General features: G+C 50.4%; 2 protein-coding genes and 1 long non-coding RNA gene across 4 annotated transcripts; 2 read left to right on the forward strand and 1 right to left on the reverse strand.

Moving 5' to 3' along the window:
• Positions 1-983: 983 nt before the first annotated feature.
• On the forward strand, positions 984-3,930 carry LOC142929244 (uncharacterized). Its single transcript, XM_076070162.1, has 2 exons — positions 984-2,321; positions 2,724-3,930. The coding sequence occupies exons 1-2, from the start codon at positions 1,991-1,993 to the stop codon at positions 2,999-3,001; spliced, it is 609 nt and encodes a 202-aa protein (XP_075926277.1). The 5' UTR covers positions 984-1,990; the 3' UTR covers positions 3,002-3,930.
• Positions 3,931-19,590: 15,660 nt separating this feature from the next.
• Positions 19,591-48,694, reverse strand: LOC142929247 (uncharacterized). Of its 2 annotated transcripts, XR_012945470.1 has the most exons (4): positions 48,303-48,694; positions 34,403-34,506; positions 32,963-33,357; positions 19,591-22,416 (listed from the first exon to the last, which is right to left on the reverse strand). It is a non-coding gene; the product is annotated as an uncharacterized LOC142929247 (long non-coding RNA). The 2 variants fall into 2 exon arrangements; XR_012945471.1 differs by lacking the exon at positions 34,403-34,506 and having other exon boundaries at positions 48,303-48,691.
• Positions 48,695-52,057: 3,363 nt separating this feature from the next.
• Positions 52,058-55,038, forward strand: LOC142929245 (uncharacterized). Its single transcript, XM_076070163.1, has 2 exons — positions 52,058-53,428; positions 53,832-55,038. Exons 1-2 carry the CDS (start codon positions 53,098-53,100, stop codon positions 54,107-54,109), a joined length of 609 nt encoding a protein of 202 aa, XP_075926278.1. The 5' UTR covers positions 52,058-53,097; the 3' UTR covers positions 54,110-55,038.
• The last annotated feature ends 17,051 nt before the right edge of the window (positions 55,039-72,089 follow it).

The following is a 72,089-nucleotide window of genomic DNA, read 5'->3' on the forward strand; positions in this document are numbered from 1 at the left end:
ACTCAAGAAAAACCATGCTGAGGAGGTACTGTGGCCACCACCAACCCCCCTGTCCCCTTGTTACACGGAGCAGGGCTAAAATGAAACTTCGTTTGTCAAGATTTCGTCGATCTTACATTTACATGCAAATTTCATCAAGCCCTGCCCACTGACCCTTGAGCTACACCCATCTCAAACCTTTTTAACTCCCTGCCTTAGCAGCGCTCCCGCCATATATTTTTTCCTGCCTCGGCAGCTCTCCTGCCATATCCTTCACTTGATGACGATTGCTTGTGTTGCGATCGAAATGTCGTGATATTGTTATTATTTTTTTTATTATTTTTGTATCTACATGGCCTTACCGAAAGACCCAAATAACGTGTTCACGTTGTGAAGCTGCGTGGCACACAAGCAGAGATAACAAAACCTCAACATATTCGTCAATAACGCTGCAATGGATACTGCTTTGACTTCTCTGATGCGATGAAGGCCATTGCCTGAAACATCACCTTTTAGAAGCTCTGCCCTATTAAGTGCATCATTATTGATTCATGCGTTGAGTTTTTATTCAGAGTTACGTTGTGAACGTCAAGGAAATGGCACATTAAATGAGTGCATCCTGGGAGGTAGCTAGGTGCCCCAGGGGTCAGACATGCTGTGCCAGCATGGCTGAGATGCCAGGATTGAATGTGGATTACAGCCGCCCAACCACAGTGATTAAACCGGATTCTCAAGCATAATGGTCTCAGTCTAGTTGCAAATGAGTGCACAAAAAAACCCATCGAATTATATTTTGGTTCCGTAATAAATTTTGCTAAATTCACTGTAGCGAGTGGTCCATGGTTTTATTCCCAATAATGTTGAAAATGAAAAGATAAAAGCAGATCAAACTAAATTTTTGTATCATAGCATCTCCCCACATAATGTGCATGTATTATGTTTTATTGATTAATACATCTGTACGGTGCTGACCAGCATGGGGAAGTATAGTCAAACACATTCCCATGACCGACATGGTGTGAGGAGGCGTTGTGAGTTATTTGTTTTGAATATTGACTCAATTTGAAGATGAACATTTGGGTGCAACGAGTTTCTTCATTATCTTATGATGAAGAACGTTGCCATGTTGTATGCACGCTTACCAATCGTTGATTGATGTATACAATGTATCATGGTTCTATTTTTTGACTTTCTATTATCATTCTAAATATTTTAAACGTGATTGTGGTATGTTCAATAAGACCACAGGTGTTTACCTTGCATATTTTTGAAGTTCTTGATTTGTTTACAATAGAATCTCAATTTCTTATTTTCATCTTGAAAAGCATCCACTGCACGTGTGCGTCCGTCTGCATGCGAGGCGCCTGTATGTGCGTCTCTGTACTCAATGCCCGTGTCTCCGCATTCTTATCTTGTCTCCCTCTGCATGTTCTGCCTTTGGCTATGTACATCTCTCTCCACATGCACTGTCTTTCCATAATGTGTCCAAATTTGTATGACTTGCTTGTGTCTTTGTGTGTATGTCTCTGCATCTGTAATTTATTTTCTTGTGCCTCCTGCCCATGTCTATAGTCTCTTATCTCTCTGTACAACTACATGCTCCGTGTGTCTGTATGTCTGTACCTGTCCTCATCTGCACGCTGCATGTGTCTGTGATGAAGGGATGCCCACCTATGCATGCACGTGCCTGTGACACTGTGCCCTTCTGCCCGTGAGCAGCTAATGGCACACTCGCAGGCCATCAACAGCCTGCAGGTGGAGTTGGAAGCAGTGCGGTGGGGCGAGCGCGAGGAGCAGCTGAGGCGTGAGCACGATGCGACTCTGCATCTGGCATACATAGAGCTGGCCGAATATCGTGCATCACATATGCACGACGATTCAGAGTACGACGCTCACGTTGTGCACATCACGATCCTCCAGAAGGTGAGGCCTCCACTCTCGCAACAGCCACCCCCCTTCTTGCAACAGCAATGTGTCCTGCCCAAGCCCACTTATTTTCTCAATATTTTGGATGAATGCTAAACAATTTATTAATATATTCAAATTACATGTTGTAATTACGTGTAATTTAGATGCTGCCCGTCTCCGCCCGCAGGCGCTGAAGGAGCGTGACGAGCTGCTGCGGCGCTCAGAAGCAGACCTGGTGGCGGCGCGGGAAGAGGCGCGAGAGCGCGGGACTGAAACCGAGCGGCTGGGCACCGAGGCCGCGGAGCTGAGAGCGAACATGCGCGACCTCTTTACCAACCAAGAGGTGCAGCAGACTGAGGTGGACAACCTGCGGCATGAAGTACTGGAGCTGCAGCAACGACTGCAGGAGGCTAACGCTTGCTGCGAGGAGACCGGTGGGTAGGGGCCTGTGCTCCAAAATTTTTCTGAATCCCGGACCCATTGAACACTAATTTTTGTCGAGCACTGTGCACCAATAACTTCTTTTTACGAGTTAAAACGAGTAATTCCTCGTTTTTACTTCATTTCCCACGTGGACCACTTCCGCTGTCTAACATAGGACTGCACTGGGTTTACTAACTGCTCTCTCACTAGGCCCTTCCTGTGCATATATTATTATTCTGGACCCTGTGTTTGCATGCAAGCTGGTGAATAGGTCTGAGGGACCTCAGACCTATTCTGTCTGCTACTACTCCCGCTGCTGGTACTCTTCCTCCTGAGCTGCTGCTCCTTCTCTGTCTGCTGCCACTGGTGGCTGTACTGTCTTCATCGCCATGGTTTTGTGTCCCTTCCGACAGGCAATTCTCTGGAGCAACAGACGGACTTTCTCAAGGCCGAGCTGGGAGTCTCCAGGGCAGAGGAGGCCGCGAGGGCACAGGAGGTGGTGCAGCTGCAGCACACACTTCAGCACACGGATGCTGAGATGGAGTGCATGCACGGCCAGATCGCCGGGCTGCAGCACCAGGTAACCAGAGCCTTATGCGGCAGCCCCCCCACCTCCATGTGTGTGCATGAGGCCTGTCCTCATCGCCTGAGCAGTGCACCATCGCATGTTCGAGAATGTTTTTTTAGGTAAAGTCACGTAGAAATAAGAAATAATAAAATTAATAATAAAAACCAAAGAATAATTCCTGCAGTCACGAAAGCTCCAAATTCAAGTTTCATGTTAGAGAATGGTTTGCAGAAGCATAAATCACATAACTACTTCTGAGAAATATTTAAGTGCCCTCTGGTACCCACCCAATAGGAGGAAATACTTTGATATCTGCCCTGCTATGGAGAGTAATGAGTAATGTTCATCACAAAACAGTCGGATCTTTGGTTTTCAGAGCTGGAACTTCGCTCGATGTAGTGTAAAGCCGACATTGTTTTCATGGGCTTTTCTGTGAAGTCATTGATGATCAGGCTGAGATCATTAACTCACTGCACATGTGAACCTGGCTTAATCACAGGTGGCTGAAACCTGAAGTGGTTATATAAGTAATATGGATGCAGCCAGGAAGGCAGACAGCCAGAATGTTTTTTTCGAATGTAGTATGATAATGCATTTCTATATGGCAAAATGTATAATTGTGACCACAGGATCGGTCCTCCCCTCATGGCTCTTAATTTTGTCTGCAGATATGTGAATGTTGGATGAGGTAATTACACTAGACAAGGCAATTCCTGACTAGGCCTTTAACTAATTCACTACCTCTCATAATTTGTCATGATTCAGAGTTGCGAATGTATTTTCTCACATTTTCATACTTTCAGTTAGAATAAATACAATTTAATTATAAAGTCAGCTGCAGTTTACAGGACTTTTTCTAAAATGTGATTGGCTTGCATTTGTTAGAGAAACAATATAGGCTTGCAGACACACAGCTATATGCACACCACAGAGTTTAAATGACTTAAGTGGTAATTATTTATCTGTTTGCAAGCCGGGCTTAATTACAGCTGGGTCTTTTCCAACCCAGAAAAGATTTCCACATTCTGCACACCATATTCAGTATACTTCCCCAGACATGAATCCAGCATTGTGGAACGTGTGCGTGCCTGTAGCTGAAGGAGTCGGAGGGGCACGTCCAGGCACTTGGGATGGAGAAGGCGCAGCAGCAGGACGCGCATCGGAAAGAGGCCTGCGAGCTGGCGACAGGGCTGGAGGAGGTCCGGCTCACCCTCACCGATGCTTTTAAGCAGTTCGAGCGCAACTCCAAGAAGGTATCGGCTCGCAAGGGCACGCGTGGTGAAGCCGCGATTGGCACTGAAGAGGGGCGCCACGGTGGCGAGATGTTAACTACCTCGCCTGTATGCAGGAGGTTGTGGGTTTGATCCCAACCCCGACACCTGTATATTTGGAGTTTGCATGTTCTCCCTGTGGTCACGTGGATTTTTTCCGGGTCCTCCGGTTCTTCCTCCACATTTAGAAACGTGCGTTTAGATTCTATAGCTGCAATACATTTCCACATGATAAGCCACTTCGTTGAACTTTCATTTGTGGGCAGGTCGCTTCTGAAAAAGAGCGATATAGTTCAGTAGGCCTTAGCTGGTAAAATAAAGATAATTAAAGTTTGAGTTTTAAGACATTTGTGGCAGCGTTCACAAGAGGAGGAGACCCTTGTGCGGCGAAATATTTATGATGATATACAACGTATTAATTTACTGTGATGAGCCTTCTGCACTCTGAACCAAGCTGTCCGAGTTTGATTACCAACCATGGCTAGCATTGGTGGCCAGTGAAATCTGACCCAGTCTTGGGTGTACCACTTCGTGCTGACCAGTGTGATGAAGTATGATCAATTAATTCCCATGACCGGTATGGCTCAGGGAAACTTTCATCCAGCAGTATCACAAAAACACATTCAGCGGTGGACGGATCATGGCTGTTCATGATGATGATGGTGATGATTACGATGGTAAAACGAACGTTGCCTGTATTAAGGCTCAGGAGGACGAGGACACAATCACTCGGCTGAGGGAGGAGCTCAAGGCGAGCAAGGAGGAGCTCGCAGCGAGTGAGGCGGAGCGCGCCAGTGCCCAGCCGGAGCTCTCCACCCCCCAACAGGGACTGTCGGCGCTGCAGGATCAGCTGACCACGTCCCAAGCTGAGAATGAGGACACTCTGCGTCAGGTAATGCTCCCAGCCTCGTTCCCACGGCCGCTGAGAACCCAGGCTCTCCTGGCCCCGGAACGGCCCAGGTCTGACCGTGACACAGCACTTGAGTCGTCAGGCTGTGTAGGGTCTGACCATCTGCTCCCCTCTGCTACGTGCATGTCCATGCCCTCCCTGTCCTGGTTTGGGAAGCGATTTTAATCTGACCTTTTAATGCAGATTTTGGGTTACTTAATCCATATATGTGGGCTTTTATAGGTGTAATCATGGGTTGTGTGCATGATGGTCTGACAAGATTGGGTGCATCCTGGGTGATTTGGTCAAACATGGTGTATGGACATCTGTGAAAAATATTTTCACAGCTCATCAGACTCCTCCAATATGAATAAAGATTCTGGTTCTAAATGTGTCTGTTGTTGCATCTGTATGTTCTACAATAACCGCACACAGTCGTTAAAATGCTTTTCTCTGTCCCTCTGCCTGTGGCCCAAGCAGCTGTTCGAAAGGAGCCAGGAGCTGGGATTCCTGCATGCGGGGATTCTTTGGTATCAGCGTATGCTGGCCGAGCTGCACACAGAGCTGGAGCAGTACCGCGAAAACGCACAGATCGGACGCTCACAGCTGCAGCATTTGGACATGCTGCGCCAGCAGAGCGAGGCGGAGGTGAGTACACTGCATTCGCACGTCGCAGACAAAGACTCCCCGTATAGCCTTAATAGACTGTTGGGGAAAGTACTGTTAGTGAGCAGCACCTATGAAGGCCGGCATGGCACACAAGGGGGTGATTGGCCAGCACCATGCCTCGCTGCCTTTGTCTCTCCAGTGGTGGTGTTTACACATCGCACCAGGTACTCATTTGAGGCTGGGTCGATCTAGGGGACGCCCAGGACCGGTTCACATAATCGTCACTGGTGTTGGCCATGAACGGGAATCGAACTCGGGTCGCCGCTTTCGAAGGCTAATCGCTGCACTACCGCTCCCCACACATTCACTTTCATACACATAGACACGTGCGCGTGCATACACACACACTTATAGGCAAACACTTGCTCCAAGCGCCATCCTGAATTATTACATGTCGCGGAGGATTGCTCCACTGAACAAAATAGTGACGCGGTTCAATTTTCAAATGCGAGTTCGCGTTTAAAGTCAATGTTATAAAATATATATTTGATGGAAGCAGGTTCGTAAGTGCAGGTGTTTGTAAGTTGAGGACTGCCTATATACACACTTATTTTTCACACAGATGTGTATATGCGCACTGGGTTACTGAGCATCCTCTGTTTAGGGACTGTACCACATTACAATCCACCATCCCACCTCTAGTAAAAGTACCTACTACTACTAGAACATCTGCTCCCCTCTGCTACGTGCATCTCCATCCCCTCCCTATTTTTGGTTGGGAGGCAATTATAATCGGACATTTTAAAGTAGCTTTTGGGTTAATTAATCCATATATCTGGGCTTTTATAGGTGTTATCTTGGGTTGTATGGATGGTGGTCACCCATCCAAGTACCATAAAAGTTCAACCCTGCTTTTCTTCCAAGATCTTATAATATTGGGTGCATTCCGGGTCATTTGGTCATAGGTGGTGTGGTGTATGGACATCTGTGAAAAAGAGTTTCATAGCTTATCAGATTCCTTCATTTAAAATAAAGATACTGGTTCTGTATGTGTTTGTTGGATTTGTATGTTCTTTAACAACTGCACGCAGTCGTTAAAATGCTTAGCCATGTCCTTCTGCTGCCGTTTGTCCGTGGCCCATGCAGCTCATCGAAAAGAATGAGCACCTGGGATCCCTGCAGGCGGGGATTTTGGGTTACCAGCGTGTGGTGGCAGAGCTGCACGCTGAGCTGGCGCCATGCCAAGAAAACCTGCGGAGCATTCACTTTCAGCTCCAGGATCTGCAAGTGCTGCACCAGCAGAGTGAGGCGAAGGTGAGCAAGTGCTGTTAGCGAGCACCTATGAAGTCCGGCATGGCACAAACGCAGATATATACAGTAATACCATTATTTACGCCGTCCCGTTGTACGTACTTTCACTATTAACGTACTCAAGTCATTGATAGCCAATCGCATGTTATGTACTGTGGTACCTTGCCATAGCGTACTTGAGATTTACGAACTTTACTATAAAGACCCAAATAGTTTACGCTGGATGGCGACAGTAAGGCACCAGATGACGCCCAAGCGTTTGCATCTCTGACTACAGTAGTCACTTTCATGTGTACATGTGTAGTGACTAACTCAGAGACAGTAAGACTTTTAGGCGCTTCTTTTATTTAACGAGCACCATTGGGATAATACAGACACCCTACGTGGGTACACACTATTATCGTTGCTTGCCTATACAAAACACTAACCATCTAACACTGACAGCACTGAACGGAGACAGCGAACACCTATCTAGCAGCGTAATATCGAGTGAAGACGGCAGCGACGATGGCGACAAGACGACAGCGATGAGATGACAACGACGATGACGAGATGGTGACGACGACTATCTTAAATATACGAACAGCACGACGAGGATCCCACTTCCAGCAACAGCCACAAGGTCCCTCACAGGGGCCCTTCTTATACTCTCAGCGTGGCCTCGCTCCGCCACGGCCACGCCCCCTCTCTGGAACCTACTAGCGGGTTCCCGATGGCCCCCCCTCTGTGACCTTTCCCCTAGATGTCCCCCTCTCGTGTCTATCGTGGCCTGCTGACGTGGGTACTACCATACACCGCAGTTACCCTTTTTTACCAGCAGCCAGCGCTATGCCACTACACATACTCTATCAATATTTTTTCCCCACATACCGGATTTATGGTGAATATTTTTCAAGTGTAAACTAATTTTACATGATAAACAACTAATAATACACGTAGTATAATAGACAAATATATCAATATGGCAGTCCTCGACTTACGAACGCATTTAGTTCCTGAGGCCCATTCATAAGTCGGAACGGTTCGTAAGTCGGAATACAATAATGTGCGATATTTAAATTCCCATATTGTCAGTGTTATAAAATGTGTTAAGGTTCAACAAAAGAGTTAAACTCGTAAATAAGAAATCATGTACATTTGCATTAACACTAAAATATAGTGTATCGTAAGTAATACATAAAATGTAGTAAAAATAATTTTTTTTCACTCACCGCTTTTAAATCACAAGCGTGCTCACCGCTACACTTCCGATCCGCACAAAGATCCACCGTGTAGCTGTAATAGGCTGTTGGGGCACGTGCTGTTAGCGATAGCCTATGAAAGCCAGCACGGCATGCGAGGGGTTGTGTGCCAGCACCACACCCAGCTGCATTTGTGTCCCGAGTGGTGATGTTTATAAAGCGCGCTAGGTGCTCATTTGAGGCCGAGTTGACCTACGGGAGGCCCAGGAATGGTTCAGATAATCGTCACTGGTGTTGGCCGTGAGTTGGAATTGAACTTGGGTCGGTGGGTTTGTAGCGTAGCGCGTGAACTGCAACACTACCGCTCCCCACACAATCACTTTCACATATACGCACATGTGCGCGTGCACGAGGCTGACTCATGACATCTTGTGGAGGATCGCAGCACTGAACAAAATAGTTCTGTGGTTCAGTTTGGAAGTGCAAGTTCGCGTTTTAAAGTCAATGGTATCCAAAAATTAATACATTTCATAGAAACAGATTTGGAACTCGGGTATCCGTAAGTCGGGTCTCCGTAAGTATGGTGTTCCTAAGTCGAGGACTGTATGTATACACTTATTTTTCACACTGATGGTTGTACAGAATGGATGCGCACTAGGTTACTGAGCATTCTCTGTTTAAGGACTGTACCACGTTACGATCCACCATCCCACCTCTAGTAGAAGTACCTACGACTACTAGACCATCTGCTCCCCTCTGCTACATGCATCTCCATCCCCTCCCTCTTTTTGGTTGGGAAGTGATCTTAATCTATTATTTTAATCCAGATTTGGAGTTAATTAATTCCTAAAAAATGTTTAACATAAAACTTTCGTGACTGCAGGAATTCATATTCTTGATTCTTTCGGTAAAATCACGTACTTTTTTTTAATAATATAAAAAACCCACGACGTTTCGATTGCAACACAAGCGGTCTTCATCATGCTTTTATAGGTGTTATCTTGGTTTGTATTGATGGTGGTTGCCCATCCAAGCATTTGAAGTTCAACCATGCTTTTCTTCCAAGATCTGAGATGATTGGATGCATTTCGGTTTATTTGGTCAAAGGTGGTCTATGGACATCTGTGTAAAAGAGCTTCGTAGGTCATTACATTACTCAATTATAAATAAAGATCCTGGTTGTGTGTGTTATTATACCTGTATGTTCTGCAATAACCTCACGCAGTCGTTAAAATGCTTTCCTGTGTCCCTCTGCCGCCATTTGCCCGTGGCCCACGCAGCTCATTGACAGGAATTGGAAACTGGAATCTCTGCAGGCAGAGATTCAGTGGTATCAACGTGTAGTGGCGGAGCTGCACGCTGAGCTGGCGCCCTACCGCGACAACGAGCAGAGTGCACACTCGGAGCAGCAGCATCTGCAGAGCGAGGTGGATGTGAGTGCACAGCACTCGCGCATCGCAAACACACACACACGTATATAATTTGCGTTTAACGTAAATAATAGATTCATGCACACACGATTCAGTGTATTATGATAATGATGAGCTGGTCTAACCATCACGTTAAGCCGTCATGGTCCCCGTTTACAAATACAGACAATTTCATTATTGCTGGACACAGTGATAACGATGAGAATGATTTAGCACCTTTCTGTACACCGGGGCATCTCAGAGCGCTTTACATCACATCTCATCTCAACACGTGTGAAAGGGCACCCCCAATGACAGATGTCCTGTGGGCACAAGGTGACTCAGCACCTGGTGTGCAATTGGCATTTGTCTGCCAGTAGGGGGTGCTGATTGTTGTGTGTAATCCCAGTTGAGCTGGTAGAAGTACTGAGTTGTGTGTAGTGTCTAATGGGTCAGTATGTCCACAGCTTGTCACGGTTGAGGAGGAAGAGGACATCTCTGGCTGCTCACTGGAGCCCGGCATTCAAGAAGCCTCCCAAGACCTGCCCCCCCAGGCCTCGAACACCCTCTGAGCATCTCACAGCCCCCCACACTTCCAGCACCACCCACCCCCACCAGCACCTCCCCTTCCTTACAAGGCGTCGCGTTTTAATAATAAATATTTGTATCTAATACTATCGCCTCGTCTCAATTCTTTTGAGTGTTTGGGACACGCGAGTGGCTCACATTTATAATGCTAAGGGCTGTCTACATCCACAGTGTGGCTGTTGCGGAGCTTCTAGAAACCAAATGTGAGGCAGAGTTCTGTGTCCCTTGGGTAATGCCAGCCCTCCAAGGGGTTTGCACTGAGTTTGAGTTGGGGGCGACAAGCACAAGATTGTGGAGGTGGTGATGGTGGTGGAAATTTAGGAGGATGGCAAGGAGGAGATGCCCATCAATAAACTAGTTGGCCACGGTGAAGCCAGCAACCATAGTCGTTCCTACGTCCCCTGATGTGAGCGGCAGTGCTGGAGGGCAGTTCCACAGTCTCAGACGGACGTGGAAACTCATTACCATAATCGCACAGTTATCTTACCTTGGGCAAAGTATTTCAACCAAGAGATTCAGATAGAAATCATCTGTGTGAATAATGTAATTTCTAAAGCAATAATTACCTTCTATATTATATCCCATATAAATATATAAAATTAAGATGATGCTGAAATTGTGATGTTTGCCTAATATGTGAAACTGCCCTACATGTAGTGCCAAACACTGACGCTCTGAAAAATATTTCTGCAGCAAATCTGTAGCCCTATCCCTAACTCCAAGCCTGAATAGACTATGGAATATATGAAAACTCAATGTCCAATTCACAAATTCGGAGGCATCATCACAGCGATGCACCAACTCTACTTCTTACACAATGATCTGGCTCAACCACCTCAATCCAATATAGTTGTTGCTCTACATAAACGTCGACCATACGAAGAACATGACTCCAACCCCTGTTCGTCCCCTTGTGCTAATTCATTGCTCAAGACAATGCGTTTCCATGTAGTTCTCCCCTCTTCGGGTTTTGAGAGATCCTTCTTCCCATGATGTGTCCCCAGGTTGTGTACGTCACAGATGGCAACTCTTATCCTCGTACATGGACGGTCACGTTGCGTCCCTTGTCTCCTCCCATCACCCATCACATGCCATCCCTCCCCCCCCACCCCAATGTAATCACTCAAAACCAACTGTGATTGACTGCAGCAGTGTTTTTAACAGACACCAGTCGTGTTACGGCTATTGGTGTTGTTATCGTTTATTGTAATAAACGCATTGCCTCCAGGAGAAGTCTCGCTCTACGTTCATACCCACAACACAGGCGCAAAATACATTACAGAAGTTATGTTAAGCAGCAGCAAAGTTTGAGTGATAGCTCATCTGACACTGACTCCTCTCACAACGACCAACTTTCCGAATACTCATTCAGTAATAAGACTCTTAAATTGACGGAGAAAGCTCTCGTCAGAATCCCCTATTTTGATCCACACAATAGGAACAGAAACATACACTCATATCACAACAGTCGAAGTGGAGGCAATGATCAGAGGTCTGAGGAAGTTGGACGAGAAAACAAGTGCTGAAAAGAAGGTTATATGAATATTCTATACCATGGGTAAAGTCGCTACCATACAAGGTTAGGAATTATTTCAAACAACTCAGCCTAACAGTGATTACGAAGTTTGGAGAATATTCAACACTGAGGGGTTTAATGCTGCCAAATTTATGTCCCAGTGCGTAAACGAGGAGTGTATTACGCAGGTGATGTTGATCAATACCACGAAGGTGACAAAATGTTCAAGATTGTTTTTTTTAATCCTTGAGTTCAGAGATTACAGAAATTGTGGGAATGGTTTTGGACCCAGAGACGGCCTCCTTACACCACATACAGAATAGGGTTCACACGGCATGGCTATATATATAATTCGGACAAAACACAGGGAGAGAGATAATGCACCCCGCCATCTAGAGGGAAGTAAAAATCACGTGAGCAGCTACAGCACCTCACATCAAGCCCCACAATACAGAGAGGAGCAAGCACCCACGAACTACCAACATAATTACACGCAGAGATGGCAAGGTAGCAATCCAGCGAGAGAGGGGCACACCAATCCGAGGCAACCACAGCACACAAAGACAGGTAATTATTGGAATCTCAAGGTGTGGAAGCCAAGAGCGGAATCATACCAGCACCCCATGCCACGACAAACTCAAGGTTAAACACAATCTGCCCATTCCCCCTTCGATACCCCCACCCGGCTATACCAGGAGGGAGTAGAGAAACAGGAAAGGAAACAAAAATGGACTCAACTCAGATACAAAATGTGGCACAAACACGTGGTGAATCACCCACATTAATTGAGAATGAGCTGCCAGTGAGAGCACTGCCCACTGAATTACTGAAAAATAAAAGTTTTTCATCCAAAGGCCGATGCCTGCATTCCTCAGGGCGTGTCCCTGTAGCACGTTCCTCTGCCCCATCCATCGTACAATCATGCAAATCCGCGAGACAATGGGCGACTTTTCCAATTACCTGGCGATTAGGTTTTACTCCCCATCCCTGCGGTTTATCATCTCCTGTCGGATGTAGATCGGAGTGCTGAAATGGGGGAAGATTCACAATGGATCGGGAATTATGTTGAAACCCAGCACACCCAAAAGCACAAAAGGGGGGAGGACCCAACGGGGCACGGAATCGAATCGACTCATCGAGTTAAATGTACGGATCAATGAGTGGTGGCCCACTTTACTCCAGTGACCTGGGTGCTGCTACGGGGTCCACTTTCTGCCCCGCCTCCTTTCCCCCCCCCCTCTCTCCCCCCTACTGTCGATTCCTATATAACCTCGTGCCACGGCAGATCTCTCGCCTACTTCAGCAGTTTTTTCTTGCTGTGGTTGTCCCACCTGATGGGAGGGACTTGATCACATCAGCCGCGTCACAGGAAGTAAGATGTGGGGATGGCTGTCATTTTTAAAGGGGTCTGAGTAATTGACCATACACAAGGAATCGGTTATAATCGACTTGGTAATCGAATCGTTCCAGCTTTAGTATTCGCGCATATAATACACTAGCTATTCTAGATTTAAAGCTTTCGTGACTGCTAGGATCCATACTCTTTGGTTCTATTGGGTAAAGTCACGTAGGTGAAAATAAAATAACAAAAAATCACGACGTTTCGGCCACAACACAAGCGGCCTTCATCAGGTGAAGGGACGCTACTGTCTGGAGGACAGCGCTGGAGTGGAAGAAGCCACGCTTAGATCACGACCTTTAAGCTGTGTGAGAAGAAAAACACCAAGCGCCTTGACAATGGAATTAGCATATAATTTAGCATTGAAATGGCTAATGGAAATAGCTAAGTTAAAGTATACACATCCGCAGAGGTACCCCTTGACAAAGGAATTAGCATAGAAGTTAGCATTGAAATATCTGAGTGATTAGCTTGTAACTGGTCACAGAAATATCTATGTTAAAGTGGCGTACAATTCTCGAACTCACCCACTCAACTACTAAAGCCACCCACCAACCCACTCATAAACCCGCTCACCCTGGGGTGAAGCGGGCGAGGCGTGAGGATGACGAGGCGCGGGGTGGACGAGGTGAGGTGAGGGGTGAGGAAGACGAGCTGAGGGGTGAGGAGAACGAGGGGTGAGGAGGACAATGGGTGAGGAGGACAATGGGTGAGGAGGACGAGGGGTGAGGAGGGTGAGGTCAGGGGTGAGTAGGACGAGTCGAGTGGTGAGGAGGACAAGATGAGGGGTAAGAAGAACGAGGTGTGGGGTGAGGAGGACGAGGCAAATGGTGAGGACAGCGAGGGGAGGGGAGGACGCGCTAAAGGTGAGGAGGACGAGGGAGAGGTGAGAGGTGAGGAGGACGAGGTGAGCGGTGAGGACGACGACGGGTGAGGAGGACGAGCTGAGGTGAGAGGGGAGGACGAGTCTAGGGGTGAGGAGGATGAGGTAAAAGGTGAGGCAGACGAGGGGTGAGGAGGACGAGGGGTGAGGAGAACGAGGGGTGAGGAGGACGAGGGGTGAGGAGGACGAGGGGTGAGGAGGACGAGGCGAGGGGTGAGGAGAGCGAGGGATGAGGAGGTGAGGAGCAAGGTGCGGTGGACGAGCGAGGGGTGAGGACGGGGGGTGAGAAGAAAAACGAGGTGAGGACGAGGGTTGAGGAGAGCGAGGGGTGAAGAGAGCGAGGGGTGAGGAGAGCGAGGGGTGAGGAGGACGAGAGGTAAGGAGGTGAGGGGTGCGAAGGACGAGTCGAGTGGTGAGGAGGACAAGATGAGGGGTAAGAAGAACGAGGTGTGGGGTGAGGAGGACGAGGCAAATGGTGAGAACAGCAAGGGGAGGGGAGGACGAGGAGTGAGGACGAGCTAAGGGTGAGGAGGACGAGGCGAGGGAGAGGTGAGGGGTGAGGAGGACGACGGGTGAGGAGGACGAGCTGAGGTGAGAGGACGAGTCGAGGGGTGAGGAGGACGAGGTAAAAGGTGAGGCGGACGAGGGGTGAGGAGAGCGATGGGTGAGGAAGATGAGGCGAGGGGTGAGGGGTGAGGAGGACGAGGGGTGAGGAGAATGAGGTGAGGGGTGAGGAAGACGAGCTGAGGGGTGAGGAGGACGAGGGGTGAGGAGGACGAGCTGAGGGGTAAAGCGGATGAGGTGAGGGGTGAGGAAGACGAGGTGATGGGTGAGGATGATGTGAGGGGTGTGGACGAGGTGAAAGGTCAAGCGGACGACCTGAGGGGTGAGGACGAGGTGAGGAAGACGAGCTGAGGGGTGAGGAGGACGAGGTGAGGAGGACGAGGGGTGAAGAGGACGAGCTGAGGAGGACGAGGTGAGGGGTGAGGAGGACGAGGTGAGGGTGAGAACAGCAAGGGGAGGGGAGGACGAGGAGTGAGGACGAGCTAAGGGTGAGGAGGACGAGGCGAGGGAGAGGTGAGGGGTGAGGAGGACGACGGGTGAGGAGGACGAGCTGAGGTGAGAGGACGAGTCGAGGGGTGAGGAGGACGAGGTAAAAGGTGAGGCGGACGAGGGGTGAGGAGAGCGATGGGTGAGGAAGATGAGGCGAGGGGTGAGGGGTGAGGAGGACGAGGGGTGAGGAGAATGAGGTGAGGGGTGAGGAAGACGAGCTGAGGGGTGAGGAGGACGAGGGGTGAGGAGGACGAGCTGAGGGGTAAAGCGGATGAGGTGAGGGGTGAGGAAGACGAGGTGATGGGTGAGGATGATGTGAGGGGTGTGGACGAGGTGAAAGGTCAAGCGGACGACCTGAGGGGTGAGGACGAGGTGAGGAAGACGAGCTGAGGGGTGAGGAGGACGAGGTGAGGAGGACGAGGGGTGAAGAGGACGAGCTGAGGAGGACGAGGTGAGGGGTGAGGAGGACGAGGTGAGGGTGAGGAGGATGAGCTGAGGGGTAAAGATGACGAGGCAAGGGGTGAGGAGGACGAGGCGAGGACGAGGTGAGGGGTGAGGAGGACGAAGTGAGGGGTGAGTACGAGGCGAGGGGTGAGGAGAACGAGGGGTGAGGAGGACGAGGCGAGGGGTGAGGTGAAGAGGACGAGCTGAGGAGGACGAGGTGAGGGGTGAGGAGGACGAGGTGAGGGGTGAGGAGGACGAAGTGAGGGGTGAGGAGAACGAGGGGTGAGGAGAACGAGGGGTGAGGAGGACGAGGCGAGCGGTGAGGAGGAGGCGAGGGGTGAGAACGAGGGTTGAGGAGGACGAGGCGATGGGTGAGGAGGACGAGGTGATGGGTGAGGACGAGGTGAGGAGAGCGAGGGGTTAGAGAAGGACGAGGTGAGGGTGAGGAGGATGAGCTAAGGGGTAAAGATGACGAGGCAAGGGGTGAGGACGAGCCGAGGACGAGGTGAGGGGTGAGGACGAAGTGAGGGCGAGGTGAGGGGTGAGGAATACGAGCTGAGGGATGAGAAGAACGAGGTGAGGGGCGAGGAGGACGAGGTGAGGGGTGAGAACGAGGGGTGAAGGAGAACGGGGTGAGGAGGACGAGGCGAGATGCGAGGACGGGGTGAGGACGAGGTGAAGGGTGAGGTGGAGGTGATGTTTGATTCGTGACAAAACATGTAATAAAGTTATTAATAACAATCTGAATTATAGTCAATTATTCACGTCTACTACATAGAGTGCAGGTAGCCGTGTGAGGATGAGGTGAGAACGAGGTGAGGGGTAACGACGAGGTGAATAGAACGAGAGGCGAGGGGAGAGAACGAGGTGAGGGTTGAGGACGACGGGTGAGGTGGACGAGGTGAGGGGTGAGGATGAGTCGAGGGGTGAGGAGGACGAGGTAAAACGTGAGGCAGACGAGGGGTGAGGAGGACGATGGGTGAGAAAGATGAGGCGAGGGGTGAGGAGGACGAGGGGTGAGGAGGACGAGGGGTGAGGAGGATGAGGGGTGAGAAGGACGAGTCGAGGGGTGAGGAGGACGAGGTGAGCGGTGAGGACGACGACGGGTGAGGAGGACGAGCTGAGGTGAGAGGACGAGTCGAGGGGTGAGGAGGACGAGGTAAAAGGTGAGGCAGACGAGGGGTGAGGAGGACGATGGGTGAGAAAGATGAGGCGAGGGGTGAGGAGGACGAGGGGTGAGGAGGATGAGGGGTGAGAAGGACGAGTTGAGGGGTGAGGAGGATGAGGTGAGGGGTGAGGAAGACGAGCTGAGGGGTGAGGAGTACGCGGGGTGAGGAGGACGAGCTGAGGGGTAAAGCGGATGAGGTGAGGGGTGAGGAAGACGAGGTGATGGGTGAGGATGAGGTGAGGGGTGTGGACGAGGTGAAAGGTCAAGCGGACGACGTGAGGGGTGAGGACGAGGTGAGGAAGACGAGCTGAGGGGTGAGGAGGACGAGGTGAGGAGGACGAGGGGTGAAGAGGACGAGCTGAGGAGGACGAGGTGAGGGGTGAGGAGGACGAGGTGAGGGTGAGGAGGATGAGCTGAGGGGTAAAGATGACGAGGCAAGGGGTGAGGAGGACGAGGCGAGGACGAGGTGAGGGGTGAGGAGGACGAAGTGAGGGTGAGGAGGATGAGCTGAGGGGTAAAGATGACGAGGGAAGGGGTGAGGAGGACGAGGCGAGGACGAGGCGAGGGGTGAGGAGAACGAGGGGTGAGGAGGACGAGGCGAGGGGTGAGAACGAGGGTTGAGGAGGACGAGGCGATGGGTGAGGAGGACGAGGTGATGGGTGAGGACGAGGTGAGGAGAGCGAGGGGTTAGAGAAGGACGAGGTGAGGGTGAGGAGGATGAGCTGAGGGGTAAAGATGACGAGGCAAGGGGTGAGGACGAGGCGAGGACGAGGTGAGGGGTGAGGAGGACAAAGTGAGGGCGAGGTGAGGGGTGAGGAATACGAGCTGAGGGATGAGAAGGACGAGGTGAGGGGTGAGGAGGACGAGGGGTGAGGAGGACGAGGCGAGGGGTGAGGAGGAGGCGAGGGGTGAGAACGAGGGTTGAGGAGGACGAGGCAATGGGTGAGGAGGACGAGGTGATGGGTGAGGAGGACGAGGTGATGGGTGAGGACGAGGTGAGGAAAGCGAGGGGTTAGAGAAGGACGAGGTGAGGGTGAGGAGGATGAGCTAAGGGGTAAAGATGACGAGGCAAGGGGTAAAGATGACGAGGCGAGGACGAGGTGAGGGGTGAGGAGGACGAAGTGAGGGCGAGGTGAGGGGTGAGGAATACGAGCTGAGGGATGAGAAGGACGAGGTGAGGGGTGAGGAGGACGAGGCGACCCGAGCTCGATTCCCGCTTACAGCCACCATCACCACTGCGTCCTGGATCTCGAGAGGTCGGTTCAGCCTTAAATTAGTATCTGGTACGATGTGTACACATCGCAACTCGGGAGAAAAAGGCAGCTGAGGGTGGTCCCGGCCACCCACACAGAACATGTGTGAAACCCAGAGATTATGCGTGAAACACGTGCAGATCATTAGAAAAACAGGCAAATATCTTGTGTGATATCAAATATGGATCATGCGTAAAACACATACCGATCATACGCAAAAAACACACTCAGGAAAACACACTCATATGCTGCTGTAGGATACGTTGGTTCAGCAGATGTACAGGGTGATGGATTACAATGTTAAGTTTTTTTTTTTTAAATGGCGATGAAGAATATTGTCCATTCATTTGCAGTCCAGCCGTACACTCATTCATTCACGTGCTATCTTTTCGTCTATGCATCGGTCAATCCGCAAGTCAATTATGCAAGAGGACTCAGTCCCCCCCTGCCCCGCCCCCCTCTGCAAGTAGTAGCAGCTCCCTGCACCACCCAGCTAACCCCACACTGCATGCCGCGTTCTGCGCGATGCCTCAAGTTCAAGGTCGTGTGGGTAACACATTACCGTGGTGATTATTTGAACAAAATAGTGACGCGGTTCAATTTTCAAGTGCGACTTCGCGTTTAAAGTCAATGTTATAAAATATATATTTGATGGAAGCAGGTTCGTAAGTGCAGGTGTTTGTAAGTTGAGGACTGCCTATATATACACTTATTTTTCACACAGATGTGTATATGCGCACTGGGTTACTGAGCATCCTCTGTTTAGGGACTGTACCACATTACAATCCACCATCCCACCTCTAGTAAAAGTACCTACTACTACTAGAACATCTGCTCCCCTCTGCTACGTGCATCTCCATCCCCTCCCTATTTTTGGTTGGGAAGCAATTATAATCGAACATTTTAAAGTAGCTTTTGGGTTAATTAATCCATATATCTGGGCTTTTATAGGTGTTATCTTGGGTTGTATGGATGGTGGTCACCCATCCAAGTACCATCAAAGTTCAACCCTGCTTTTCTTCCAAGATCTTATAATATTGGGTGCATTCCGGGTCATTTGGTCATAGGTGGTGTGGTGTATGGACATCTGTGAAAAAGAGTTTCATAGCTTATCAGATTCCTTCATTTAAAATAAAGATACTGGTTCTGTATGTGTTTGTTGGATTTGTATGTTCTTTAACAACTGCACGCAGTCGTTAAAATGCTTAGCCATGTCCTTCTGCTGCCGTTTGTCCGTGGCCCATGCAGCTCATCGAAAAGAATGAGCACCTGGGATCCCTGCAGGTGGGGATTTTGGGTTACCAGCGTGTGGTGGCAGAGCTGCACGCTGAGCTGGCGCCATGCCAAGAAAACCTGCAGAGCATTCACTCTCAGCTCCAGGATCTGCAAGTGCTGCACCAGCAGAGTGAGGCGAAGGTGAGCAAGTGCTGTTAGCGAGCACCTATGAAGTCCGGCATGGCACAAACGCACATATATACAGCAATACCATTATTTACGCCCTCCCGTTGTACGTACTTTCACTATTAACGTACTCAAGTCATTGATAGCCAATCGCATGTTATGTACTGTGGTACCTTGCCATGGCGTACTTGAGATTTACGAACTTTACTATAAAGACCCAAATAGTTTACGCTGGATGGCGACAGTAAGGCACCAGATGACGCCCAAGCGTTTGCATCTCTGACTACAGTAGTCACTTTCATGTGTACATGTGTAGTGACTAACTCAGAGACAGTAAGACTTTTAGGCGCTTCTTTTATTTAACGAGCACCATTGGGATAATACAGACACCCTACGTGGGTACACACTATTACCGTTGCTTGCCTATACAAAACACTAACCATCTAACACTGACAGCACTGAACGGAGACGGCGAACACCTATCTAGCAGCGTAATATCGAGTGAAGACGGCAGCGACGATGGCGACGAGACGACAGCGACGAGACGACAACGACGATGACGAGATGGTGACGACGACTATCTTATATATACGAACAGCACGACGAGGATCCCACTTCCAGCAACAGCCACAAGGTCCCTCACAGGGGCCCTTCTTATACTCTCAGCGTAGCCTCGCTCCGCCACGGCCACGCCCCTTCTCTGGAACCTACTAGCGGGTTCCCGATGGCCCCCCCTCTGTGACCTTTCCCCTAGATGTCCCCCTCTCGTGTCTATCGTGGCCTGCTGACGTGGGTACTACCATACACCGCAGTTACCCTTTTTTACCAGCAGCCAGCGCTATGCCACTACACATACTCTATCAATATTTTTTCCCCACATACCGGATTTATGGTGAATATTTTTCAAGTGTAAACTAATTTTACATGATAAACAACTAATAATACACACAGTATAATAGACAAATATATCAATAATATGGCAGTCCTCGACTTACGAACGCATTTAGTTCCTGAGGCCCATTCATAAGTCGGAACGGTTCGTAATTCGGAATACAATATTGTGCGATATTTAAATTCCCATATTGTCAGTGTTATCAAATGTGTTAAGGTTCAACAAAAGAGTCAAGCATTGTTAAACTCGTAAATAAGAAATCATGTACATTTGCATTAACACTAAAATTATAGTGTATCGTAAGTAATACATAAAATGTAGTAAAAATATTTTTTTCATTTTCACTCACCGCTTTCAAATCACAAGCGTGCTCACCGCTACACTTGTAGCTTAATAGGCTGTTGGGGCACGTGCTGTTAGCGATAGCCTATGAAAGCCAGCACGGCATGCGAGGGGTTGTGTGCCAGCACCACACCCAGCTGCATTTGTGTCCCGAGTGGTGATGTTTATACAGCGCGCTAGGTGCTCATTTGAGGCCGAGTTGACCTACGGGAGGCCCAGGAATGGTTCAGATAATCGTCACTGGTGTTGGCCGTGACTTGGAATTGAACTTGGGTCGGTGGGTTTGTAGCGCAGCGCGTGAACTGCAACACTACCGCTCCCCACACAATCACTTTCACATATACGCACATGTGCGCGTGCACGAGGCTGACTCATGACATCTCGTGGAGGATCGCAGCACTGAACAAAATAGTTCTGTGGTTCAGTTTGGAAGTGCAAGTTCGCGTTTTAAAGTCAATGGTAACCAAAAATTAATACAGTTCATAGAAACAGATTCGGAAGTCGGGTATCCGTAAGTCGGGTCTCCGTAAGTATGGTGTTCCTAAGTCGAGGACTGTATGTATACACTTATTTTTCACACTGAAGGTTGTACAGAATGGATGCGCACTAGGTTACTGAGCATTCTCTGTTTAAGGACTGTACCACGTTACGATCCACCATCCCACCTCTAGTAGAAGTACCTACGACTTCTAGACCATCTGCTCCCCTCTGCTACATGCATCTCCATCCCCTCCCTCTTTTTGGTTGGGAAGCGATCTTAATCTATTATTTTAATCCAGATTTTGGGTTAATTAATTCCTAAAAAATGTTTAACATAAAACTTTCGTGACTGCAGGAATTCATATTCTTGATTCTTTCGGTAAAGTCACGTACTTTTTTTAATAATATAAAAAAAACCCACGACGTTTCGATTGCAACACAAGCGGTCTTCATCATGCTTTTATAGGTGTTATCTTGGTTTGTATTGATGGTGGTTGCCCATCCAAGCACTTGAGGTTCAACCATGCTTTTCTTCCAAGATCTGAGATGATTGGATGCATTTCGGTTTATTTGGTCAAAGGTGGTGTATGGACATCTGTGTAAAAGAGCTTCGTAGCTCATTACATTACTCAATTATAAATGAAGATCCTGGTTGTGTGTGTCATTATACCTGTATGTTCTGCAATAACCTCACGCAGTCGTTAAAATGCTTTCCTGTGTCCCTCTGCCGCCATTTGCCCGTGGCCCACGCAGTTCATTGACAGGAATTGGCAACTGGAATCTCTGCAGGCAGAGATTCAGTGGTATCAACGTGTAGTGGCAGAGCTGCACGCTGAGCTGGCGCCCTACCGCGATAACGAGCAGAGTGAACACTCGGAGCAGCAGCGTCTGCAGAGCGAGGTGGAGGTGAGTGCACAGCACTCGCGCATCGCACACACACACACGTATATAATTTGCGTTTAACGTAAATAATAGATTCATGCACACACGATTCAGTGTATTATGATAATGATGAGCTGGTCTAACCATCACGTTAAGCCGTCATGGTCCCCGTTTACAAATACAGATTATCTATCTATAGACAATTTCATTATTGCTGGACACAGTGATAACGATGAGAATGATTTAGCACCTTTCTGTACACCGGGGCATCTCAGAGCGCTTTACATCACATCTCATCTCAACACGTGTGAAAGGGCACCCCCAAAGACAGATGTCCCTGTGGGCACAAGGTGACTCAGCACCTGGTGTGCAATTGGCATTTGTCTGCCAAGTACTGAGTTGTGTGTAGTGTCTAATGGGTCAGTATGTCCACAGCTTGTCACGGTTGAGGAGGAAGAGTAGCCTCATGCAGAAGCTGCACGTGGCACGGCAGGCATGAAGGAAGCTGTGGAACAACTCGAGGAGCTGCTTGGCCTCGTCTGGCAACCCTGGTCAGCTGGTTCAGAACTGGAGGAGGAGAAGCAGCTGTTGTGAATCCCTGCAACAGCCGTCCCTGTGAGCTGCCCCTCACTACAGAGAGCTCCATGGAGAGCATGGCGATGATCACACCCACTCACCCACCCACCCAATCACCCACCGACCCACTCACCCTGTAACTCACTTACTCACCCTCATAACTTACCCAATCATTTACCCAGTCATCCACCCATCCACTCAATCACCCACTCACTCATCCACCCATCCACTCACTAACTCACTCACCAACCCACTCATCCACCAACCCCACACCCACTCACCCACTTATTAACACAGGCATTCATTCACTAACTCAACCACTAACTCACCCACCCACCAACTCACCCACAAACTCACTAACCAACCCAACCACCCACTCATTCACTTAACAAACCACCTACTCACTCAAGAACCAACCCACTCACCACCCACTCACCTACTACCAACGCAACCTCTCACTCACTCACCCACCCATTCACTCACTGACGTATCCACTCAATAACTAACTCATCCCAACCACTCCTTCACGCACCCACCAACCGATTAACCACCCACTCACTCACCCACTCACCCTCTCACTTGCCAACACACTCACCCAATCAATCACCCACCCATCCACTCACTCACTAACCTACCCACGCACCGTTTCACCCACTCACTCACCCATCAACTCACTCAACAACCCATCCACTCACTCAAAAACCCACCCATGAACTCAACCATCCACCGAGCCACCAGCACAGACTCACCCAGTCACCGACTCCATCACCCACAGACTAACAGACAAATTAACTCAAACACCCACTAACTCACCCACTGAATCACCAATCCACTCAACCACTCACTCAATCTCTAACCCATCCACTCACTCGTGCACTCACCCACCCACTCACCAATCCACTCACTAACTCACCCACTCACTCATTCATTCACCCCACTCAATCAACAACCCATCCACTCTGTCTCACTATTGCATCTTCACTATCGCATCCACTAAGTCGCCTGTCACTAACGAACCCACGCACGTAGTCACCCAGTGAACAACCCACCCACTCACCCATTACCCAGGCTACCACTCCACTACTCCCCCACCCACCTAGTCACTCCTGACCCACCCACAAACCCACTCACCTACCCCCCAACCCACTCACCTACCCGCCAACCCACTCACCTACCCGCCAACCCGCTCACCTACCCCCCAACCCACTCACCTACCCCCCAACCCACTCCCTGCCAACCCACTAACCCACCCGCCAACCCCCTCACCCACCCGCCAACCCACTCCCCTTCCCGCCAACCCACTAACCCATCCACAAACCCACTCACACACCCACCAACCAATTCACCCACCCAATAACCCACCCAACTACTCACTCACATACCCACCCACTCATTCAGCCACACTCACGCATAAACTCACCGACTCAACCTCCCACACTCACCCACCCATCCATTCTGCCAGTGGGGGGGGAGGGGGGGGGGTGTGATGGCACGTGGCCCCCCCAATGATCCGACCAAAATCCCTAATTTCGATCGGATCATTGGGGTTTATTAGTAATAAATCGGCATTTTGCGACCCCTACTGCCACTGTGTAGCATATTATTACGTGCCAGGAACTCTATGAGATGATAGGATAATAGTCTGAGTCCATAATTGGCAATAAGTAACGGCAAAGCAGTTATAAGTGACTCACAGAATTGTGCGAAGTTGCGCATAGTACACAACTTCCCTCAAGGCATTCACCTTTAGTGAGCGCGATGCCGATCACACAACACGTTCGAATCCGACCCTCGATCGATGGCTGCGCCATCGCTGGACACGCGTCGAATAAAAAGCAAGGGACAAGTTCTTACTTACTAACAACTCCTATGATTTTTCATTGCTGGAGGGGTTTCCCCCCTACCTGAAAATCCTGGCTCTGCCATTGCACCCGCCCAATCACAAACCCATCCTGTCATCCAACCACACCCACAAATCACTCACTCATTCACTCACCCCTCCGCTCACCCACTCAATCTCTAACCCACCCACTAGCTTACCCACTTACTCAATCTCTAACCTGCCCGCCCACCCACAAACTCACCCATCCTGACGCACTCATCAAGCAACCCACTCAATCTTGTACCCACGAGCTCACTCACCCACCCACCCACTCACCCACCCACACACTTATGCACAGACTCACTCACCCACCCACTCACTCACCCACCCACTCATTCAGTTACACACCAACACATTAACTCATCCACTCAACATACCACACTCACACACTCATTCAACAATCCATCCATCCTCTCATTCAGCCACTGACTCACCCATTCACTCACACCCTCAACCTCCCACACTCATCCACTCACCCACCCTCCCACTAAGTCAACCACATACACCTACTCACCACCCACTCACCCATTACCCATGCAACAACTCACCCGCTTGCCCACCCACTCACTCATCCACCCATCCACTCACTCACTCGGTCAACCACCCATTCACTCACCCAGCCATTCCATCCATTCACTAACCCACGAACTGACCGACCCCTTCACTCACCAAACCCCTCACTCACCCAAACCCTCACTCATCCACACACTCACCCACTCAACCCCCCACATTCACCCACCCACTCACCAACCCACCCTCTCATCCAGCTATTCAATTACCCATCCCCACTCACTCCTTCAACATTGCACACTCATCCAATCACCCACCCACTAACTCAAACACCCTCACACTTACCAATGCACTCACCCACTCACTCACTCATCCATCCACTCAATCACCCACGCACCACATCACTGACCCAACCCATCAACTCATGAACCCACCCATTATTCAGAAACTCACCCAGGCACTGACCTACTCACCCACGACGCACTACACACGTAACTACTCACCCATTCTCCCACCAACTGACTCAATTTCTCACCCACCCACCCGCTTGACTCACTTACTCAATCACTCTCCCACTCACTCACCCAGTCATCCACCCATCCAGTCACTCACTCAGCCACACAACTCACTCACTTAATGACTCACCCACCCACTAGCGCTCCTACTAACTCATTCACCCACCCCTCACTCACCTAACCACTCACTCCCTTCAAGCTCCCACACTGCTCGCATTAGCCACCGACTTAATCAACCACAAATATCCACACACTCACCCGTCCACTCACCCACTCAATCACACAACCACCCACTCCGTCACACAACCACCCACTCAATCTCTAACCCACCCACTCACTCACCAACCCCCACACCCACCTACTCATCCACCCACGTATTAACAGGCATTCGTTCACTCTCTCACCCACGAACTCACCTTCTCACCCACCCACAAAGTCACGAACCAACCCAACCACCCACTCACTCACTCAACATCCCATCCACTCACTCAACAATCCACTCACTCAAATACCTACCCACGCACTCACAAACTCACCGTATCATCCAACCACTAACTCACCCATCCCCTCACCCACTCATGCACTAACTCACTATCGCATCCACTAACTCTCCTGCCACGAACTCATCCACCCACATACTCACCCAGTCACTCACCCACTACTGAGGCTACAACTCCACTACACCCACTCACTCACTCGCCCACCCACCAACCCACTCACCTATTCGCCAACCCACTCACCTACCCGCCAACCCACTCATCTACCCGCCAACCCACTCACTTATCCGTCAACCCACTCACCTATCCGCCAACCCACTCACCTACCCGGCAACCCACTCATCTACCTGCCAACCCACTCACCTACCAGCCAAACCACTCACCTACCAGCCAACCCACTCACCTACCAGCAAACCCACTCACCTACCCGCCAACCCACTCAGCAACCACTCGCGCATAAACTCACTCACTGAACCTCCCACATTCACCCACCCACTAACCAACCCACCCTCTCATCCAACCATTGAATCACCCATCGACTCATCCCTTCAACCTCGCACAGTCATCCAATCACCCACCCACTAACTCAAACACCCATTCACTCACCCATCCCTCCACTCACCTACTCAATCACATAACCACCAACTCAATCTCTAACCCAAACACTCACCAACTCACCCATCTTCTTATTCACTCAATCTTGTACCCATTAACTCTAATCACTCACCCACATTCCCATTCACTAACTCACTCACCAACACTCACACACCAACTCAGCCAGCCACGACCCACTACCCACGTAACCACTCACCCACCCAAGCATTAAATCACCCATCCACTCACCTTTTCAACCTCCCACTCATCCAATCACCCACCCACTAACTCAAACACAAACATCCATTCACTCACCCACCCACCTGCTCACTCACCCACGCACCAAACCACCCATGCACCAAACCACCCACCCACCCAATCACTCACCCACACACCTTTTCACCCAGCCACCCTCTCAAACCCGTACCCACTAACACACCCACTGACCTACCCTCACCCACCCACTCATGAACTCACCCATCCAATTATTAACCCACCCACTAACCCACTAACTCACCCACTAATTCACCAACCCGACCACTCACCAACACGGCCTAAATATAAATTATGTTTGTTTTACCAGGCAAGGCCCACTGAGATATATGGATTGTTTTCAGAAGCAACTTCGCCACAAATGATAGCTCAACAGAGTGGCTTATCACGTATACATTTATAGCAGCCAACTCCTCTAAATGCATGTTTCTAAATGTGGAATCGAACCCACAACATCCTGTATACCCGGCGAGGTAGTTAACATCTTGCCACCATGACACTCCATTCTCTGACTCTCCCACCCACGAAACCACACACTCAAACACCGACCCACTAACTCAACCATCCATTAATTCAACCACCGAGCCTTGCACACACTCACTCACCCAGCCACGCACTCGCCAAGCCACGCACTCAATCTCTAATCCACACTCACTCACCAAGCCTCTCACCTACTACCCATCGAACGTCGCACCCACTCATCCACGCACCCACCCACAAAACCGCCCATCTACACACCAAATAAAAATGTAGCTTTTTTTTACTTTACTAGGTAAGGCCCATGCTATATACATCTTTTTCAGAAACAAGCAGAGTACAAATGATTGCTCAATGGAATGGCTTTTCACATAGAACGTTATAGCAGTCAAAGTCTATAAATGCATGTTTCTAAATGTGGAGGGGCAACCTGGAGTACCCAGAGAAAATTCCATGCAACCACGGGGGAGAACGTGCAAACTCTAGATATACAGGCGAGGTTCATAAAATTTTGCCACCTTGACATTCCACTCTTTAACTCAACCACCCACTCAAACACCCACCCACCCACACACAAACCACTTGTAGAGTAAAATGGGGACGTGACGTCATGTGTGCCGTCTAGTGCGATGACGTCACGGAACGTGGCATCATGCGCGCTGGGCGGCTCGATGACGTCATGTCTCCTCTAGTATTTAAGGGGGACCCCGTGACGAAAGCGGGATCACTGTGGGAACGGGTAGAGTGAGAAGGGTGGAGAGGGAACCAGGGGTAGAGAGGGATCGACGAAGAGTCAGGAGTGAAGCCGGTGGTAGCCGTAGGAGGTGCTGCTCTTCCCGGTCGGTGGGGTTGGCAAGTTCCCCCATCCGACTCGAGGGAGAGAGACCGGAGCTAGCCGGGCTGGACCAGGACTTAGTGTAGGACCCCTAACCCCTGGGAAGTTGTCACACCCTTTGTGTTATTGTAATATACTTAATAAACCTTTGGCGAAAGCCCTTACCCTCAAGCCGTCTCCGAGTCGTCGTCGGGAACTCAACACACTAACCAAATCAATCTCTAACTGACTGACTCACCCACACACCCACAAACTAATTCACCAACCCACTTACCAGCCCACCCACTCCCTAACTCAACAACCCACTCACTCAACAATCCACTCACCCACCAGGTCACCTATTCACTCCCTCACACACCCACCCATCCACCAACTCAATGTCTAACTCACACACTCACCCACCCAACCAATCACAAACTCACCCAGCCACTCACCCTGCCACAAAATCAATCTCTAACCCACGCACTCAACATTCCACCTACTCACTAATCCAAACTGACTAAATTCAACTATTTTTTAAGTTACCAGGTAAGACCCACAGAGCTATATAAAATATTTTTCCAAAGTAACCTGGCCACAAATGAGAGCTTCACTAAGTGGCCTATCACACAGTAATGTATAGCAGCCAAATCCGATAAATGAATGTTTCTAAATGTGGAGTCGAAATCCACGTGACCATAGAGCACATGCAAACCCCAAATATACAAGCATCAGGGTTGGGATGGAACCTACGAACTCCAAAATACCAGGCGACGTAGCTAACATCTCGCCACAGTGGCGTACAATTCTCGAACTCACCCACTCAACTACTAAAGCCACCCACCAACCCACTCACAAACCCACTCACCCTGCCATGCACTCAATTTCTAATCAACGCACTCACGCACACACCCACTCACTCACTCAACCACTCATCCACGCACCAACCTACACATGCACTCACTAACTCACTCACCCACCCACCCACCCAACCTACCCACCCACTCACCCCACCCACTCACTCAGTGACCAACTCACGATCCAACCCACCCACTCACACTGTGACTCACTCAATCTCCCAACAACTCACCCAGCCCCTCACCTACTTACTTAACCACCCATTCACTCACCGACCAACGCACTCACCGCCCACTCACCCAACTGTAAACTATAATTTAACTATTTTAATTTTACCAGGAAAGGCCCACGGAGCTATATAGATTTTTTTCATAAGCGACGCGGCCACAAATGACTGCTCAAATAAGTCAGTGAGTGCGTGTGTAGGTGGGTGCGTGGATGAGTGGTTGAGCGAGTGAGTGGGTGTGTGCATGAGTGCGTTGATTAAAAATTGAGTGCATGGTAGGGTGAGCGGGTTTGTGAGTGGGTTGGTGGGTGGCTTTAGTAGTTGAGTGGGTGAGTTCCAGAACAGCCAAAACCTCGAAATGCATGTTTCTAAATATGGAGAGAAAACCCGGAGGACTCGGAGAAAAATCCATGCAACCACAAGAACATGCACACTCCAAATATACAGGCGTCATAATCGAGATCGAACCCACAACCTCCTGTACAAAAGGCGAGGTAGTTAATATGTCACCACCATGGCGCTCCACTTTCTTGACTCAGTCACCCACTCACCCACCCATTCAGCCACCTACCCACTCAGAAACACCCACCCACTCAAAAACCCGCACGTTGCCACCAACTCAACCACTTACCGACACATCCACTTACACACCCACCCATCCACCCACTCAATCTCTAACTCGCACACTCACCAGTCCACCCGCTCACGCAGCTACTTACCTACTCACCCACTCACCCTGCCACCCACTCACCCTGCCGCCCACTCAACCTCTAACCGACCTACCGACCCAACCAGCCACCCACCCCCTAAACTAAACTACTTTTTATTTCACCAGGTATGGCTCATTGAGCTATATAGACCCTTTTCAGAATCGGCCTGGCTACAAATGATAGATAAACTAAGTGGCTTATCACATACATTTATTGCAGCCAAATCCTCAAAAGGCATGTTGATTCTAAATGCAGCGGAAAGGACCCGGAGCAAAATCCACATGACCAGGGGGAGAACATGCAAACTCCAAATATACAGGCGGCAGGATCGCAATCGAATCCACAACCTCATGTATACTAGGCGAGGTAGTGAACATTTCACCACCGTAGCGCCCCACTCTTTGACTCACCCAATCACTCACAAGCTCACTTACCCACTCAACCTCCCACATTAACTTACCCACCCAGCAGTCACTCACCCATTCACTCACTCACCTACTTTCTGACCCCATTCAGTCAACAACTCACCGACCCACCCAACCACTCACTTAGTTAACCACTTGCTCACCCACCCACTCACCCTATGACCCACTTAATCTCTAAATCACTCACTCACTAAACTACACACTCACCCACCAACATACTAACTCAAACACTCACCAACGAACTCACTCACCCAACCACGAACTGACCCACTCACTCACCCACAAACTCGCGAACCAAAAACACACATACCCAACCCATCACTCACCCAACCCCTCACTCACCGACTTACTCAATCATCCATCCAGACACTCACCCACTGACCGACCCACCAACTCATTAACTCACCCAGGACTCACTCACTCTGCCACCCATTCAATTTCTAACCCACCCACACACCTACTCCCTCAGCCACTCACCTCTTCACACACTCACCCACTACCCACGTAATTATTCACCCACCCACTAACTCAACCACCCACTAACGCAACCACTGACCCACTCAAACTCATCCACTCAAAAAGCCACCCACTAAAATATCTAAACCACACTCATGCAACCACCCACCCACTCACCCTCACACTTACCAATGCACTTTCCCACTCACTCACCCATCAACTCACTAACCCACCCATTAATTCAGGAACTCACCGAGCCACTGACCTACTCACCCAAGACGCACTACCCACGGAACCACCCACCCACCAACTGACTCAATTTCTCACCCACTCACTCACCCACCCACTAGTGCTCCCACTAACTAATTCATTCATCTACTCAATCACCCACCCCTCACTCACCTAACCATTCACTGCTTCAAGCTCCCATACTGACCAAATCACCCACCGACTAAATCACCCACAAATATCCACTCACTCACCACCCACTCACCCACTACTCACACAACCACTCACCAACTCATTCACTTGCTCACCCACGCATTCACTCACCCCACTCACTCACCAACCATCCACTCACTCACCCACTCACTGAACCACCCCTTCACTTACCCACCCCCTCCATACTTAACCGCAATAACTCACCCACTCAACCTCTCACATCCATCCACTCACTCACCAACCCAACCTTCCACGGTCATCCAATCTCGTACTCACTAACTCAATCACTCACCAACGCACTCACCGTCTCACTCATCCATTCCCTCATCCATCCACTCACTCACCCATTCACCAAATCAATCACGCACAAATTAACTCACCAATTCAACCAGCCACTGAGCTACTCACCCACGAGCCACGTAACCACTCACCCACCCTCCCTCCCACTGAATCTCTAACCTACCCACTCACACATCAACTAACCCACCCATCATCATCTCACTAACCCACCCATCATCTCACCCACTCACCCAGCCACCCACTCAATCTCGCACCCACCAATTCAATCACTCACCCCCCATCCAAGCATTCAATCACCCATTCACTCACCATTTAAATCTCCCACTCATCAAATTACCCTCCCACTCATCCAATCACCCACCCACTCATCCAATCACCCACCCACTAACTCAAACATAAACATCTATTAACTCACCCAATCCTCCGCTCACCTACTCAATCCCATAACCACCAACTCAATATCTAACTCAAACACTCACCAACGAACTCTCAACCTCCCACACTCATGCACTCACCCACCTAACCAGTAACTCAACCACACAAATTCACTAATTCACCCCTTTGCTCAGCCAATCAATCACACAACCACCCACTCAATCTATAACCCATCCACTCACTCAACGACCCATCTTCTCACCCACTCAGCCAACCACCCACTCAACCACACACTAACTGATCAATCCACTCATTCACCCACCCACCAACTCACCCCCCTCACTCATGCAACCCCTCACCTCCACCCACCCAACCTCCCACTCTCACCCTACTACTCAATCACCCACTCAATTTACAAACTCAATCACCGACTCCATCACCCATCCACCCATACTGACCCACCCCCTAACTCACCCGCACACCCACTCACCCACCCAATAATTCACCCACTCAACTCACCCACCCCTTCACTCATTCACACACCCACTTAACTTCCCACGCTCACCCACCCATACAACCATTAAATTACACATCCACTCACCCCCTCAACCTCCCACAATCATCCACTCACCCACCCACTAACTCATCCACACACACACTCACTAAACCATAAACACTCATTCACCTACCCCTCTGTTCAGCCATTCAATCACACGATGATTGATTAAATCACTAACCCGCCCACTCGCTCCCCCACTCACTCCCCCACCCACTTATGCACTCCCCAACCCACTCATCCTCTCACTTACCCACCAATGCACGCACTCACTGACTCACCGAGCCATTTACACAATTAACAATGCACTTACCAAATCACCCACGCATCCACTCACCCACTCAAACTCCCCCACCCACTCACCATCCGTCTCACTCACCCACTCGACCCCCCTCACTCACCCACTCGACCTCCCACACTCACCCACCTACTCACCAACCCACTCTCTCATCCAACCATTCATTCACCCCCTCAACCTCCCACATTCACCCACTCGGCCACCTACCAACTAACTCAACCACATACACCCGCTCACTCAACATTACCCACTCACCCTCTACCCACGCAATCAATCAATGCCTCCTTCACTCACCCAACCTGTCGCTCACCCAACCCCTTAGCCACCTACCTCCGTCTCAAGCCTCGTGCAGTCCAAGCTCCAGGAGGGCCTCTTCCTCCTCGAACCCGCCGAGGTTGGGTACCGTGTACGTGCCCTCGTGGCCACGCACGCTCACGCGCACACGGGGTCGCGTGTTTGTTCTCGCCACGCGAACCTCGGCCGTTATCTCCCACCCGAGTCCCCGTCCACTGGGGCCCCATTAGGGTCCCCGTCGGGGGGAACAATGAGGTGTCCATCCGCTGTGTCTCCTCCCCTCTCGACCCCGCTAGGACCCCCTGCGCCGCTCACGATATCCCCCCAGGAGGACCCTGTCCCTCCTGTTTCCATCTCGCGGGGTCGCCTCTCCGCACTCCCGCGCTTCAGCAGGCTCAGTGCTTGCACCACCATGCGGCGATCCTCTAAACCTGCGGAGGTGGACGAGGGTGGGGGGGATCATCATCGTCAGCAGCAAATGCAGCATCATTATTATTATAAGCAGCTACAGCAAGTCGCAGCATCATAATCATCATCTGAATTACCACCACCAGCAGGAGCACTATCATCACCATCTTCAACTTGCCAAGCCATCATCATTACATCATCACCAGATTAATAGATCTCTACCATCACCATGCGTAAAGACATTAGCATTATATTCACTATCTCCTGCATATGCTAATCTCAACATAATTATCGTTAACATTATAACCAACATCATATCGATCAACGCACCGGTGTAAATTGTTCTAGTTGTATTCAATAAAAATCAGTTAATATTTGCATCACTCGAACGTGCCACACCACTGCTCCACTCCCCACTGCCCTTCTCCATCCTCCCCCTTGCTCCTTGGCCCCTTACCATCTGCCAACTGCCCCCTTGCTGCCCGGGCTCGTGGGTACCCCCAGAGGATTTGTATTCAGCTGTAATATCGAGGCTAGAATACATTTCCACGTGATAAGCCACTTAGTTGAGTTATCATTTGTGATAGCCAGGTCGCTTCAGAGAAACATCTATGTAGCTCAGTGAGCTTTACCGGGTAAAATACAAAATTGTTTAGTCTTTTTGTCTGATGGTAAGGTACCACGCAAACCACCACCATCATGACTGCTATCAGGCTCCGTAGAGCAGGGTGCGTGTTTGTTGTCATCGTCTACAAGAGCTACACGTGGCAAACCGGGGGTGCTGTCGCATGGCTCGGCGATTGCGCATTTGCAGAATTAATCTGGCAAGGGTCACATGATCAGAAAAGGGGCAGTCCAGCAACATAAACCCTTGCACTGTGCCGCTCCCCACACCTGCAACCAACCAGCGTGGTGAAGTATGGTCAAATACACCGCAACGATCCGCTAGGTTGTGGCGGTCCCCATACAGCAGCGGAATCGTGAAAGGGCCATAGCGTGGTCGCACATCCATCGTCCCACGTGATACCACCTGCGGGGCACGCCTCGCAACGCTCAGGTGAGCGTTACCTGCACTCGCTTCCTGCCGGATAGCTTCAACCACCTGCCAGCCATCGTATCCCGAGGGGAGGTCGGGTCGCTTCATTTTCTCGTCGCTCCACAATTGGAAGTTCCTGGCAAAGGTGCGCGAGGTGGATGAGCTGGAGTCCTGTCTGTGAGCGTGTGGGTTTAGCACGCTGCGCTACAATGAATCCGGCGACCCGAGCTCGATTCCCGCTTACAGCCACCATCACCAGTACGTCCTGGATCTCGAGAGGTCGGTTCAGCCTTAAATTAGTATCTGGTACGATGTGTACACATCGCAACTCGGGAGAAAAAGGCAGCTGAGGGTGGTCCCGGCCACCCACACAGAACATTTGTGAAACCCAGAGATTATGCGTGAAAAACGTGCAGATCATTAGAAAAACAGGCAAATATCTTGCGTGATATAAAATATGGATCATGCGTAAAACACATACCGGTCATACGCAAGAAACACACACTCAGGCAATGTATGAAAACACACTCATATGCTGCTGTAGGATACGTTGGTTCAGAAGATGTACAGGGTGATGGATTACAATGTTAAGTTTTTTTAAAATGGCGATGAAGAATATTGTCCATTCATTTGCAGTCCAGCCGTACACTCATTCATTCACGTGCTATCTTTTCGTCTATGCATCGGTCAATCCGCAAGTCAATTATGCAAGAGGACTCAGTCCCCCCCTGCCCCGCCCCCCTCTGCAAGTAGTAGCAGCTCCCTGCACCACCCAGCTAACCCCACACTGCATGCCGCGTTCTGCGCGATGCCTCAAGTTCAAGGTCGTGTGGGTAACACATTACCGTGGTGATTATTTGAAATGTAACTTTTTATTTTACCAGGTAAGTGAGCCATATAGCTCTTTTTAAGAAGCGATCTGGTCACAAATGTTAGTTTTAACGGAGTGGCTCATCTTGTGGAAATTTATAGCAGTAAAATACTCTAAACCAGGGGTCTCAAACTCGCGGCCCGCAGGCCAATTGTGGCCCGCGGAACGACATTTTCTGGCCCACTATTTGACATCAACTTTTATTTATTTTTTAATTATTATATATTTTTTACCATAGCTCAGGCTCGTGCCAGCTTCCGGTGTTTGTTGACAAGTTAGCCAACGCGAATTAGCAACGTTAGTCACTTGGTTGAAACGTGATTCCGGAGTGACACCAAGTGGAAGGAAAATATATCCTGTCACTCAGTGCAAGGTACAGAGGACTTAGGAAGTGGGCGGACTCAACAAGTGTAATCAGTGACCTAATAAAGACAACAGAGTGTTGCAATAGGAAAGGGAAAATAATTACATGGATAGCAAATAGCATGAGATGGGTGGCAAGAAAAAAAGCCAAATGTTGGTTAGAACCTGAATATTATAAAGAAGTTATAGATTATTATTACAAGAGAAACAAAGAAAAGGAAAAAGGACAGATATGTGCAATCGCAAAAGAAAATAATTTACCAAGAACAATTTAATCAAAAAGAGCAAGAAATTAAAAGATATAAAACATGAGACAATGCACTTGATGTTAAGAATTAAGACAGGTGGAGTAACATGGACACCAGAGTTAGCTCAATGGCATCCAGAGAGATTCGTTAGAGCAGAAGGATATGTAGGATGTGAACAAAAAGAAGAAAATCTAGATCACTTTATTTATGAATGTGAAAGGTATAAACACCTGAGAGAGAACACGATTGATGAATTAAATAATGATAAGAAAAACGAAGTGCTCAAAAAAGCATGAACAATGATAAAGTTTTCAAATACCTCTCAGAATATATAGAAAGGGCATACTAAATAAGATCCCAAATACTCAGGTATTGGGATAAAAACATGTAAATATATCACCCCCACCTTCCCTGAGCTTTCCAGGATGTTCAAGCGGACCATGTGCCTTTTTGGGAGCATATATCTGTGTGAAAAGCTCTTTTGCACCATGAACTTTAATAAGTCAAAGTACAGGTCCAAACTTACTGATGAGCATTTCAAGCCATACTGAGGGTCTCAATTGCTTCCTCCCTCAAGCCAAATGTGGCTCAGCTGTGTAAGAAGAGGAAGCGCTGCCAGGTCTCTGGAAGCATGGAGTAGGTAAGAGAAGCCTATGTTCTGAAGAACCGTTCATGTTCTGAACTGTTATTAATAAAGATTGAGAAGATTGGATTACTTGCACTTTTTTTGTAATACTTGATGCGGCCCAGCCTCACCCAGACTCTACCTCCAGCGGCCCCCAAGTTGAGTTTGAGACTCCTGCTCTGAACGCATGTTTCTAAATATGGAGGGGAAAACTGGAAGACCTGGAGAACAATCCACGCGACCACGGGAGAGAGAGAGACATGCAAACTCCAAATATACAGGCGTCAGGGTCCGGATCGACCACACGACCTCTTGCATACCAGGTGAAGGAGTTAACATCCCACCACCGCGGCACCCTTATGTACCAGGTTACACAGTCACGGACTCAAATGAAGACACAGTCCCTTCATTTAACAGTCTGTTCGATAAATACGTGCTGTTAGCGAGCACCTATTAAGGCTAGCATGCCACACGAGGGGGTGGGTGGTCAGTTTTACCCAGGATAGCCCTACTGGCTCTTTTCAGGAGGGTTCTACCACATTTCCCAGCAATGATTACTAGGCACAGTATATTCCAACTGGGTAATTTGCGGGCAATTGTATTTAATTCGGTTAATCTGGTCCATGACGCTGGGATCTTCAACGTCCACTGAAGCAGACGGCACATGGTGCCTTTGCGGTGAACACGCCTGTAGCATTAAACAGGGCGGCCGCTGGATTCAAACCGCGAACATCTACGACAAGCGGCACACGTACAACTGCTACAGACACACGCCGAGTGTGTAATCACTCAATATGTGAGTGATTACACGCAACATTGTTGTGTGATTAAACACAACGTTGTTGTGTGTGTAATCACACACAAAAATATTGATGAGACGCAACGACGTTGTGTTGAGTGTAATCACAAACAACAACGTTGTGTTGAGTGTAATCACTCAAAACGACATTGTGTTGAGTGTAATCACTCACAACGACGTTGTGTTGAGTGTAATTACACACAACGACGTTCTGTTTAGTGTAATCACTAACAACGACGTTGTGTTTAGTGTAATCACTAACAACGACGTTGTGTTTAGTGTAATCACTAACAACGACGTTGTGTTGAGTGTAATCACTTACAACAACAACGTTGTGTTGAGTGTAATCACAGGCAACAATGTTGATGACACACAGCGTCCAACAGAGGGCGTCGTAGTCGTGCCATGGGGAGGTGGCGAGTGATGAACGCCACTGCGGCGCCGCAAAGAGATCAGAGCCGTGATATTTATTTGTACACTGGAGGAGGAATCCGATGAGCTACGAAGTTCTTTATCACAAACGTCCAGCGTCTTGGCCGTCACGACAGAACGAGGCCGATAAACGTGGAGGTATAAATGAGGGTGATGCTAAGTCGGTGTGCCGTGCCCTAAGTGAGGTTGCCATGGGCGTGTGTGTTGGCCGTGTCAGGAGCGGGTGAGGAGGACGAGGCAAGGGGTGAGGAGGACGAGGTGAAGGGTAAGAAGAACGAGGTCAGGAGGTGAGGGGTGAGGACGAGATGAGGTGTGAGGAGGACGAGATGAGGTGTGAGGAGGACGAGGAGAGGGGTGAGGAGAACGAGTGAAGAGAACGAGGGGTGAGGAGGACGAGGGGTGAGGAGGACGAGGGGTGAGGAGGACGAGGGGTGAGAAAGATGAGGCGAGGGGTGAGGAGGACGAGGGGTGAGGAGGACGAGGGGTGAGGAGGATGAGGGGTGAGAAGGACGAGTCGAGGGGTGAGGAGGACGAGGTGAGGGGTGAGGAAGACGAGCTGAGGGGTGAGGAGGACGAGGGGTGAGGAGGACGAGCTGAGGGGTAAAGCGGATGAGCTGAGGGGTGAGGAAGACGAGGTGATGGGTGAGGATGAGGTGAGGGGTGTGGACGAGGTGAGGAAGACGAGCTGAGGGGTGAGGAGGACGAGGTGAGGAGGACGAGGGGTGAAGAGGACGAGCAGAGGAGGACGAGGTGAGGGGTGAGGAGGACGAGGTGAGGGTGAGGAGGATGAGCTGAGGGGTAAAGATGACGAGGCAAGGGGTGAGGAGGACGAGGCGAGGACGAGGTGAGGGGTGAGGAGGACGAAGTGAGGGGTGAGTACGAGGCGAGGGGTGAGGAGAACGAGGGGTGAGGAGGACGAGGCGAGGGGTGAGGAGGAGGCGAGGGATGAGAACGAGGGTTGAGGAGGACGAGGCAATGGGTGAGGAGGACGAGGCGATGGGTGAGGAGGACGAGGTGATGGGTGAGGGGACGAGGTGAGGAGAGCGAGGGGTTAGAGAAGGACGAGGTGAGGGTGAGGAGGATGAGCTAAGGGGCAAAGATGACGAGGGCGAGGACGAGGTGAGGGGTGAGGAGGACGAGGGGTGAGGAGGACGAGGCGAGGGGTGAGGAGGAGGCGAGGGGTGAGAACGAGGGTTGAGGAGGACGAGGCAATGGGTGAGGAGGACGAGGTGATGGGTGAGGAGGACGAGGTGATGGGTGAGGACGAGGTGAGGAAAGCGAGGGGTTAGAGAAGGACGAGGTGAGGGTGAGGAGGATGAGCTAAGGGGTAAAGATGACGAGGCAAGGGGTAAAGATGACGAGGCGAGGACGAGGTGAGGGGTGAGGAGGACGAGGGATGAGAAGGACGAGGTGAGGGGTGAGGAGGACGAGGCGACCCGAGCTCGAGTCCCGCTTACAGCCACCATCACCACTGCGTCCTGGATCTCGAGAGGTCGGTTCAGCCTTAAATTAGTATCTGGTACGATGTGTACACATCGCAACTCGGGAGAAAAAGGCAGCTGAGGGTGGTCCCGGCCACCCACACAGAACATTTGTGAAACCCAGAGATTATGCGTGAAACATGTGCAGATCATTAGAAAAACAGGCAAATATCTTGTGTGATATAAAATATGGATCATGCGTAAAACACATACCGATCATACGCAAGAAACACACACTCAGGCAATGTATGAAAACACACTCATATGCTGCTGTAGGATACGTTGGTTCAGCAGATGTACAGGGTGATGGATTACAATGTTAAGTTTTTTTTTAAATGGCGATGAAGAATATTGTCTATTCATTTGCAGTCCAGCCGTACACTCATTCATTCACGTGCTATCTTTTCGTCTATGCATCGGTCAATCCGCAAGTCAATTATGCAAGAGGACTCAGTCCCCCCCTGCCCCGCCCCCCTCTGCAAGTAGTAGCAGCTCCCTGCACCACCCAGCTAACCCCACACTGCATGCCGCGTTCTGCGCGATGCCTCAAGTTCAAGGTCGTGTGGGTGACACATTACCGTGGTGATTATTTGAAATGTAACTTTTTATTTTACCAGGTAAGTGAGCCATATAGCTCTTTTTAAGAAGCGATCTGGTCACAAATGTTAGTTTTAACGGAGTGGCTCATCTTGTGGAAATTTATAGCAGTAAAATACTCTAAACCAGGGGTCTCAACTCGCGGCCCGCAGGCCAATTGTGGCCCGCGGAACAATATTTTGTGGCCCACTATTTGACATCAATTTTTTTATTTATTTTTTACTTATTATATTTTTTTACCATAGCTCAGGCTCGTGACAGCTTCCGGTGTTTGTTGACAAGTTAGCCAACGCGAATTAGCAACGTTAGTCACTTGGTTGAAACGTGATTCCGGAGTGACACCAAGTGGAAGGAAAATATATCCTGTCACTCAGTGCAAGGTACAGAGGACTTAGGAAGTGGGTGGACTCAACAAGTGTAATCAGTCACCTAATAAAGACAACAGAGTGTTGCAATAGGAAAGGGAAAATAATTACATGGATAGCAAATAGCATGAGATGGGTGGCAAGAACAAAAGCCAAATGTTGGTTAGAACCTGAATATTATAAAGAAGTTATAGATTATTATTACAAGAGAAACAAAGAAAAGGAAAAAGGACAGATATTTGCAATCGCAAAAGAAAATCATTTACCAAGAACAATTTAATCAAAAAGAGCAAGAAATTAAAAGATATAAAACATGAGACAATGCACTTGATGTTAAGAATTAAGACAGGTGGAGTAACATGGACACCAGAGTTAGCTCAATGGCATCCAGAGAGATTCGGTAGAGCAGAAGGATATGTAGGATGTAAACAAAAAGAAAAAAATCTAGATCACTTTATTTATGAATGTGAAAGGTATAAACACCTGAGAGAGAACACGATTGATGAATTAAATAATGATAAGAAAAACGAAGTGCTCAAAAAAAGCATGAACAATGATAAAGTTTTCAAATACCTCTCAGAATATATAGAAAGGGCATACTAAATAAGATCCCAAATACTCAGGTATTGGGATAAAAACATGTAAATATATCACCCCCACCTTCCCTGAGCTTTCCAGGATGTTCAAGCGGACCATGTGCCTTTTTGGGAGCACATATCTGTGTGAAAAGCTCTTTTGCACCATGAACTTTAATAAGTCAAAGTACAGGTCCAAACTTACTGATGAGCATTTCAAGCCATACTGAGGGTCTCAATTGCTTCCTCCCTCAAGCCAAATGTGGCTCAGCTGTGTAAGAAGAGGAAGCGCTGCCAGGTCTCTGGAAGCATGGAGTAGGTAAGAGAAGCCTATGTTCTGAAGAACCGTTCATGTTCTGAACTGTTATTAATAAAGATTGAGAAGATTGGATCAGTTGCACTTTTTTTTGGAATACTTGATGCGGCCCAGCCTCACAAAGACTCTACCTCCAGCGGCCCCCAGGTAAGTTGAGTTTGAGACTCCTGCTCTGAACGCATGTTTCTAAATATGGAGGGAAAAACTGGAAGACCTGGAGAACAATCCACGCGACCACGGGAGAGAGAGAGAGACATGCAAACTCCAAATATACAGGCGTCAGGGTCCGGATCGAACACACGACCTCTTGCATACCAGGTGAAGGAGTTAACTTCCCACCACCGCGGCACCCTTATGTACCAGGCTACACAGTCACGGACTCAAATGAAGACACAGTCCCTTCATTTAACAGTCTGTTCGATAAATAAGTTCTGTTAGCGAGCACCTATTAAGGCTAGCATGCCACACGAGGGGGTGGGTGGTCAGTTTTACCCAGGAGAGCCCTACTGGCTCTTTTCAGGAGGGTTCTACCACATTTCCCAGCAATGATTACTAGGCACAGTATATTCCAACTGGGTAATTTGCGGGCAATTGTATTTAATTCGGTTAATCTGGTCCATGACGCTGGGATCTTCAACGTCCACTGAAGCAGACGGCACATGGTGTCTTTGCTGTGAACACGCCTGTAGCATTAAACAGGGCGGCCTCTGGATTCAAACCGCGAACATCTACGACAAGCGGCACACGTACAACTGCTACAGACACACGCCGAGTGTGTAATCACTCAATATGTGAGTGATTACACGCAACATCGTTGCGTGATTAAACACAACGTTGTTGTGTGTGTAATCACACACAAAAATATTGATGAGACGCAACGACGTTGTGTTGAGTGTAATCACAAACAACAACGTTGTGTTGAGTGTAATCACTCAAAACGACATTGTGTTGAGTGTAATCACTCACAACGACGTTGTGTTGAGTGTAATTACACACCACGACGTTGTGTGTAATTACACACAACGTCGTTGTGTTTAGTGTAATCACTAACAACGACGTTGTGTTTAGTGTAATCACTAACAACGACGTTGTGTTTAGTGTAATCACTAACAACGACGTTGTGTTTAGTGTAATCACTAACAACGACGTTGTGTTGAGTGTAATCACTTACAACAACGTTGTGTTGAGTGTAATCACAGGCAACAATGTTGATGACACACAGCGTCCAACAGAGGGCGTCGTAGTCGTGCCATGGGGAGGCGGCGAGTGATGAACGCCACTGCGGCGCCGCAAAGAGATCAGAGCCGTGATATTTATTTATTTGTACACTGGAGGAGGAATCCGATGAGCTACGAAGTTCTTTATCACAAACGTCCAGCGTCTTGGCCGTCACGATAGAACGAGGCCGATAAACGTGGAGGTATAAATGAGGGTGATGCTAAGTCGGTGTGCCGTGCCCTAAGTGAGGTTGCCATGGGCGTGTGTGTTGGCCGTGTCAGGAGCGGGTGAGGAGGACGAGGCAAGGGGTGAGGAGGACGAGGTGAAGGGTAAGAAGAACGAGGTCAGGAGGTGAGGTGTGAGGAGGACGAGATGAGGTGTGAGGAGGACGAGGAGAGGGGTGAGGAGAACGAGGAATGAAGAGAACGAGGGGTGAGGAGGACGAGGGGTGAGGAGGACGAGGGGTGCCGAAGACGAGGGGTGAGGAGGACGAGGGGTGAGGAGAGCGAGGGGTGAGGAAGACGAGGGGTGAGGAAGACGAGGGGTGAGGAGGACGAGGGGTGAGGAGGACGAGGGGTGAGGAGAGTGAGGGGTGAGGAGGACGAGGGGTGAGGAGGACGAGGGGTGAGGAGGACGAGAGTGAGGAGGACGAGGGGTGAGGAGAGTGAGGGGTGAGGAGTAAGAAGAACGAGCTGTGGGGGTGAGGACGAGGTGAGGGGTGAGAACGAGGTGAGGGTTGAGGACAAGTGAGGTGGACGAGGTGAGGGGTGAGAATGAGGTGAGGGGTCAAGAGGACGAGGTGAGGGGTCAAGCGGACGACGTGAGGGGTAAGGAGGACGAGGTGAGGGGTGAGGAGAATGAGGAGCAGGGTGCGGTGGACGAGCGAGGGGTGAGGAGGACGAGGGGCGAGGAGGACGGAGGGTGAGAAGTAAGAAGAACGAGGTGTGGGGTGAGGAGGACGAGGTGAGGGCTGAGGAGAGCGAGGCGTGAGAGCGAGGGGTGAGGAGAGCGAGGGGTGAGGACAGCGAGGGGTGAGGAGGACGAGGGGTGAGGAGGACGAGGGGTGAGGAGAGCGAGGGGTGAGGAGGACGAGTCGAGGGGTGAGGACGGGGGGTGAGAAGAAAAACGAGGTGTGGGGGTGAGGACGAGGGGTGAGGAGAGCGAGGGGTGAGGAGAGCGAGGGGTGAGGACAGCGAGGGGTGAGGAGGACGAGGGGTGAGGAGGTGAGGAGCAGGGTGCGGTGGACGAGCGAGGGGTGAGGACGGGGGGTGAGAAGAAAAACGAGGTGTGGGGGTGAGGACGAGGGATGAGGAGAGCGAGGGGTGAGGAGAGCGAGGGGTGAGGAGAGCGAGGGGTGAGGAGGACGAGGGGTGAGGAGGACGAGGGGTGAGGAGGACGAGGGGTGAGGAGGACGAGTCGAGGGGTGAGGAGGAAGAGGTAAGGGGTAAGAAGAACGCGGTGTGGGTGAGAAGGACGGGGTGAGGTGGGCGAGGCGTGAGGATGACGAGGCGCGGGGTGCGGTGGACGAGGTGAGGTGAGGGGTGAGGAAGACGAGCCGAGGGGTGAGGAGAACGAGGGGTGAGTAGAACGAGCGGTGAGGAGGACAATGTGTGAGGAGGACGAGGGGTGAGGAGGGTGAGGTGAGGGGTGAGTAGGACGAGTCGAGTGGTGAGGAGGACAAGATGAGGGGTAAGAAGAACGAGGTGTGGGGTGAGGAGGACGAGGCAAATGGTGAGAACAGCAAGGGGAGGGGAGGACGAGGAGTGAGGACGAGCTAAGGGTGAGGAGGACGAGGCGAGGGAGAGGTGAGGGGTGAGAAGGACGAGGTGAGCGGTGAGGACGACGACGGGTGAGGAGGACGAGCTGAGGTGAGAGGACGAGTCGAGGGGTGAGGAGGACGAGGTAAAAGGTGAGGCGGACGAGGGGTGAGGAGAGCGATGGGTGAGGAAGATGAGGCGAGGGGTGAGGAGGACGAGGGGTGAGGAGGACGAGGTGAGGGGTGAGGAAGACGAGCTGAGGGGTGAGGAGGACGAGGGGTGAGGAGGACGAGCTGAGGGGTAAAGCGGATGAGGTGAGGGGTGAGGAAGACGAGGTGATGGGTGAGGATGAGGTGAGGGGTGTGGACGAGGTGAAAGGTCAAGCGGACGACCTGAGGGGTGAGGACGAGGTGAGGAAGACGAGCTGAGGGGTGAGGAGGACGAGGTGAGGAGGACGAGGGGTGAAGAGGACGAGCTGAGGAGGACGAGGTGACGGGTGAGGAGGACGAGGTGAGGGTGAGGAGGACGAAGTGAGGGGTGAGGAGGATGAAGTGAGGGGTGAGTACGAGGCGAGGGGTGAGGAGAACGAGGGGTGAGGAGGATGAGGCGAGGGGTGAGGTGAAGAGGACGAGCTGAGGAAGACGAGGTGAGGGGTGAAGAGGACGAGGTGAGGGGTGAGGAGGACGAGGTGAGGGGTGAGGAGGACGAAGTGAGGGGTGATGAGAACGAGGGGTGAGGAGAACGAGGGGTGAGGAGGACGAGGCGAGCGGTGAGGAGGAGGCGAGGGGTGAGAACGAGGGTTGAGGAGGACGAGGCGATGGGTGAGGAGGACGAGGTGATGGGCGAGGACGAGGTGAGGAGAGCGAGGTGTTAGAGAAGGACGAGGTGAGGGTGAGGAGGATGAGCTAAGGGGTAAAGATGACGAGGCAAGGGGTGAGGACGAGGCGAGGACGAGGTGAGGGGTGAGGAGGACGAAGTGAGGGCGAGGTGAGGGGTGAGGAATACGAGCTGAGGGATGAGAAGAACGAGGTGAGGGGTGAGGAGGACGAGGTGAGGGGTGAGAACGAGGGGTGAAGGAGAACGGGGTGAGGAGGACGAGGCGAGATGCGAGGACGGGGTGAGGACGAGGTGAAGGGTGAGGAGGAGGTGATGTTTGATTCGTGACAAAACATGTAATAAAGTTATTAATAACAATCTGAATTATAGTCAATTATTCACGTCTACTACAGAGAGTGCAGGTAGCCGTGTGAGGAAGAGGTGAGAACGAGGTGAGGGGTAACGACGAGGTGAGTAGAACGAGAGGCGAGGGGTGAGAACGGGGTGAGGGTTGAGGACGACGGGTGAGGTGGACGAGGTGAGGGGTGAGGATGAGTCGAGAGGTGAGGGGTGAGGATGAGTCGAGGGGTGAGGAGGACGAGGTAAAACGTGAGGCAGACGAGGAGTGAGGAGGACGATGGGTGAGAAAGATGAGGCGAGGGGTGAGGAGGACGAGGGGTGCCGAAGACGAGGGGTGAGGAAGACGAGGGGTGAGGAAGACGAGGGGTGAGGAGGACGAGGGGTGAGGAGGACGGGAGTGAGGAGGACAAGGGGTGAGAAGAGTGAGGGGTGAGGAGGACGAGAGTGAGGAGGACGAGAGTGAGGAGGACGAGGGCTGAGGAGAGTGAGGGGTGAGGAGTAAGAAGAACGAGCTGTGGGGGTGAGGACGAGGTGAGGGGTGAGAACGAGGTGAGGGTTGAGGACAAGTGAGGTGGACGAGGTGAGGGGTGAGAATGAGGTCAGGGGTGAGAATGAGGTGAGGGGTCAAGAGGACGAGGTGAGGGGTCAAGCGGACGACGTGAGGGGTAAGGAGGACGAGGTGAGGGGTGAGGAGGATGAGGAGCAGGGTGCGGTGGACGAGCGAGGGGTGAGGAGGATGAGAAGTGAGGAGGACGGGGGGTGAGACGTAAGAAGAACGAGGTGTGTGGGTGAGGAGGACGAGGCGAGGGCTGAGGAGAGCGAGGGGTGAGGACGGGGGGTGAGAAGAAAAACGAGGTGAGGACGAGGGTTGAGGAGAGCGAGGGGTGAGGAAGACGAGGGGTGAGGAGAGCGAGGGGTGAGGAGGACGAGGGGTGAGGAGAACGAGGGGTGAGGAGGACGAGAGGTAAGGAGGTGAGGGGTGCGAAGGACGAGTCGAGGGGTGAGGAGGAAGAGGTGAGGGGTAAGAAGAACGCGGTGTGGGTGAGAAAGACGAGGTGAGGGGTGAGGTGGGCGAGGCGTGAGGATGACGAGGCGCGGGGTGCGGTGGACGAGGTGAGGTGAGGGGTGAGGAAGACGAGCTGAGGGGTGAGGAGAACGAGGGGTGAGGAGGGTGAGGTGAGGGGTGAGTAGGACGAGTCGAGTGGTGAGGAGGACAAGATGAGGGGTAAGAAGAACGAGGTGTGGGGTGAGGAGGACGAGGCTAATGGTGAGGACAGCGAGGGGAGGGGAGGACGAGGAGTGAGGACGAGCTAAGGGTGAGGAGGACGAGGCGAGGGAGAGGTGAGGGGTGAGAAGGACGAGGTGAGCGGTGAGGACGACGACGGGTGAGGAGGACGAGCTGAGGTGAGAGGACGAGCTGAGGTGAGAGGACGAGTCGAGGGGTGAGGAGGACGAGGGGTGAGGAGGACGATGGGTGAGGAAGATGAGGCGAGGGGTGAGGAAGATGAGGCGAGGGGTGAGGAGGACGAGGGGTGAGGAGGATGAGGGGTGAGAAGGACGAGTCGAGGGGTGAGGAGGACGAGGTGAGGGGGGAGGAAGACGAAGTGATGGGTGAGGATGAGGTGAGGGGTGTGGACGAGGTGAAAGGTCAAGCGGACGACGTGAGGGTTGAGAGGACGAGCTGAGGAGGACGAGGTGAGGGGTGAGGAGGACGAGGTGAGGAGGATGAGCTGAGGGGTAAAGATGACGAGGCAAGGGGTGAGGAGGACGAGGCGAGGACGAGGTGAGGGGTGAGGAGGACGAAGTGAGGGGTGAGGAGAACGAGGGGTGAGAACGAGGGTTGAGGAGAACGAGGCGATGGGTGAGGAGGACGAGGTGATGGGTGAGGACGAGGTGAGGAGAGCGAGGGGTTAGAGAAGGACGAGGTGAGGGTGAGGAGGATGAGCTAAGGGGTAAAGATGACGAGGCAAGGGGTGAGGACGAGGCGAGGACGAGGTGAGGGGTGAGGAGGACGAAGTGAGGGCGAGGTGAGGGGTGAGGAATACGAGCTGAGGGATGAGAAGGACGAGGTGAAGGGTGAGGAGGACGAGGCGAGGGGTGAGAACGAGGGGTGAAGGTGAACGGGGTGAGGAGGACGAGGCGAGATGCGAGGACGGGGTGAGGACGAGGTGAAGGGTGAGGAGGAGGTGATGTTTGATTCGTGACAAAACATGTAATAAAGTTATTAATAACAATCTGAATTATAGTCAATTATTCACGTCTACTACATAGAGTGCAGGTAGCCGTGTGAGGATGAGATGAGAACGAGGTGAGGGGTAAGGACGAGGTGGGTAGAACGAGAGGCGAGGGGTGAGAACGAGGTGAGGGTTGAGGACGACGGGTGAGGTGGACGAGGTGAGGGGTGAGGATGAGGCGAGGGGTGAGGATGAGGCGAGCGGTGAGGACGAGGTGAGTAGAACGGGGGTGAGGACGAGGCGAGGGGTGAGGAGAACGAGGTGAGAAGATGAGGGGTGAGGAGGGCGAGGGGTGAGGAGGGCGAGGGGTGAGGAGGGCGAGGGGTGAGGAGGGCGAGGGGTGAGGAGGGTGAGGAGGGTGAGGAGGGCGAGGGGTGAGGAGGGCGAGGGGTGAGGAGGGCGAGGGGTGAGGAGGGCGAGGGGTGAGGAGGGCGAGGGGTGAGGAGGGTTAGGGGTGAGGAGGACGAGGTTAGGGGTGAGGAGGACGAGGCTAGGGGTGAGGAGGACGAGGTGAGGTCGGTAAGGGAGGTGTCCGTCTCCGGAGTGTTGCATGATATTTGTTGCTATGCTCGATGTTTGGTTGGTGACATAACATTCAATAAAGTTCTAAATAACATCCTGAAAGATAATAAATTACTCGTGTCTGCTGCATAGAGGCCAGGTACCCGCGTTTGCCTTCTGCGTGTGCGTGTAGATAAATCAGAATCTGTATTTTACATGAGTTTTGACGTTCTCTTTCACACACGTCCAGAAGGGTCGGGTTAGCCAGTTGCATCAACAACAAAATGCAATTAAAGATACTCGAGTAAGGATTGAGAAAATGTAGTCAAGTCACGAATAAATATCATGTAAAATCAAACTGTGCAAGCTCATACCTTCTTGTAGATTTGTCAACATCAAATCCAAGCTTGGGCAAGATGGCAAAACACCAACAGTCAAAGTACCATACCAAGACAGTGGCCTCGATTAAATTGCATTCAAACATTGAACTCTCGACACGTGGGTGAAGAGGTTCCGAGTTTCAAATCGCAGACGCAAAAGCCGCGTCGAGAACTTTGAGCCCTGGCTGATACGGAGGCAGCTTCCTCTGCCCCCATAGGGTGCCTGGGGGCACGTGATCTGGCTCCGCCCATGGTAGGCGGGGCCAAATGCGTCACTTCCTGCGCACTCACCTCCGACCCCAATGGCGTTACGTCACTCCGGCAGGGCGAGCGAGCTGAGCGGCTGCGTTTGTCTCTTGCGCCCCCAACAGGAGCCATGAAGTTCTTCAAGAGACGGCAGCAGATGCAAGCGACGCTGGAGACTCCAAATTCGTCAACAGTGGAGGTGAGTGGCGCCACCTCTTGCGTTGGAGTTATACGAAGTAACAAATAGAGTACTGTGATCACATCGAGAAAAAATATTATTTTTTAAAATATTTAAATTTTACTTTAAATTGAGCGCTTGATGCGTGGGTAACGAGGTTCATAGTTTAAGATCACAGATTGAGAGTTTCATCAAGGATTTTAGTCGGAGAAAGCTTTCTCTGGGCAGTTGGTCCTTGTTTGCGTTGCCAAGGTGATAGCATCTCGTGTCAACTGCCATTTCCCAGCTGGTGTGCCTGGGGGTCACGTGACGTTTGGTGACGCAATAACGCCCGAGCCATTGGCTCCGCCCTTTTTGGGTAAAGACAGTGACGTAATCACTGCCATTGATGACGTCATCACTGTACTCGATGCCTTCACTGAAATTGACGTCTCTGTAATTGATGACGTCATCACTAATCGATGTCATCGCTGTAGTCGATGGCGTAATCGCTGCATCTGATGACGTCATCGCTGCATTTGATTACGTCAGCGCTGCATTTGATTACGTCAGCGCTGCGGGCTCCTTATCGCTGCGTGTTGGCCTGTAATTCGGGCAAAGCCAGCGATCTGAGCACCTGTGTTTCTTTATCTGCGTCGGCAAGAATATACATGATATTCTTCAACAGACCACAGTTGAGAAAGCAACACATGAGACAATGAATGTGTCAACAGTGTAGGTGCGTAGTGCCACCTCTTGGGGGCCGTCCATAAATGACGTCACGCACTTGGGGGGGGGCAGACATTTGTGACGATGTGTGACGGGGGGGGGGGTTTGAGAAATGTGATGTCACATCAAAATGCGCAATTTTAAATAAAAATAGACAACACGTTCTACTTAATTAAATAGACTTTTTAATAAATGTTCTACATCAGAGTGCAGCACCACATTAATACGAACTACAATGGCAATAGTTTAAGATGTTTTCTTGTTCATGTTTTTGTTTGTTGCGGTTGCACCCGATTCAAGAGCTGAATGGCTCACAGGGCTATACCAAATAAATGGAACTATGAACTAAAGCGATTTGAAGCATGTTTTTTTTTTTGGGGGGGGGGGGGGTCTGACTTTTTGTGACACCGTGTGACAAAGGGGGAGGGGTCCAAAATCGCATGACGTCATTTATGGACGGCCCCTTGTGTTTTGATGTCAGAGGAGTTGTACTCGGTAAGAGAGGTAGGGGACAGACACAAATCTAGGCTGGAGTGGAGGCCACCACTCTGCCACTTACCAGCTAAAATGCAAACGTGTATGGAATGATAAAAAAAAGCTTTGCCCCAACACCAGATTGACACCTTTTACAAGGCAGCAAGTCCGCATGAACCACAAATACCTGCTAACACCAGTGGCGAGGGATATCTGAGCCAGTGTTGGGACTCCCCTATGTCGACTTAGGCTGAAATGAATACAGGCAGTCTCGCTTAGCGCTCAAGTTGCCTATGTGGAGAAGTGAGCATTCAGGAAATCAGCGCGAAAAGGGTTATACCATTATATATGGGGATGACTTCTCGACAGCGTTATCTCTTATGAACAATAAATGAGGGCTTCATTGGAGTATCAGCGCTATTTTATAAGAGTAATAAAACAGATGGTAAACATTCCATCAAACGAATTTTTTTTTTAATAATAGCATCAGGAAGTATTACGTACTGTACTCACCAGTGTAACCGCCATATGCTCACTCACCTCGACCGGCCTTATCACTGGCATGTTGACATTCCCAGACATTTTGGGGCTAAGGCAGAGAGACCAAGGAGGAGCAAACACGTCGGCGGACGAGTTTGTCTTTTAAAAATTGGCGAGCGCTGTGTGGCTCAGAGCGTACTGTGATAAAACTGAATATCAAATTAACCTTATGGCGGGACCCCGAGGTCCCGAATAAACGTAAGTCATTGGCTGAGCGAATGTAAATGAAGATGGTGTGGGTGCGTTTCCTAGGCCAGCGCTGCTGCGCATTCTACCACTCTGTTTAGGCTGTGCGGGGAATCGTGGTGTTGCCTTTGCTTGGGTGTGTGGGTGTCAGCCCATCTGTCCTATGTGTGTTTACCTGTGTATTAGGCACCTCACTTGCCATGTGCCATGGTGTTGTCTCCACCATCCGATGGCGAATGGCATGTCACAATGCGATTGAAGGCAGGATTTACGCTGGGAGGCGCTAACGTGCCCGTGCCATGTGCCCTTGCTCCCGTCGCAGTTGGAAATGCCGGAGAAAGAAATGCACCAGCTGTCCCGGGAGGTATCGACCCTGCGGGACAATCTGAGCAGGGCAAGAGCGCAGTTCGCCACCCTGCGTGGCGCACTGCGCCAGACAGAGAAGAGTCTCCATGAGATGCTGCACCAACTCAAGAAAAACCATGCTGAGGAGGTACTGTGGCCACCACCAACCCCCCTGTCCCCTTGTTACACGGAGCAGGGCTAAAATGAAACTTCGTTTGTCAAGATTTCGTTGATCTTACATTTACATGCAAATTTCATCAAGCCCTGCCCACTGACCCTTGAGCTACACCCATCTCAAACCTTTTTAACTCCCTGCCTTAGCAGCGCTCCCGCCATATATTTTTTCCTGCCTCGGCAGCTCTCCTGCCATATCCTTCACTTGATGACGATTGCTTGTGTTGCGATCGAAATGTCGTGATATTGTTATTATTTTTTTATTATTTTTGTATCTACATGGCCTTACCGAAAGACCCAAATAACGTGTTCACGTTGTGAAGCTGCGTGGCACACAAGCAGAGATAACAAAACCTCAACATATTCGTCAATAACGCTGCAATGGATACTGCTTTGACTTCTCTGATGCGATGAAGGCCATTGCCTGAAACATCACCTTTTAGAAGCTCTGCCCTATTAAGTGCATCATTATTGATTCATGCGTTGAGTTTTTATTCAGAGTTACGATCTGAACGTCAAGGAAATGGCACATTAAATGAGTGCATCCTGGGAGGTAGCTAGGTGCCCCAGGGGTCAGACATGCTGTGCCAGCATGGCTGAGATGCCAGGATTGAATGTGGATTACAGCCGCCCAACCACAGTGATTAAACCGGATTCTCAAGCATAATGGTCTCAGTCTAGTTGCAAATGAGTGCACAAAAAAACCCATCGAATTATATTTTGGTTCCGTAATAAATTTTGCTAAATTCACTGTAGCGAGTGGTCCATGGTTTTATTCCCAATAATGTTGAAAATGAAAAGATAAAAGCAGATCAAACTAAATTTTTGTATCATAGCATCTCCCCACATAATGTGCATGTATTATGTTTTATTGATTAATACATCTGTACGGTGCTGACCAGCATGGGGAAGTATAGTCAAACACATTCCCATGACCGACATGGTGTGAGGAGGCGTTGTGAGTTATTTGTTTTGAATATTGACTCAATTTGAAGATGAACATTTGGGTGCAACGAGTTTCTTCATTATCTTATGATGAAGAACGTTGCCATGTTGTATGCACGCTTACCAATCGTTGATTGATGTATACAATGTATCATGGTTCTATTTTTTGACTTTCTATTATCATTCTAAATATTTTAAACGTGATTGTGGTATGTTCAATAAGACCACAGGTGTTTACCTTGCATATTTTTGAAGTTCTTGATTTGTTTACAATAGAATCTCAATTTCTTATTTTCATCTTGAAAAGCATCCACTGCACGTGTGCGTCCGTCTGCATGCGAGGCGCCTGTATGTGCGTCTCTGTACTCAATGCCCGTGTCTCCGCATTCTTATCTTGTCTCCCTCTGCATGTTCTGCCTTTGGCTATGTACATCTCTCTCCACATGCACTGTCTTTCCATAATGTGTCCAAATTTGTATGACTTGCTTGTGTCTTTGTGTGTATGTCTCTGCATCTGTAATTTATTTTCTTGTGCCTCCTGCCCATGTCTATAGTCTCTTATCTCTCTGTACAACTACATGCTCCGTGTGTCTGTATGTCTGTACCTGTCCTCATCTGCACGCTGCATGTGTCTGTGATGAAGGGATGCCCACCTATGCATGCACGTGCCTGTGACACTGTGCCCTTCTGCCCGTGAGCAGCTAATGGCACACTCGCAGGCCATCAACAGCCTGCAGGTGGAGTTGGAAGCAGTGCGGTGGGGCGAGCGCGAGGAGCAGCTGAGGCGTGAGCACGATGCGACTCTGCATCTGGCATACATAGAGCTGGCCGAATATCGTGCATCACATATGCACGACGATTCAGAGTACGACGCTCACGTTGTGCACATCACGATCCTCCAGAAGGTGAGGCCTCCACTCTCGCAACAGCCACCCCCCTTCTTGCAACAGCAATGTGTCCTGCCCAAGCCCACTTATTTTCTCAATATTTTGGATGAATGCTAAACAATTTATTAATATATTCAAATTACATGTTGTAATTACGTGTAATTTAGATGCTGCCCGTCTCCGCCCGCAGGCGCTGAAGGAGCGTGACGAGCTGCTGCGGCGCTCAGAAGCAGACCTGGTGGCGGCGCGGGAAGAGGCGCGAGAGCGCGGGACTGAAACCGAGCGGCTGGGCACCGAGGCCGCGGAGCTGAGAGCGAACATGCGCGACCTCTTTACCAACCAAGAGGTGCAGCAGACTGAGGTGGACAACCTGCGGCATGAAGTACTGGAGCTGCAGCAACGACTGCAGGAGGCTAACGCTTGCTGCGAGGAGACCGGTGGGTAGGGGCCTGTGCTCCAAAATCTTTCTGAATCCACGGACCCATTGAACACTAATTTTTGTCGAGCACTGTGCACCAATAACTTCTTTTTACGAGTTAAAACGAGTAATTCCTCGTTTTTACTTCATTTCCCACGTGGACCACTTCCGCTGTCTAACATAGGACTGCACTGGGTTTACTAACTGCTCTCTCACTAGGCCCTTCCTGTGCATATATTATTATTCTGGACCCTGTGTTTGCATGCAAGCTGGTGAATAGGTCTGAGGGACCTCAGACCTATTCTGTCTGCTACTACTCCCGCTGCTGGTACTCTTCCTCCTGAGCTGCTGCTCCTTCTCTGTCTGCTGCCACTGGTGGCTGTACTGTCTTCATCGCCATGGTTTTGTGTCCCTTCCGACAGGCAATTCTCTGGAGCAACAGACGGACTTTCTCAAGGCCGAGCTGGGAGTCTCCAGGGCAGAGGAGGCCGCGAGGGCACAGGAGGTGGTGCAGCTGCAGCACACACTTCAGCACACGGATGCTGAGATGGAGTGCATGCACGGCCAGATCGCCGGGCTGCAGCACCAGGTAACCAGAGCCTTATGCGGCAGCCGCCCCACCTCCATGTGTGTGCATGAGGCCTGTCCTCATCGCCTGAGCAGTGCACCATCGCATGTTCGAGAATGTTTTTTTAGGTAAAGTCACGTAGAAATAAGAAATAATAAAATTAATAATAAAAACCAAAGAATAATTCCTGCAGTCACGAAAGCTCCAAATTCAAGTTTCATGTTAGAGAATGGTTTGCAGAAGCATAAATCACATAACTACTTCTGAGAAATATTTAAGTGCCCTCTGGTACCCACCCAATAGGAGGAAATACTTTGATATCTGCCCTGCTATGGAGAGTAATGAGTAATGTTCATCACAAAACAGTCGGATCTTTGGTTTTCAGAGCTGGAACTTCGCTCGATGTAGTGTAAAGCCGACATTGTTTTCATGGGCTTTTCTGTGAAGTCATTGATGATCAGGCTGAGATCATTAACTCACTGCACATGTGAACCTGGCTTAATCACAGGTGGCTGAAACCTGAAGTGGTTATATAAGTAATATGGATGCAGCCAGGAAGGCAGACAGCCAGAATGTTTTTTTCGAATGTAGTATGATAATGCATTTCTATATGGCAAAATGTATAATTGTGACCACAGGATTGGTCCTCCCCTCATGGCTCTTAATTTTGTCTGCAGATATGTGAATGTTGGATGAGGTAATTACACTAGACAAGGCAATTCCTGACTAGGCCTTTAACTAATTCACTACCTCTCATAATTTGTCATGATTCAGAGTTGCGAATGTATTTTCTCACATTTTCATACTTTCAGTTAGAATAAATACAATTTAATTATAAAGTCAGCTGCAGTTTACAGGACTTTTTCTAAAATGTGATTGGCTTGCATTTGTTAGAGAAACAATATAGGCTTGCAGACACACAGCTATATGCACACCACAGAGTTTAAATGACTTAAGTGGTAATTATTTATCTGTTTGCAAGCCGGGCTTAATTACAGCTGGGTCTTTTCCAACCCAGAAAAGATTTCCACATTCTGCACACCATATTCAGTATACTTCCCCAGACATGAATCCAGCATTGTGGAACGTGTGCGTGCCTGTAGCTGAAGGAGTCGGAGGGGCACGTCCAGGCACTTGGGATGGAGAAGGCGCAGCAGCAGGACGCGCATCGGAAAGAGGCCTGCGAGCTGGCGACAGGGCTGGAGGAGGTCCGGCTCACCCTCACCGATGCTTTTAAGCAGTTCGAGCGCAACTCCAAGAAGGTATCGGCTCGCAAGGGCACGCGTGGTGAAGCCGCGATTGGCACTGAAGAGGGGCGCCACGGTGGCGAGATGTTAACTACCTCGCCTGTATGCAGGAGGTTGTGGGTTTGATCCCAACCCCGACACCTGTATATTTGGAGTTTGCATGTTCTCCCTGTGGTCACGTGGATTTTTTCCGGGTCCTCCGGTTCTTCCTCCACATTTAGAAACGTGCGTTTAGATTCTATAGCTGCAATACATTTCCACATGATAAGCCACTTCGTTGAACTTTCATTTGTGGGCAGGTCGCTTCTGAAAAAGAGCTATATAGTTCAGTAGGCCTTAGCTGGTAAAATAAAGATAATTAAAGTTTGAGTTTTAAGACATTTGTGGCAGCGTTCACAAGAGGAGGAGACCCTTGTGCGGCGAAATATTTATGATGATATACAACGTATTAATTTACTGTGATGAGCCTTCTGCACTCTGAACCAAGCTGTCCGAGTTTGATTACCAACCATGGCTAGCATTGGTGGCCAGTGAAATCTGACCCAGTCTTGGGTGTACCACTTCGTGCTGACCAGTGTGATGAAGTATGATCAATTAATTCCCATGACCGGTATGGCTCAGGGAAACTTTCATCCAGCAGTATCACAAAAACACATTCAGCGGTGGACGGATCATGGCTGTTCATGATGATGATGGTGATGATTACGATGGTAAAACGAACGTTGCCTGTATTAAGGCTCAGGAGGACGAGGACACAATCACTCGGCTGAGGGAGGAGCTCAAGGCGAGCAAGGAGGAGCTCGCAGCGAGTGAGGCGGAGCGCGCCAGTGCCCAGCCGGAGCTCTCCACCCCCCAACAGGGACTGTCGGCGCTGCAGGATCAGCTGACCACGTCCCAAGCTGAGAATGAGGACACTCTGCGTCAGGTAATGCTCCCAGCCTCGTTCCCACGGCCGCTGAGAACCCAGGCTCTCCTGGCCCCGGAACGGCCCAGGTCTGACCGTGACACAGCACTTGAGTCGTCAGGCTGTGTAGGGTCTGACCATCTGCTCCCCTCTGCTACGTGCATGTCCATGCCCTCCCTGTCCTGGTTTGGGAAGCGATTTTAATCTGACCTTTTAATGCAGATTTTGGGTTACTTAATCCATATATGTGGGCTTTTATAGGTGTAATCATGGGTTGTGTGCATGATGGTCTGACAAGATTGGGTGCATCCTGGGTGATTTGGTCAAACATGGTGTATGGACATCTGTGAAAAATATTTTCACAGCTCATCAGACTCCTCCAATATGAATAAAGATTCTGGTTCTAAATGTGTCTGTTGTTGCATCTGTATGTTCTACAATAACCGCACACAGTCGTTAAAATGCTTTTCTCTGTCCCTCTGCCTGTGGCCCAAGCAGCTGTTCGAAAGGAGCCAGGAGCTGGGATTCCTGCATGCGGGGATTCTTTGGTATCAGCGTATGCTGGCCGAGCTGCACACAGAGCTGGAGCAGTACCGCGAAAACGCACAGATCGGACGCTCACAGCTGCAGCATTTGGACATGCTGCGCCAGCAGAGCGAGGCGGAGGTGAGTACACTGCATTCGCACGTCGCAGACAAAGACTCCCCGTATAGCCTTAATAGACTGTTGGGGAAAGTACTGTTAGTGAGCAGCACCTATGAAGGCCGGCATGGCACACAAGGGGGTGATTGGCCAGCACCATGCCTCGCTGCCTTTGTCTCTCCAGTGGTGGTGTTTACACATCGCACCAGGTACTCATTTGAGGCTGGGTCGATCTAGGGGACGCCCAGGACCGGTTCACATAATCGTCACTGGTGTTGGCCATGAACGGGAATCGAACTCGGGTCGCCGCTTTCGAAGGCTAATCGCTACACTACCGCTCCCCACACATTCACTTTCATACACATAGACACGTGCGCGTGCATACACACACACTTATAGGCAAACACTTGCTCCAAGCCCCATCCTGAATTATTACATGTCGCGGAGGATTGCTCCACTGAACAAAATAGTGACGCGGTTCAATTTTCAAATGCGAGTTCGCGTTTAAAGTCAATGTTATAAAATATATATTTGATGGAAGCAGGTTCGTAAGTGCAGGTGTTTGTAAGTTGAGGACTGCCTATATACACACTTATTTTTCACACAGATGTGTATATGCGCACTGGGTTACTGAGCATCCTCTGTTTAGAGACTGTACCACATTACAATCCACCATCCCACCTCTAGTAAAAGTACCTACTACTACTAGAACATCTGCTCCCCTCTGCTACGTGCATCTCCATCCCCTCCCTATTTTTGGTTGGGAGGCAATTATAATCGGACATTTTAAAGTAGCTTTTGGGTTAATTAATCCATATATCTGGGCTTTTATAGGTGTTATCTTGGGTTGTATGGATGGTGGTCACCCATCCAAGTACCATAAAAGTTCAACCCTGCTTTTCTTCCAAGATCTTATAATATTGGGTGCATTCCGGGTCATTTGGTCATAGGTGGTGTGGTGTATGGACATCTGTGAAAAAGAGTTTCATAGCTTATCAGATTCCTTCATTTAAAATAAAGATACTGGTTCTGTATGTGTTTGTTGGATTTGTATGTTCTTTAACAACTGCACGCAGTCGTTAAAATGCTTAGCCATGTCCTTCTGCTGCCGTTTGTCCGTGGCCCATGCAGCTCATCGAAAAGAATGAGCACCTGGGATCCCTGCAGGCGGGGATTTTGGGTTACCAGCGTGTGGTGGCAGAGCTGCACGCTGAGCTGGCGCCATGCCAAGAAAACCTGCAGAGCATTCACTTTCAGCTCCAGGATCTGCAAGTGCTGCACCAGCAGAGTGAGGCGAAGGTGAGCAAGTGCTGTTAGCGAGCACCTATGAAGTCCGGCATGGCACAAACGCAGATATATACAGTAATACCATTATTTACGCCGTCCCGTTGTACGTACTTTCACTATTAACGTACTCAAGTCATTGATAGCCAATCGCATGTTATGTACTGTGGTACCTTGCCATAGCGTACTTGAGATTTACGAACTTTACTATAAAGACCCAAATAGTTTACGCTGGATGGCGACAGTAAGGCACCAGATGACGCCCAAGCGTTTGCATCTCTGACTACAGTAGTCACTTTCATGTGTACATGTGTAGTGACTAACTCAGAGACAGTAAGACTTTTAGGCGCTTCTTTTATTTAACGAGCACCATTGGGATAATACAGACACCCTACGTGGGTACACACTATTATCGTTGCTTGCCTATACAAAACACTAACCATCTAACACTGACAGCACTGAACGGAGACAGCGAACACCTATCTAGCAGCGTAATATCGAGTGAAGACGGCAGCGACGATGGCGACAAGACGACAGCGATGAGATGACAATGACGATGACGAGATGGTGACGACGACTATCTTAAATATACGAACAGCACGACGAGGATCCCACTTCCAGCAACAGCCACAAGGTCCCTCACAGGGGCCCTTCTTATACTCTCAGCGTGGCCTCGCTCCGCCACGGCCACGCCCCCTCTCTGGAACCTACTAGCGGGTTCCCGATGGCCCCCCCTCTGTGACCTTTCCCCTAGATGTCCCCCTCTCGTGTCTATCGTGGCCTGCTGACGTGGGTACTACCATACACCGCAGTTACCCTTTTTTACCAGCAGCCAGCGCTATGCCACTACACATACTCTATCAATATTTTTTCCCCACATACCAGATTTATGGTGAATATTTTTCAAGTGTAAACTAATTTTACATGATAAACAACTAATAATACACGTAGTATAATAGACAAATATATCAATAATATGGCAGTCCTCGACTTACGAACGCATTTAGTTCCTGAGGCCCATTCATAAGTCGGAACGGTTCGTAAGTCGGAATACAATAATGTGCGATATTTAAATTCCCATATTGTCAGTGTTATAAAATGTGTTAAGGTTCAACAAAAGAGTTAAACTCGTAAATAAGAAATCATGTACATTTGCATTAACACTAAAAATATAGTGTATCGTAAGTAATACATAAAATGTAGTAAAAATAATTTTTTTTCACTCACCGCTTTTAAATCACAAGCGTGCTCACCGCTACACTTCCGATCCGCACAAAGATCCACCGTGTAGCTGTAATAGGCTGTTGGGGCACGTGCTGTTAGCGATAGCCTATGAAAGCCAGCACGGCATGCGAGGGGTTGTGTGCCAGCACCACACCCAGCTGCATTTGTGTCCCGAGTGGTGATGTTTATAAAGCGCGCTAGGTGCTCATTTGAGGCCGAGTTGACCTACGGGAGGCCCAGGAATGGTTCAGATAATCGTCACTGGTGTTGGCCGTGAGTTGGAATTGAACTTGGGTCGGTGGGTTTGTAGCGTAGCGCGTGAACTGCAACACTACCGCTCCCCACACAATCACTTTCACATATACGCACATGTGCGCGTGCACGAGGCTGACTCATGACATCTTGTGGAGGATCGCAGCACTGAACAAAATAGTTCTGTGGTTCAGTTTGGAAGTGCAAGTTCGCGTTTTAAAGTCAATGGTATCCAAAAATTAATACATTTCATAGAAACAGATTCGGAACTCGGGTATCCGTAAGTCGGGTCTCCGTAAGTATGGTGTTCCTAAGTCGAGGACTGTATGTATACACTTATTTTTCACACTGATGGTTGTACAGAATGGATGCGCACTAGGTTACTGAGCATTCTCTGTTTAAGGACTGTACCACGTTACGATCCACCATCCCACCTCTAGTAGAAGTACCTACGACTACTAGACCATCTGCTCCCCTCTGCTACATGCATCTCCATCCCCTCCCTCTTTTTGGTTGGGAAGCGATCTTAATCTATTATTTTACTCCAGATTTGGAGTTAATTAATTCCTAAAAAATGTTTAACATAAAACTTTCGTGACTGCAGGAATTCATATTCTTGATTCTTTCGGTAAAATCACGTACTTTTTTTTAATAATATAAAAAACCCACGACGTTTCGATTGCAACACAAGCGGTCTTCATCATGCTTTTATAGGTGTTATCTTGGTTTGTATTGATGGTGGTTGCCCATCCAAGCATTTGAAGTTCAACCATGCTTTTCTTCCAAGATCTGAGATGATTGGATGCATTTCGGTTTATTTGGTCAAAGGTGGTCTATGGACATCTGTGTAAAAGAGCTTCGTAGGTCATTACATTACTCAATTATAAATAAAGATCCTGGTTGTGTGTGTTATTATACCTGTATGTTCTGCAATAACCTCACGCAGTCGTTAAAATGCTTTCCTGTGTCCCTCTGCCGCCATTTGCCCGTGGCCCACGCAGCTCATTGACAGGAATTGGAAACTGGAATCTCTGCAGGCAGAGATTCAGTGGTATCAACGTGTAGTGGCGGAGCTGCACGCTGAGCTGGCGCCCTACCGCGACAACGAGCAGAGTGCACACTCGGAGCAGCAGCATCTGCAGAGCGAGGTGGAGGTGAGTGCACAGCACTCGCGCATCGCACACACACACACACGTATATAATTTGCGTTTAACGTAAATAATAGATTCATGCACACACGATTCAGTGTATTATGATAATGATGAGCTGGTCTAACCATCACGTTAAGCCGTCATGGTCCCCGTTTACAAATACAGACAATTTCATTATTGCTGGACACAGTGATAACGATGAGAATGATTTAGCACCTTTCTGTACACCGGGGCATCTCAGAGCGCTTTACATCACATCTCATCTCAACACGTGTGAAAGGGCACCCCCAATGACAGATGTCCTGTGGGCACAAGGTGACTCAGCACCTGGTGTGCAATTGGCATTTGTCTGCCAGTAGGGGGTGCTGATTGTTGTGTGTAATCCCAGTTGAGCTGGTAGAAGTACTGAGTTGTGTGTAGTGTCTAATGGGTCAGTATGTCCACAGCTTGTCACGGTTGAGGAGGAAGAGGACATCTCTGGCTGCTCACTGGAGCCCGGCATTCAAGAAGCCTCCCAAGACCTGCCCCCCCAGGCCTCGAACACCCTCTGAGCATCTCACAGCCCCCCACACTTCCAGCACCACCCACCCCCACCAGCACCTCCCCTTCCTTACAAGGCGTCGCGTTTTAATAATAAATATTTGTATCTAATACTATCGCCTCGTCTCAATTCTTTTGAGTGTTTGGGACACGCGAGTGGCTCACATTTATAATGCTAAGGGCTGTCTACATCCACAGTGTGGCTGTTGCGGAGCTTCTAGAAACCAAATGTGAGGCAGAGTTCTGTGTCCCTTGGGTAATGCCAGCCCTCCAAGGGGTTTGCACTGAGTTTGAGTTGGGGGCGACAAGCACAAGGTTGTGGAGGTGGTGATGGTGGTGGAAATTTAGGAGGATGGCAAGGAGGAGATGCCCATCAATAAACTAGTTGGCCACGGTGAAGCCAGCAACCATAGTCGTTCCTACGTCCCCTGATGTGAGCGGCAGTGCTGGAGGGCAGTTCCACAGTCTCAGACGGACGTGGAAACTCATTACCATAATCGCACAGTTATCTTACCTTGGGCAAAGTATTTCAACCAAGAGATTCAGATAGAAATCATCTGTGTGAATAATGTAATTTCTAAAGCAATAATTACCTTCTATATTATATCCCATATAAATATATAAAATTAAGATGATGCTGAAATTGTGATGTTTGCCTAATATGTGAAACTGCCCTACATGTAGTGCCAAACACTGACGCTCTGAAAAATATTTCTGCAGCAAATCTGTAGCCCTATCCCTAACTCCAAGCCTGAATAGACTATGGAATATATGAAAACTCAATGTCCAATTCACAAATTCGGAGGCATCATCACAGCGATGCACCAACTCTACTTCTTACACAATGATCTGGCTCAACCACCTCAATCCAATATAGTTGTTGCTCTACATAAACGTCGACCATACGAAGAACATGACTCCAACCCCTGTTCGTCCCCTTGTGCTAATTCATTGCTCAAGACAATGCGTTTCCATGTAGTTCTCCCCTCTTCGGGTTTTGAGAGATCCTTCTTCCCATGATGTGTCCCCAGGTTGTGTACGTCACAGATGGCAACTCTTATCCTCGTACATGGACGGTCACGTTGCGTCCCTTGTCTCCTCCCATCACCCATCACATGCCATCCCTCCCCCCCCACCCCAATGTAATCACTCAAAACCAACTGTGATTGACTGCAGCAGTGTTTTTAACAGACACCAGTCGTGTTACGGCTATTGGTGTTGTTATCGTTTATTGTAATAAACGCATTGCCTCCAGGAGAAGTCTCGCTCTACGTTCATACCCACAACACAGGCGCAAAATACATTACAGAAGTTATGTTAAGCAGCAGCAAAGTTTGAGTGATAGCTCATCTGACACTGACTCCTCTCACAACGACCAACTTTCCGAATACTCATTCAGTAATAAGACTCTTAAATTGACGGAGAAAGCTCTCGTCAGAATCCCCTATTTTGATCCACACAATAGGAACAGAAACATACACTCATATCACAACAGTCGAAGTGGAGGCAATGATCAGAGGTCTGAGGAAGTTGGACGAGAAAACAAGTGCTGAAAAGAAGGTTACATGAATATTCTATACCATGGGTAAAGTCGCTACCATACAAGGTTAGGAATTATTTCAAACAACTCAGCCTAACAGTGATTACGAAGTTTGGAGAATATTCAACACTGAGGGGTTTAATGCTGCCAAATTTATGTCCCAGTGCGTAAACGAGGAGTGTATTACGCAGGTGATGTTGATCAATACCACGAAGGTGACAAAATGTTCAAGATTGTTTTTTTTAATCCTTGAGTTCAGAGATTACAGAAATTGTGGGAATGGTTTTGGACCCAGAGACGGCCTCCTTACACCACATACAGAATAGGGTTCACACGGCATGGCTATATATATATAATTCGGACAAAACACAGGGAGAGAGATAATGCACCCCGCCATCTAGAGGTAAGTAAAAATCACGTGAGCAGCTACAGCACCTCACATCAAGCCCCACAATACAGAGAGGAGCAAGCACCCACGAACTACCAACATAATTACACGCAGAGATGGCAAGGTAGCAATCCAGCGAGAGAGGGGCACACCAATCCGAGGCAACCACAGCACACAAAGACAGGTAATTATTGGAATCTCAAGGTGTGGAAGCCAAGAGCGGAATCATACCAGCACCCCATGCCACGACAAACTCAAGGTTAAACACAATCTGCCCATTCTCCCTTCGATACCCCCACCCGGCTATACCAGGAGGGAGTAGAGAAACAGGAAAGGAAACAAAAATGGACTCAACTCAGATACAAAATGTGGCACAAACACGTGGTGAATCACCCACATTAATTGAGAATGAGCTGCCAGTGAGAGCACTGCCCACTGAATTACTGAAAAATAAAAGTTTTTCATCCAAAGGCCGATGCCTGCATTCCTCAGGGCGTGTCCCTGTAGCACGTTCCTCTGCCCCATCCATCGTACAATCATGCAAATCCGCGAGACAATGGGCGACTTTTCCAATTACCTGGCGATTAGGTTTTACTCCCCATCCCTGCGGTTTATCATCTCCTGTCGGATGTAGATCGGAGTGCTGAAATGGGGGAAGATTCACAATGGATCGGGAATTATGTTGAAACCCAGCATACCCAAAAGCACAAAAGGGGGGAGGACCCAACGGGGCACGGAATCGAATCGACTCATCGAGTTAAATGTACGGATCAATGAGTGGTGGCCCACTTTACTCCAGTGACCTGGGTGCTGCTACGGGGTCCACTTTCTGCCCCGCCTCCTTTCCCCCCCCCCCCTCTCTCCCCCCTACTGTCGATTCCTATATAACCTCGTACCACGGCAGATCTCTCGCCTACTTCAGCAGTTTTTTCTTGCTGTGGTTGTCCCACCTGATGGGAGGGACTTGATCACATCAGCCGCGTCACAGGAAGTAAGATGTGGGGATGGCTGTCATTTTTAAAGGGGTCTGAGTAATTGACCATACACAAGGAATCGGTTATAATCGACTTGGTAATCGAATCGTTCCAGCTTTAGTATTCGCGCATATAATACACTAGCTATTCTAGATTTAAAGCTTTCGTGACTGCTAGGATCCATACTCTTTGGTTCTATTGGGTAAAGTCACGTAGGTGAAAATAAAATAACAAAAAATCACGACGTTTCGGCCACAACACAAGCGGCCTTCATCAGGTGAAGGGACGCTACTGTCTGGAGGACAGCGCTGGAGTGGAAGAAGCCACGCTTAGATCACGACCTTTAAGCTGTGTGAGAAGAAAAACACCAAGCGCCTTGACAATGGAATTAGCATATAATTTAGCATTGAAATGGCTAATTGAAATAGCTAAGTTAAAGTATACACATCCGCAGAGGTACCCCTTGACAAAGGAATTAGCATAGAAGTTAGCATTGAAATATCTGAGTGATTAGCTTGTAACTGGTCACAGAAATATCTATGTTAAAGTGGCGTACAATTCTCGAACTCACCCACTCAACTACTAAAGCCACCCACCAACCCACTCATAAACCCGCTCACCCTGCCATGCACTCAATTTCTAATCAACCCACTCACGCACACACCCACTCACTCACTCAACCACTCATCCACGCACCCACCTACACATGCACTCACTAACTCACTCACCCACCCACCCAACCTACCCACCCACTCACCTCACCCACCCACTCACTCAGTGACCAACTCACGCTCCAACCCACCCACTCACACTGTGACCCACTCAATCTCCCAACAACTCACCCAGCCCCTCACCTACTTACTTAACCACCCATTCACTCACCGACCGACGCACTCACCGCCCACTCACCCAACTGTAAACTAAAATTTAACTATTTTAATTTTAACAGGAAAGGCCCACGGAGCTATATAGATTTTTTTCATAAGCGACGCGGCCACAAATGACTGCTCAAGTAAGTTATTGAGTGCGTGTGTAGGTGGGTGCATGGATGAGTGGTTGAGTGAGTGGGTGTGTGCGTGAGTGCGTTGATTAGAAATTGAGTGCATGGTAGGGTGAGCGGGTTTGTGAGTGGGTTGGTGGGTGGCTTTAGTAGTTGAGTGGGTGAGTTCGAGAACAGCCAAAACCTCGAAATGCATGTTTCTAAATATGGAGAGAAAACCCGGAGGACTCGGGAGAAAAATCCATGCAACCACAAGGAGAACATGCACACTCCAAATATACAGGCGTCATAATCGAGATCGAACCCACAAGCTCCTGTACAAAAGGCGAGGTAGTTAATATCTCACCACCATGGCGCTCCACTTTCTTGACTCAGTCACCCACTCACCCACCCATTCAGCCACCTACCCACTCAAACACCCACCCACTCAAAAACCCGCACCTTGCCACCAACTCAACCACTTACCGACGCATCCACTTGCACACCCACCCATCCACCCACTCAATCTCTAACTCGCACACTCACCAGTCCACCCGCTCACCCAGCTACTTACCTACTCACCCACTCACCCTGCCACCCACTCACCCTGCCGCCCACTCAACCTCTAACCGACCTACCGACCCAACCAGCCACCCACCCCCTAAAGTAAACTACTTTTTATTTCACCAGGTAAGACCCATTGAGCTATATAGACCCTTTTCAGAATCGGCCTGGCTACAAATGATAGATAAACGAAGTGGCTTATCACATACATTTATTGCAGCCAAATCCTCAAAAGGCATGTTGATTCTAAATGCAGCGGAAAGGACCCGGAGCAGGAAGCGCTGCCAGGTCTCTGGAAGCATGGAGTAGGTAAGAGAAGCCTATGTTCTGAAGAACCGTTCATGTTCTGAACTGTTATTAATAAAAATTGAGAAGATTGGATCAGTTGCACTTTTTTTTGGAATACTTGATGCGGCCCAGCCTCACCCAGACTCTACCTCCAGCGGCCCCCAGGTAAGTTGAGTTTGAGACTCCTGCTCTGAACGCATGTTTCTAAATATGGAGGGAAAAAACTGGAAGACCTGGAGAACAATCCACGTGACCACGGGAGAGAGAGAGACATGCAAACTCCAAATATACAGGCGTCAGGGTCCGGATCGAACCCACGACCTCTTGCATACCAGGTGAAGGAGTTAACATCCCACCACCCTTATGTACCAGGTTACACAGTCACGGACTCAAATGAAGACACAGTCCCTTCATTTAACAGTCTGTTCGATAAAGAAGTGCTGTTAGCGAGCACCTATTAAGGCTAGCATGCCACACGAGGAGGTGGGTGGTCAGTTTTACCCAGGATAGCCCTACTGGCTCTTTTCAGGAGGGTTCTACCACATTTCCCAGCAATGATTACTAGGCACAGTATATTCCAACTGGGTAATTTGCGGGCAATTGTATTTAATTCGGTTAATCTGGTCCATGACGCTGGGATCTTCAACGTCCACTGAAGCAGACAGCACATGGTGTCTTTGCGGTGAACACGCCTGTAGCATTAAACAGGGCGGCCGCTGGATTCAAACCGCGAACATCTACGACAAGCGGCACACGTACAACTGCTACAGACACACGCCGAGTGTGTAATCATTCAATATGTGAGTGATTACACGCAACATTGTTGTGTGATTAAACACAACGTCGTTGTGTGTAATCACACACAAAAATATTGATGAGACGCAACGACGTTGTGTTGAGTGTAATCACAAACAACAACGTTGTGTTGAGTGTAATCACAAACAACGACGTTGTGTTGAGTGTAATCACTCACAACGACGTTGTGTTTAGTGTAATCACTAACAACGACGTTGTGTTGAGTGTAATCACTTACAACAACAACGTTGTGTTGAGTGTAATCACAGGCAACAATGTTGATGACACACAGCGTCCAACAGAGGGCGTCGTAGTCGTGCCATGGGGAGGCGGCGAGTGATGAACGCCACTGCGGCGCCGCAAAGAGATCAGAGCCGTGATATTTATTTATTTGTACACTGGAGGAGGAATCCGATGAGCTACGAAGTTCTTTATCACAAACGTCCAGCGTCTTGGCCGTCACGATAGAACGAGGCCGATAAACGTGGAGGTATAAATGAGGGTGATGCTAAGTCGGTGTGCCGTGCCCTAAGTGAGGTTGCCATGGGCGTGTGCGTTGGCCGTGTCAGAAGCGGGTTAGGAGGACGAGGCAAGGGGTGAGGAGGACGAGGTGAAGGGTAAGAAGAACGAGGTCAGGAGGTGAGGTGTGAGGAGGACGAGGAGAAGGGTGAGGAGAACGAGGAGTGAAGAGAACGAGGGGTGAGGAGGACGAGGGGTGAGGAGGACGAGGGGTGAGGAGGACGACGGGTGAGGAGGACGACGGGTGAGGAGGTGAGGAGCAGGGTGCGGTGGACGAGCGAGGGGTGAGGACGGGGGGTGAGAAGAAAAACGAGGTGTGGGGGTGAGGACGAGGGTTGAGGAGAGGGAGGGGTGAAGAGAGCGAGGGGTGAGGAGAGCGAGGGGTGAGGAGGACGAGGGGTGAGGAGGAAGAGGTGAGGGGTAAGAAGAACGCGGTGTGGGTGAGAAGGACGAGGTGAGGGGTGAAGCGGGCGAGGCGTGAGGATGACGAGGCGCGGGGTGGACGAGGTGAGGTGAGGGGTGAGGAAGACGAGCTGAGGGGTGAGGAGAACGAGGGGTGAGGAGGACAATGGGTGAGGAGGACAATGGGTGAGGAGGACGAGGGGTGAGGAGGGTGAGGTCAGGGGTGAGTAGGACGAGTCGAGTGGTGAGGAGGACAAGATGAGGGGTAAGAAGAACGAGGTGTGGGGTGAGGAGGACGAGGCAAATGGTGAGGACAGCGAGGGGAGGGGAGGACGAGCAAAAGGTGAGGAGGACGAGGGAGAGGTGAGAGGTGAGGAGGACGAGGTGAGCGGTGAGGACGACGACGGGTGAGGAGGACGAGCTGAGGTGAGAGGGGAGGACGAGTCTAGGGGTGAGGAGGATGAGGTAAAAGGTGAGGCAGACGAGGGGTGAGGAGGACGAGGGGTGAGGAGAACGAGGGGTGAGGAGGACGAGGGGTGAGGAGGACGAGGGGTGAGGAGGACGAGGCGAGGGGTGAGGAGAGCGAGGGATGAGGAGGTGAGGAGCAAGGTGCGGTGGACGAGCGAGGGGTGAGGACGGGGGGTGAGAAGAAAAACGAGGTGAGGACGAGGGTTGAGGAGAGCGAGGGGTGAAGAGAGCGAGGGGTGAGGAGAGCGAGGGGTGAGGAGGACGAGAGGTAAGGAGGTGAGGGGTGCGAAGGACGAGTCGAGGGGTGAGGAGGAAGAGGTGAGGGGTAAGAAGAACGCGGTGTGGGTGAGAAGGACGAGGTGAGGGGTGAGGTGGGCGAGGCGTGAGGATGACGAGGCGCGGGGTGCGGTGGACGAGGTGAGGTGAGGGGTGAGGAAGACGAGCTGAGGGGTGAGGAGAACGAGGGGTGAGGAGAACGAGCGGTGAGGAGGACAATGGGTGAGGAGGACGAGGGGTGAGGAGGGTCAGGTGAGGGGTGAGTAGGACGAGTCGAGTGGTGAGGAGGACAAGATGAGGGGTAAGAAGAACGAGGTGTGGGGTGAGGAGGACGAGGCAAATGGTGAGAACAGCAAGGGGAGGGGAGGACGAGGAGTGAGGACGAGCTAAGGGTGAGGAGGACGAGGCGAGGGAGAGGTGAGGGGTGAGGAGGACGACGGGTGAGGAGGACGAGCTGAGGTGAGAGGACGAGTCGAGGGGTGATGAGGACGAGGTAAAAGGTGAGGCGGACGAGGGGTGAGGAGAGCGATGGGTGAGGAAGATGAGGCGAGGGGTGAGGGGTGAGGGGTGAGGAGGACGAGGGGTGAGGAGGACGAGGTGAGGGGTGAGGAAGACGAGCTGAGGGGTGAGGAGGACGAGGGGTGAGGAGGACGAGCTGAGGGGTAAAGCGGATGAGGTGAGGGGTGAGGAAGACGAGGTGATGGGTGAGGATGATGTGAGGGGTGTGGACGAGGTGAAAGGTCAAGCGGACGACCTGAGGGGTGAGGACGAGGTGAGGAAGACGAGCTGAGGGGTGAGGAGGACGAGGTGAGGAGGACGAGGGGTGAAGAGGACGAGCTGAGGAGGACGAGGTGAGGGGTGAGGAGGACGAGGTGAGGGTGAGGAGGATGAGCTGAGGGGTAAAGATGACGAGGCAAGGGGTGAGGAGGACGAGGCGAGGACGAGGTGAGGGGTGAGGAGGACGAAGTGAGGGGTGAGTACGAGGCGAGGGGTGAGGAGAACGAGGGGTGAGGAGGACGAGGCGAGGGGTGAGGTGAAGAGGACGAGCTGAGGAGGACGAGGTGAGGGGTGAGGAGGACGAGGTGAGGGGTGAGGAGGACGAAGTGAGGGGTGAGGAGAACGAGGGGTGAGGAGAACGAGGGGTGAGGAGGACGAGGCGAGCGGTGAGGAGGAGGCGAGGGGTGAGAACGAGGGTTGAGGAGGACGAGGCGATGGGTGAGGAGGACGAGGTGATGGGTGAGGACGAGGTGAGGAGAGCGAGGGGTTAGAGAAGGACGAGGTGAGGGTGAGGAGGATGAGCTAAGGGGTAAAGATGACGAGGCAAGGGGTGAGGACGAGCCGAGGACGAGGTGAGGGGTGAGGACGAAGTGAGGGCGAGGTGAGGGGTGAGGAATACGAGCTGAGGGATGAGAAGAACGAGGTGAGGGGCGAGGAGGACGAGGTGAGGGGTGAGAACGAGGGGTGAAGGAGAACGGGGTGAGGAGGACGAGGCGAGATGCGAGGACGGGGTGAGGACGAGGTGAAGGGTGAGGTGGAGGTGATGTTTGATTCGTGACAAAACATGTAATAAAGTTATTAATAACAATCTGAATTATAGTCAATTATTCACGTCTACTACATAGAGTGCAGGTAGCCGCGTGAGGATGAGGTGAGAACGAGGTGAGGGGTAACGACGAGGTGAATAGAACGAGAGGCGAGGGGAGAGAACGAGGTGAGGGTTGAGGACGACGGGTGAGGTGGACGAGGTGAGGGGTGAGGATGAGTCGAGGGGTGAGGAGGACGAGGTAAAACGTGAGGCAGACGAGGGGTGAGGAGGACGATGGGTGAGAAAGATGAGGCGAGGGGTGAGGAGGACGAGGGGTGAGGAGGACGAGGGGTGAGGAGGATGAGGGGTGAGAAGGACGAGTCGAGGGGTGAGGAGGACGAGGTGAGCGGTGAGGACGACGACGGGTGAGGAGGACGAGCTGAGGTGAGAGGACGAGTCGAGGGGTGAGGAGGACGAGGTAAAAGGTGAGGCAGACGAGGGGTGAGGAGGACGATGGGTGAGAAAGATGAGGCGAGGGGTGAGGAGGACGAGGGGTGAGGAGGATGAGGGGTGAGAAGGACGAGTTGAGGGGTGAGGAGGATGAGGTGAGGGGTGAGGAAGACGAGCTGAGGGGTGAGGAGTACGCGGGGTGAGGAGGACGAGCTGAGGGGTAAAGCGGATGAGGTGAGGGGTGAGGAAGACGAGGTGATGGGTGAGGATGAGGTGAGGGGTGTGGACGAGGTGAAAGGTCAAGCGGACGACGTGAGGGGTGAGGACGAGGTGAGGAAGACGAGCTGAGGGGTGAGGAGGACGAGGTGAGGAGGACGAGGGGTGAAGAGGACGAGCTGAGGAGGACGAGGTGAGGGGTGAGGAGGACGAGGTGAGGGTGAGGAGGATGAGCTGAGGGGTAAAGATGACGAGGCAAGGGGTGAGGAGGACGAGGCGAGGACGAGGTGAGGGGTGAGGAGGACGAAGTGAGGGTGAGGAGGATGAGCTGAGGGGTAAAGATGACGAGGGAAGGGGTGAGGAGGACGAGGCGAGGACGAGGCGAGGGGTGAGGAGAACGATGGGTGAGGAGGACGAGGCGAGGGGTGAGAACGAGGGTTGAGGAGGACGAGGCGATGGGTGAGGAGGACGAGGTGATGGGTGAGGACGAGGTGAGGAGAGCGAGGGGTTAGAGAAGGACGAGGTGAGGGTGAGGAGGATGAGCTGAGGGGTAAAGATGACGAGGCAAGGGGTGAGGACGAGGCGAGGACGAGGTGAGGGGTGAGGAGGACAAAGTGAGGGCGAGGTGAGGGGTGAGGAATACGACCTGAGGGATGAGAAGGACGAGGCGAGGGGTGAGGAGGAGGCGAGGGGTGAGAACGAGGGTTGAGGAGGACGAGGCGATTGGTGAGGAGGACGAGGTGATGGGTGAGGACGAGGTGAGGAGAGCGAGGGGTTAGAGAAGGACGAGGTGAGGGTGAGGAGGATGAGCTAAGGGGTAAAGATGACGAGGCAAGGGGTGAGGGATGAGGAGGACGAGGTGAGGGGTGAGGAATACGAGCTGAGGGATGAGAAGGACGAAGTGAGGGGTGAGGAGGACGAGGCGACCCGAGCTCGATTCCCGCTTACAGCCACCATCACCACTGCGTCCTGGATCTCGAGAGGTCGGTTCAGCCTTAAATTAGTATCTGGTACGATGTGTACACATCGCAACTCGGGAGAAAAAGGCAGCTGAGGGTGGTCCCGGCCACCCACACAGAACATGTGTGAAACCCAGAGATTATGCGTGAAACACGTGCAGATCATTAGAAAAACAGGCAAATATCTTGTGTGATATCAAATATGGATCATGCGTAAAACACATACCGATCATACGCAAAAAACACACTCAGGAAAACACACTCATATGCTGCTGTAGGATACGTTGGTTCAGCAGATGTACAGGGTGATGGATTACAATGTTAAGTTTTTTTTTTTAAATGGCGATGAAGAATATTGTCCATTCATTTGCAGTCCAGCCGTACACTCATTCATTCACGTGCTATCTTTTCGTCTATGCATCGGTCAATCCGCAAGTCAATTATGCAAGAGGACTCAGTCCCCCCCTGCCCCGCCCCCCTCTGCAAGTAGTAGCAGCTCCCTGCACCACCCAGCTAACCCCACAC

Source organism: Petromyzon marinus, chromosome 27 (assembly GCF_048934315.1).
Source record: "Petromyzon marinus isolate PM22_M1 ecotype Great Lakes invasive population chromosome 27, UKy_Petmar_22M1.pri1.0, whole genome shotgun sequence".
NCBI lineage: Eukaryota > Metazoa > Chordata > Hyperoartia > Petromyzontiformes > Petromyzontidae > Petromyzon > Petromyzon marinus.

Excerpts from the sequence above, each read along its gene's own strand:
- LOC142929244 (XM_076070162.1), top strand. The coding sequence starts at position 1,991 with ATGAATGCTAAACAATTTATTAATATATTCAAATTACATGTTGTAATT. Across the intron at positions 2,322-2,723 it reads CGCTTGCTGCGAGGAGACCG|GCAATTCTCTGGAGCAACAG; the intron begins GTGGGTAGGGGC and ends CCCTTCCGACAG.
- LOC142929245 (XM_076070163.1), top strand. The coding sequence starts at position 53,098 with ATGAATGCTAAACAATTTATTAATATATTCAAATTACATGTTGTAATT. Across the intron at positions 53,429-53,831 it reads CGCTTGCTGCGAGGAGACCG|GCAATTCTCTGGAGCAACAG; the intron begins GTGGGTAGGGGC and ends CCCTTCCGACAG.